General features: G+C 43.7%; 1 protein-coding gene across 1 annotated transcript; it reads right to left on the bottom strand.

Annotated features, from left to right (window-relative positions):
* Window positions 1-8,686: 8,686 nt before the first annotated feature.
* On the bottom strand, window positions 8,687-43,620 carry cacng7a (calcium channel, voltage-dependent, gamma subunit 7a). The gene is made up of 6 exons (XM_069681752.1): window positions 43,382-43,620; window positions 27,542-27,737; window positions 25,107-25,193; window positions 21,946-22,086; window positions 13,339-13,484; window positions 8,687-9,270 (listed from the first exon to the last, which is right to left on the bottom strand). Exons 2-6 carry the CDS (start codon window positions 27,735-27,737, stop codon window positions 8,752-8,754), a joined length of 1,089 nt encoding a protein of 362 aa, XP_069537853.1. The 5' UTR covers window positions 43,382-43,620; the 3' UTR covers window positions 8,687-8,751.
* Between the last annotated feature and the right edge of the window lie 18,410 nt (window positions 43,621-62,030).

Raw genomic sequence — 62,030 nt, 5'->3', positions numbered from 1 at the left:
GCTAATAATCAAATAACAGATAACAGGACGCCCCCTGTTATCTAACATGACATGCCCATTACTGCATCTATAATAGAGCCAAATTCACTTATTATTCTGCATCTATACAACCTCAAAATGTGGTTATTTAATATTCAGCTTTGTTATGCAAAGTCTGACTCACGCTCTAATCATGCACTATAATGCATTTCATTTACAGGCCTGCCATTGTTACATAAGTGCCGGTCTCAACACATGCAAATAGGTTGTTGAACTAATCTGTGACTCACGTTGTGTCCAATTTGTTGTTTTGTCCCTCTTACATGAGAAACATTTTCCCTCACAGAGCGCGTTAGATCACCTGTAGCTCTGTGCAAAATTAACGCATTAACGCAAGTTTGTAGTTTCTATTTAATGGTGTCACCTATCAATGTGAGTAGTTAAAGATGTAACCTTGAAATAAATAAATCGCTAAATGAGGTAACACAAATGTGATTGAGCCTGTGGCCCACTGATGAAAGCCTTTGCACACTTAGTGACGCGTTTTCCATCAGCCAGCAGTGGTTGGTCTGCCAGAGAGGGTAGGCGGAGCTAAGCGGCTGCTTTTCCGCTCTCTGCAAGTGTTGTGAGTAAACAGTAATCTACTATGGCTGAACAAAGAAAAGATGGATGACTACAGATACAACTTCAACAAGAAGTGAAAATCCAAAGAAAAATAAACAAACTCGACGCTCAGATGAAGCAAACAGTCTGAAAAGGAAAGCGACCGTCAGCCAGGCAAATCAAGAGTTACAACCGGAGCCAACTGTGGACGTCACACATGCAGCACTGTCTGGATATCTGGGAAGTGTGCTCCTGCAATTACCGCTTATCACCACAGGTGCCGCCAAAGAGTACGAAACTGAGATCTTCAAGATTATAACTTTAATGGAAAGCAGTGATGTTCAGTTTAAATGTTTAAACATCTCTAACGAAGAGCAGCGCTGTGAGCCAGGTGTGTTTGAAGCCATGAAGGAAGTCACCGCATTGAATGAATTTAATCCTAAATGATTACAGGACAGTTAATTAAATAGATCAAAAGCACCTCATTAATTATATGCATGTTTGTATGCATGAATGTGAGCGCACCTTGGCTGCCTCACAGCTAGAAGGTTCCTGGTTTGAATCCCAGTTCAGACGTGGTGCATGTTCTCCCCATGCATGCGTGGGTTCCCTCCAGGTACTGGTGCTTCCTCCCACGGTCCAAAGACATGCTCGTTAGCTTCATTGGTGACTCTAAAACTACCCTTAGGTGTGAAAGTTTGTCTGTCTCTTTGGTTGCGTTCGTACTGCAGCTCAACGTGTCCCAAGTCTGATTTTCAATGAGGCTTCAAATCAGCGTGAACAGCAAAAAGTTGCATGATGTTGCATGTTTTAAATTCAGAACTGGGCCACTTCAATGTGTGTTAATAACACTCCAATCAGAATTGGTCTGCGTTGCCTTGGTAATACGCACATTTCCAGGAGTCATTCTAAAAAAGAAGACCCGCCTGACCCTGGAGGACAACATCATGCAGCAGTGGCGGCTCCAGCGCCCCCGCAACTGTGAACAGGATAAGCAGTATAGATAATGTAGGGTGACCGCTCCTTTACAACTAACACAAGGTATGTCTGTTTCTGAAAACAAGCTACAGTTTGATATGTAAAGAAAAGTTCCCTCTATTCAAATTTACCATCTTTTCTCGTCCCCAGGACATTAAATACAAACACACAAGGTCTGTTCAGCTCCTGTTTCAGGGTTTCCTTTACATGTTTGATGCTCTTTTATTCCTTTCGTACATTTACATAAGATGAAACGCTCTATTTGATCTTGTGGATAAAAGTCCCGTCCATCGCCCTGCTGCTACCCGAGCCGTCTTTCTACGACATCACCTGACTTACGTCCACACAATACATCCGGCTGCAGCAGTTGAGTAGATCCAAATTAGCTCACAATGGAGTTAGACAAATTATAGTGCATCACTCTTGAGTACAAAACCGTGAATGAGAACAGAGAATTAAACAGGGTTTCATTGTAGAAGGAGGGAAGCCACTGGGCTTTCTTCAGGCACATTCGCGCCGAGACAATTTAGTTTAAAATGCCTTCATTGAATCAGGGCATCCCTCATAAAAAAACATCAATATTACAGGAGTAAACGGCGACCGGGTTCGACCCTCATCGAGTCACCTTCGACAGTTAACTTTTTAGCCTTCAAGAGCACCTGGCATTTACCTGGAGTTTAACAACTTGCTACTCGTATCCCTTTAAGGTTCATGCGGCCTTGATTGCTCGGTCGTGTCGATTTGCCCTGAACAACGTGAGGAAGATCAGACCCTACCTTTCAGAGCATGCAACACAACTGCTGGTACAGACTCTCATGATATCACACATCGATTACTGCAGCTCCCTCCTGGCAGGCCTTCCTGCATGCACATTCAAACCTCTGCAGATGATCCAGAACGCAGCAGCGCGACTGGTCTTCAGTCAACCCAAAACGGCACACGTCACTCCACTGCTCACATCCCTCCACTGGCTCCCAGTCGCCGCTCGCATCAAATTCAAAACCCTGTTGCTCGCTTACAAAACAGCAACAGAAACATCTCCTGCCTACCTGAACGCCCTCAACCAGGTCTACACTCCGTCCCGCCCTGAAAGGCGCCTGGTACTCCCATCACAACAGGGCCTTAAGTCTCTAACTAGACTCTTCTCCTCAGTCGTCCCCCGGTGGTGGAACGAGCTACCAAACTCCACTCGGTCCGCAGAGTCCCTTTCACCTTTAAGAAGAAGCTAAAGACGCAGCTCTTTATGACCTCTGACCTTAATGATAGTGATGCTATTGATGATGACGACATCGAGGATGTAGTTTATGCTGACTAGGATTTTCATGACGATGATGCACTTGAAGCTGCTTGTTGGCTCTTCCTGACTTCGTTCCCTCCTCTCTCGATCGTTGCTTGTGTTGTTTTAACTCTCAGATGTACCTCACTTTGGACAAAAGCGTCTGCTACATGAAATTGTAACATTGTAGTTGTGAAGTGCCTGAACTCCTTTTAAGTGTGTGAAATGAGAGATCAAGGAAGAAGCACACAGGAAGCTTGAACCAGGCAAGCTTTATTGGTTTTAAACTTAACAAAACACTGCTGGCAGATAAAAACACACTCCCGCAAAAAAGCACATTTGCAGGAATGACGAAAACAAACTCACATGAATTATACGGTTTCTGACTGACTGACATTCAGTCAGTCAAACGTCAGTGGACTCAAAACATATATGTAAACTTCTACTTGTATAATGTAAACACGTCTTGGAGAGACTGCATACAGCGTGTTCAGTATGAATATTTACACCCTCGTCACAGTTTGAAAGAAATGTCTGCTTTGAACAAAAGACGTAAACACTCGACGAAGTGGCCTCGGAGCTCGGCGTCTCCGCTGCGTACGTCGGAAAAGAACTCCTCAGAAGTCAGCTACATAAATATATATCTGTGTGTCTGTTTGTGTGTCTGTGTTGAGTGTGTGTGTGTGTGTGCGCACGACACAGCATGAATGCTCAGCTTTGGCAATTAAAATAAACATCTCAAAACATCAGCAAAAGCTCTCATATTCAGCTGCTAAATGATTTCCTATTTAATATTCCACATAGCAAATATTCAGAAAAGATGCTAACACCGCAGGTAGTTTGCTACACTGTTTCTCTGTAACAGTACCACAGTTTGTAAGCGTAACATTTTCCTCTTAGGTCTACAAATGGCTACAAACGATGCCCTATGATTGTTCTTATGCTACAAAAACAAGCAACCTTTAAGTCACTGTGCACCGCGAGAGCTGCACTGGGAGGCAAACTGAAACCACCAGCCCGGCTGCACACGTCAGCCCAACTTTTTAATGACTTCTTTTCACTTTTCTCAAATTGGATATCACCAATTAAAAGATATTTCTCGCATTAATCTTTCGTCTAATCTCCAGACTATAGATCTTTCACCTCTGATCCTCCGACTCAAAGGATGCCTGATGTATAATCTCTCTCTAATTAACGTCAGCTGAGCTAAGAACATTAATAATAGATTAAACTGGAGGTACATTGGAATGCAAAGCCATCTGTCATGGTGCGCTCAGCTTTTCAGTTTGCTCCCCGTGTGAGCTCGTCTCCATCAGAGTGCGATGTCACACATGGCACTATCTATCTATCCTTTATATAAACTGTCTATTTCTAACGATAAACCAGGAAGTGTTAGATTCAGTTTCAGATCCGTCACATCAGGAAGCACGTCGTCTTTAAAAAAACAACTTTTCAGGAATTGTGATTATTCAGTTAAACTGATGGAAAAGTTCAGGAATATATTTTTCAAAGTGCTCACAACCTGAAATTTTCTTCTAACATTGAACCCTTTTTCACACGTTAGACACTGAACAGTTCAATCAGTAGTTAAGTCAAGTTCTGTTATGTTTTCTGAAGGGAATGGATTCAGTTGGAATCCACTCTAACCTGGCTGTAAGAGGTCTGTACAGAAGCCCAAAGCAGACATGCATCCATATATTTTATTTACTCATTTTTCCTGTGATAGCGAGGAATTTCCCGTTGTTTTCTCGAGATCTCGACCTATGTATCTCGTTATCTCGAGATAACAAAGCTTGTTTTCTCGTGATAATTTTCTCCACTCAAGAAAACAGAACAACAGGCTGGTCACAGTGATATTAAAGAGGGGGCATTATGCTGTTTCACCTTTTAAGACTTACACTGTATAGAATTTTACAATGTTGGATGTTGACACTAAACGTGGCTGAAGTTTCAAATCTGTAGGTAAAAGTATGTTGGAGTAATCACCTTCTAAAACAGTCTCAGTCTACAGGCTGCTGTGAACGCTTGCTTTCAGACAGACTTCTCCAGACGCACTTTGTGATGTCACAATGTGGAGGAACTCTATATTTGGGCATCTGCCCGAGACACAGTTGAAGGACACGCCCACCCAGCAGTTCAGTCTGCTCAGTGGCTCTGCTCGTCAAGTAGGTTCAGAATGTCTTGGAGAAAATGTTTGTTTGGCCGTGAAGGAAAAACATCAGTGTTTACTTTTCTAAAGGAGGAGAGCAGCAGACGTTCATTTCAAATCGAACAAGTGAAGTTTACTCTTTGCCGACAACTCTGAAGCACAGCCACATGGGTAGGAGGCACGCCTCAAACACTGAGTTCTGCCCCTCGACAGGCTTTGGAGAGCTGGCCAATCAGAAGAAAGCAGGCTTGTAGGGGCGGGGTTTCTTAAAGGGACAGAGCTGTGTAAGGGCCTGCACAGAGCACCAGTGTGAGAAAAGTTAGTTATTTTTTTAAAATGTTAATTATGCTGAGCTACTCCACAGGTATCACAGAGTGAAATATTAGGCTTGAGATTAGTATAACACCTCACCTTTAAAGACCAGGACATTACAGTGATGCAGCACTGTTATCTGGAGATAACAAGATAAATAACTCGAGAGCTTGAGAAAACAACAAGAAATGACTCGTTATCACGGGAAAACACGGTAAATAAAATTTATGGATGCATGTCCGCTTAGGGCTTCCGTAGGTCTGGCTTCTCATATATGCCTATTATTCGTATTATGTACACACCTCAAAAGATAACAGCATCAAAACTCCAAGGCAGCCGTTTGGATTGTCCCATCGGTGATCGCGTGGAAACAGAGTCTCTGCTCGGTCAACGTCTCCGACACTTTTCACGGCACATTAAAAAGTCTCTCGTTTGCGTCTTCGGCTTCATTCCACAAAATGTTGAACATTCATCCCCCGAGCTTTTCCTTTCAAAGTACAAACTGCTTAGAAAATCCAAAAGCTAAAACACCTAGAAGGTACTGTAGTATTTACACCCCACGATCGTCGTACAGGATTATGTTTGTTTCAGCAACAGTGTAGGAGAGAGGGCAGATTTTGTATCTCTATGCATATACAGTTTACCTCTGGTTGTGAACAGTTTGAAGGTCATGATACCTGGGCAAAAGTTGAAAGCAATACTGAGTGTTTATAATACGGACATTCTTCATCATATTTTCTTTATTGTTTTTCATGGACAGGGTCGGGAAGTCTTAGAAAAAATGAAAACTAAATGTCCTAATTGAACTATTGAGTTGAACTTGAACAATTCTTGAGTAAAATAGAATCTTATACACTTTTAGCTTACCTGCAAAAATGTTTGGAGTTCTGTTGCTTTCACTTGTGGTTTCAGTCCTTCATACACTGCAAGTTTGGGCTGTCAAATAAGGTGAGAAAGTTGACAAAACATGGTAAAATATGGCCACTAAGGCTGAAGCTTTCAGTGTGAAGTCTGCTAAAAAATAACTCCCTCTGATGTGAAGATTTCCTCATTGGCTAGCAGTTGCTAGCTTGACTAGTCGACACAGTTTTATGATATTAATTGACACTTATTAATCTTTCTATTTTGGAAAATGGTTTGAGCTCTCGGGCTGAAAATAATGTTATTTAGGGCTGGGCGATATGGCCCAAATCCTGTATCACAATAAAGGATTTTTCATGTCTAAATAACGATATCACGATATATCATGTTTTCTGGTAATTTAACAAATAATTAGTCTGTATGAAACAACCACATGGTAAAGCCTATTAAATACTTAAAAAAAGTACTGAGTTTCTGTTTTCGCTTTGGCTGAGCCCTTTTCTGCACGTTAATGTCCATGTTAATAAACAGCGCCTCCCTCTATGGTTCACTCCAGCTTCACTCCCCCGGCATGGATTAGAACGTAAAGCTTTGTCAAAATGATGTAAAAATTACCGTAAAGCAGTTGAGCGGCTGGTTTTACATACGATAAACATTTTCATATTGTTTAAACGATATACATGTATATTGTTATATTGCCCAGACCTAATGTTATTAGTGACATTGTTAACGCTGTGCTACATCGCAGAGAAATACTGAAAGAACGAGTCATTAGGACATAGATTTCACAAGTGCAACCACAAAGCTAGCTACCTAGTAGCGAAAATGCTAACAGCAAACCTGGTAATGATTCTCAGTATGTCAGAACAACCAGCTAAGACGCTGAACGGATTTATTTCAGCACAGTTTAACGCCTGGATCCCACGGGATCAGTGTCCGGCACGTTCCGTCTGTGCCGCCGTTCTGGTCCGTCAGGCAGCGTGAGCCCCCGCAGGAAGCGTGTCTGATCCACAGCGCGGCTGAGCGCTGGCCCAAGCACTTGGATTCACAAGATCACAAGGTCGCCGGAGAACTACATTATCACGCGAGAACTGAATCACAGATTAAAAACAAACAGAGCAACACACAAACTACAGTTCAGTTTGCACCTCCGAGGCTGATGATCTGCTCATTTGGAGATAATTCTGTGATTTTTGTGCTTCCACCATGGCTGAGGACACTACTTAATTAAAAGTGTTCTTTTTTCAAGATTTCAGTGTGTTGTTGTTGTGAAAACGGAAAAAAAAAGTAGTCTGGTGTGTACATGGTGTTTTATTTTGAAATGACCAGATGCTGTATGCTGCTATCGTGTGTGACTTCCTGTTTGGAACGATCTGCTCTGTTCAGCTTGACGCGTGCTTGAAGCGGCCTCCGTCAAAAATAGAGACGGCGGCGCGTGCTGTGGAATTCGAGCATCGACTTGAATGGGCGCGTTGAACTCCGAAGGTCGCGGCGCACACAGAACGCGCCTGAGACGGATCCTGTGGAATTTGAGGGTCACATCGTCCCTCCACAGCTTTGGTCCTATGAGGAGTCGAACAGGAGATTCAGTTAGCTTTAGCCTAGCTGCTAACTCGCTAACCAGCTAAGTAGTGCTGAATGGTTGTGAGAATTCACAACACACAGACCTTTTAACTACTGCTATACTTAAACTTACTAACTTCAACTGAGCTTACCTGAGACTTTCTGCTGACTATTGTATGACACAAGGAAAGAATGAGGCTGACTGTTTGTGATACATATTTTAACATGTCGTTATTCACACACAGGACGGACTGACTTTCCGTAACACTCAAAGATTTCAAGGCTTTTTCTTCCAAGAAGCTTTCAGTCATTCCGTCCAAATCTAGACAGCAGGATAACCTGTAATGCAGCTTGTTTGACTGTTGATTGTGCTACCTGTCGTGAACATTTTATTGGTGTGTTTTCAATCTAATAAACCGACTCAACAGAAACCTGTCTACGTTTAGGTAATGCTGTTTTTTATCGAGGTCACTCTCTGGGGTTTATTATTAATTGAGAGACCAATCAAGAGAACTTCCCGACCATGTCCATGAAACTACAGAAAGATGTGAAATCTGATGGATGAATTCACCTGTTTGTTCTTTTTGTGAAAGGAAAGCATTTAGGAAACGTTTGAGCTTCCTGTTCCCTTTGCTGCTTCTCACTGTTGCCTGTGTATCACGGCCCTGATGACGAATGTACTCGTCAGAAACCCCACTAACGTTTTGTTGCTACTAATCCTCGAGTCCCCCTCCCTTCCCCTCCCCTCCCCTTCCTTCCCCTCCCCTCCCCTCCCATGTTCCCTCCCGGCGTGTTAAAAGTTTGGTTAAGTGTTGTTCTTCGTCTCGTGCTCGGCATCAACAGTGAGTCATCCCTCCGCCCACCTGCTTCTCCTGCCCCGCTCCCCTCTTTTCTCTCCTCCCTGCTCCTCGTTTTGATCCCTCCTCCCACACGTCGAGGATCTGTGTCTGTGTGTGTGTGTTTGTGATGTCCTGCCAATCTAACCCCCCCCCCCAGTTGTGTTTTCCCTCCCTTACCCTGCGTATGGAGCCTAGCATGGCGAGGCGCTCATTCGCATGTGTGTGTGGTAGCGAGGAGGAGGCACGGCTGAGGGCGGCGCCGCCATGGGCATGGACTGGGGTGGGGGCCCGCTCGGGTGGGGGTGTTGCTGAGCGTGGGCGTGGGCGTGGGATGATCTGGTTAGGGTGGAGGTGGCCATGTGGAGAGGGTGTGGGTAAGAGGAGGAGGTGGAGGAGGAGGAGGCTGGCTGGAGCTGGTAGCTGGCCGCCGATGAAGGCCCTGAGGAGGAGGGCGTCTGCTGGGAGCCGCTGCCCCCTTTTGGTGGGGGCTGCGGAGGTGGAGTCTGGTTGAGCTGGATGGAGATGTCAGAGGAGACCTCGGAGGCGCTGCGGCCCCGCTGCGGTGGAGGCCAGGAGTCTGGATGCAGGAACTGGCCGCTGTAGTCGCTGCAGTCGGACATGCGGGGGCGGTAGAGGGCGGGGTGAGGCCTGTAGAGCTCCTCCTCAGCGTAACGCTTCATGAAGAGGTAGACGGACATCACGCCTGCACCCTGCAACAAGATGCATACAAAAATATACAGTCTGTATTTCTAGATTCCTCAACCAGACCAGTTTTTTACACCCTAGATGCAGCATGGCACATCAAGGCTCGGTGTGGATCATAGACAACAGAAGTGACGTATCCTCCTTGTTTCCAAAGTGAAGCCAAAGCAGAAGAGCCTTAAACCTGCAGTCTTTCTCATGACCAGCCTAAACCGTTTATCCTGTTCAGGGTCATGGAGGGGCTTGAGCCTATCCCAGCTCTCATTAGGCGAGAGGCGGGGCTACACCTGGACTAATCACAGGGCTGAAACACAGACAGACAACCTTTCACGCTCACATTCACACCTACGGGCAACTTAAGAGTCACCAATGAACCTAACGAGCATGTCTTTGGACTGTGGGAGGAAGCCGGAGTACCCGGAGGGAACTCGTGCATGCAGGGGGAGAAAGGCCCACTTCATCCGAACCGTGAGGCTGGTTGTATGCAAGTCCACTTAATAATATCCCATTCGGATAAAACAGCCAATATAACATGTAAACTCCAGGGCCTGGCTGTCTGTGATTTCAAAGTAACTTCTGCAGCAGTGTGTCCACCCTCTTCTCCAAATATCTTTTGGCTTCAGTTAAACAAGAAAGCACGGCCTAAATGCAGAACTGGAGGCTTCATAATAACTGTAGTCCACAAACAAATGGATGAAGTCAAGGGGGCTCTTCTTTTCAGAATCCACAAAACTGAAACTAGAGGACAGCTGGCTGATGCTTCATCTGATGGTTGGTGTGAATGCATGGCTCAGGTATGCATTGTATGTTTTAGTTTGAACGTATTCTGCTGCACTTATTATTTATCGTATTTCAGTGTATTGCAATGAGCAGCCCCATAATGTTTATCATGCAAACCCAGCAGATATAACAGACTGATAAATGCATCACAAAGTGCTGCGAGCGTCTATTTCCATCCATAACACCTGAACATCTGTGTAACCCCGGGGAATCAAAATGTGAATTTTCAGCATGATGGAAACGCTTTTATAAAACATCAGCTTCATCCTCCTCCCTTCACTGCGACACGACGCCATCAGGAGGAAGGAAATTAAATTAATTCACAGTCATTTTGCAGAGAGTTGACAAAAAGGCTCAGCGCTCCCTGGTGGAACGAGACACGATCGAAAAATGTATTCATGTTTTCACCCGGGCATCCGCTCAGCATTCACAGCTCATTCACTATTCATTCACAACATCATCGCTACAACCGCCTTTAAACTTGAGCATGCTGATGAATGTGTTTCTGTGGATTACCGTCTGTGTGCGTGAGCAGAGGGAGGGAGAGAAAGTGTGAGTGAAAAAGAAACAACTTTCACAGCTTAAGAGCAGATAAGAAGATTATAAATACATAGAAAAGGGGGGAGGAAGTAAGGGAGGAGATAAGAGAGGACAAGTCAGGAAAGGGGAAAAGAAAGGAAACACAATGAGGGTGAAGAGGACACGAGGGAAGAGATGAGACAAGACAAGAAAGGAAAGGATAAGGACAGAAATGAACGTGTTAGAAATGGAAAGAAAAAAGGAGAGTAGATAATATTTTAGGGGGAAAAGGAGGAGGACACAAGGCAATAAAAAAGAGCAGTCCGGGAAGGAGAGAGATGATGAGAGAAAAAGAGAAAGAAGAGGCGAGAGGAGAGGGAATGAGAGAGAGCACAGAAGACAAGAGAAGAAAAGAGTGGGGAGGGGACGACAGAGGATTAAAGAATGGATGATACGAGAGAAAAAGAAGCGACAAGATAAGAGAGGAGGACATGGAGAGAGAAATAAGAAAGCAGGAGGAAAGAAGAGGAGTGAAGGATAGGAGGAGGCTCCTCTCTCGCCCCCTGCGAGGAATATTCTGATGAAGCTGTGCTGCGACAGAGCTGCTGCCCTCAAGTATTCCAGCTATTAACATTTATGAATATTGATGCAGGCAGGATGACGGGCTCCTACGCAGGCACTTTTTCACTGTGTGTGTGTGTGTGTGTGTGTGTGTGTGTGTGTGTGTGTGTGTGTGTTTAGCTAAGTAAGTCTGCCTTTCAGAAAGCTACAAGCAATTTGTGCGTGTGTGAGTGTGTTCAGCTAAGCGGAGGTTGGTCGACATTCAACACGGATTCCAAACAATTTGCGTGTGTGTTTCTGTTAACAGCTATCTTGATAGTGAGGACACTGTCCCTCACTGAGAGGAGCTCTAAAAATCACATCATCCTTCTGAGAGAAACATGCAGAAAAAACACACTACAATATACGTAAAGAGGAGGTATTACACTGTTTCATATGTTAGGACATAATGTTGCAATGTTGGATGTCCAGACTAAACGTGGGTGAAGTTTCAGATCTGGAGGTGAAAGTATGTCGGAGTAATCCCCGGGCTTCTCAGCTCAGGCTGCTGTAAATGCCAGGTTTCACACAGTTTTTTCTACACGCTGCACTTTGTGACATCAGCAGACTTTGGAGAGCTGGCCAATCAGAAGAAAGCTGGCTTGTAGGGGTGGGGTTTCTTAAAGGGAGAGAGCTAGGTTGGTGTGAGCGCTGGAATCAAACTCTGGTACGGACCAAACAACCAGATCATGGTCCGCTAGAAAAGATGGGTCTCAGCCCACGATCCAGTTTCTGGTGCGAACATAAACAGACTTAAATTAGGACCAAACACAGGAGGCAAACAAAAACACAGTGCATTGTGGGTAATGGGTGCTGACACTGGCAGAGACAGCCAGGCAGCGAGATGAGTAGAGGACAGACGTGGGGGAGCGACGAGGAAATAGAAATATGGGCTGACCAAACAATTTCACAAATGCTTGTGGAGACGCACGAGAACACGGAAGTGTTCAAACTGTTCAGTGACAAACTAAAGGAGAGTGGAACTGATCGAGCTGTGAGCTCTCTCTCTCCGTTTACCCACGTGGACATTCTGACCAATCAGAGAGCAGCTTCCTCGGGCATCAAATCTTTTGGTCCGCTGGTGAAAGCTGCCGTGTGAACACAAACCAAACTCGAGGCAAAATGCAACTTTGTAACAATTTGGTCTTTGGTTCGGACCAAACAAACGGACTGTCGGTGTGAAATATGAAGCTTGAAATTAGCATAATACCCCCCCTTTAAGATAAATGCACACTCCTTATGCATTCAAACTCTGGATACAATGAATATATGAGCCACACTACCAATGGAAGTGTCCATCTTGACTTCATCTATTTGTTTGTGGACTATGGTGGTTATGAGGCCTCCCGTTCTGCAGTCTAGCTGTGCTTACTTGTTTTTCAGGAGCAGGAAGTGACCATATTTGGACTAGAGGGTGGATACACATTGCTACGCCTACTTCCTGATGAAAGGTTGCAGTTGTAGCAACTTGTAGTTGCCATGCCTAATAAAAAAGACCCTGCTTTATCATAAATTTTACTCTTCATGGTTTCACGATGTACAACAAGAACATCGTGCTGTACTGAGGAAGATTTAGAATGTAATCTCATTAGAAAAAGAGGTAATAAATCAAGTGAGGAGAAGGTATTGGCTTCACTTTGGAAACAAAGAATCCTCCCCGAACAGTCTATGGGTTAGCCAGACAATAGCTGGGAAAGGACAGAAGATCTGGGAAAATGTGGCTGACAAACCGTCTTGAAGTTAAAATGAAAAGCAACTCTGATAGAGACAGAGAGAGAGACAGCATGTTTCAAATACAGTGTAAGACATGCCAAACTGCAGAAAGACATCAGATCTTTAAGCTAAAGCTCATATAGCAACATTTGTTTAATCCTGTCAGGAGTCAGACAGACCTTCAAAGGACTGTTCGAGGGTTCACTCTTGGTTTTAAGTTCAGGTTAGAATAAGGTTTGTTCTGTAGCTGAGTTATAACTAGGAAGCCCTCACAACGTGTACGAGCTTGTCTGTGCAGGTTAACTCTTTAGCCAGTAACACAGTGCTAGTAAATGTTAAGCTTCAGTACATGTTAGCGTCACTGTTAGCTGCTCAGTGTGTGTCTCCACATGTGCGTGCAGTACACCCAATTGTCCATGCATGACAACATGTGTGTGTTTGAGTGTGTGCTGCTCTTTGATTACCTCTTTAAGCAGGAAGGAGGAGGCGGCGAAGGCGAAGGACCAGCCGTAGTGATAGTGGAAGAACTGCTCCGGTTCTCTGGGTCGATTCATCACCTCGTCATTGATGCTGGAGATGTACAAGACCAGGCCGACCACCAGACTCAGGCCTGCACACACAAAAACACACACACACTCATGTAGGATTCATATCGTTATTACTTCAAACATTCACCTCTACCACTAGGAAAAGGAGAGAATCTCTATCCATGGTGCTGATCCTGCAGTGGGCCGCAAACCCTGAGGAACACCTCGATGTTCTTTCTGATATTTCCACTTGCAGGCAGCCAGATTATCATCCCCGCTTCAATATTAGTTGATGAAAAGTATGTCAGTAGGTTGATTTAGGTACATTTACTGACATTTGATGCTAAAGACACAATCAGGCAGACATCAGGAGAAGTTTGCGAAGTTTGTTGCATCCCTCTTAAACGTTCAACAGCTCCAAAAGCTGCAAATCACTAAAAGAGCAGGAGGTACAAGGCTAATGTTGCATTACCCTTGTTACCCAGTAATACCAATCCTATTTGAATGGGGCTTTAGTCTCTTTGTATAATGTGAGAGTGTGTGTGTGTGTGTGTGTGTGTGTGTGCGCCCTGTAGCTGGAATAGCTAATGATAACGTGTCCTCGTTGTACCGTTAATAGACTGAGAAAAACCCAACAACAGGCGGTGCTGCAGCGGAGAGATAAACAGTCACACACACAAAGAAAAAATTGGAGCACAACACGCACATAAATGCAAATACACACTAAAGTAAACAAATCCTTACTGTCCTGTGAGCGCACACACACACACACACACACACACACTCACACACACTCACACACACACACACACACACACACACACACACACACACACACACACACACACACACACACACACACACACACACACACACACACACACACACACAGGCTGAACCATGATTAGGAGTGTTACTGTGCTTCCTCCCCTGTCGACAGACTAACCACTGCAGCTGACCTCCAAAATCCTCCAGCAGTGAAACTCTGACACACTAAACACAGCGATGAAGCACCCTCCTCTTCCCCTATAAATCCCCTTATAACTCTGTTATCTAAAGAAATATCAGCAAAGCGTTTTCTTACTGCGGTAATGAATTCATAGACACTATCCTACACGGACTTTCATCTAAAACCACGTAACACTGGATTTAGTCCTCTGCGTCAGGGAGCTGCAGAGGTCCTGCAGAGCAGATGTGCTCCTCCTTAAAAACTGTGGCTACATGTCAGAGCTGCAGAGACGCGACATGTTGGACATGAGATTTCTCAGCCTGCACCGCTTGTGGTTCCTCTTGTTCAAACTTAAAGACTATTTCTTTTGTTTTTACTACAAATTATTTTTCAGGGCTGCACGGTGGTTCGAATCCCGGTTTGGACGTCGTGTTTACATGTTCTCCTCGTGCATGCGTGGGTTCCCTCCGGGTACCCTGGCTTCCTCCCAAAGTCCAGAAACATGCTCGTTAGGTCTATTGGTGTCTCTGAAGTTGCATGTGAGTGTGACAGGGTGTCTGTCTCTGTGCGTCAGCCCTGTGATTGACAGGTGATCAGTCCAGGTGTAACCCCGCCTCTCGCCCAGTGACAGCTGGGATAGGCTCCAGCCTCCCTGCGACCCTGAACAGGATAAGCTCTACAGATGATGGATGGATGGATTACTTTTCAATTTGATGCGGTAAAGCCTTTTCCAGTGCAAACTTTTCCTCATCGTCTGCAGCTCTCGACAATGAACTGACAGTAAGAGCGACTTTGGATAGACAGTGAATATATCATTTATCACCTTTTCCAGTAGCCAATGTTACAGAGTTGTTAGAAGAAGGGAACGTCAAGAAATGCTGAAGTAATCAATCAGTCGTTATTTGTTCCCAGTGGGGACATTGTGTATGCAGCAGCAGCAGCATTGGGATGAATGCAAACTTAAAAGACGGGGCAGAAAAATACCCAAAAAGTAAAAAAAACAGAAGTTTAAAACGTGTGAAAATAGCTCTCTCTCTTACGTCCAGAGTTTGGGAGGTGATAGCGATGGGTATAAAAGCGCATTAGTGTTGCATAGTGAAAGTTTAACAGAGACTGTAGATGTAAAGGACAGATTCTGCCCTCGTATAAAACCGTTTGTTATAAACGCCCTGCAGATTTTCCTGCGCAGTTATTCTGCTGCAGACTTTAACCACCTTATAGAGTACGTCTGTGTGTCTGACCTTGAGAGACTGATAGCAGCAGATTAAAGAGACGGTGAGCACAGACTCTATAATAGATCGATAAAACATTGTCATCAGGTCCCGTCAACCTGGAACCTAGAAAGACACACTGCTGGCTGTTCTTATACACCATCTTATGACTCACAGTTTATTGTTTGGTAAAGTGTCCAAAGGCTGTAAGTCTCCTATACTTCTATGCCTATAGCTACAACTCCTCTCCTGTGAGGAGAGGGATGAGAACATCTATAGTCCATGCACAAGGTCTTTGACAAAGTCTGCAGTAAAAGAAAATCATGACACTACAAATAATTTCAGTTACTCAGCTTCTAACAGTCTGAACAGCTGCTTCAGGGCCTCGAAAACTACCTGGCTTCTGGAGCTCTTGTAGGATGTGCACCGAACAGAGGTGGAGAGTAAAACTTCTTTACTGTACTTTTCCGGTTGGTCCGGGTTTTCATATAATTGTACTTTACTTGTGTATTTGTTTTTCTCCATATATTACAAATCTGTACTTTCTCTTCTTTTCATTTTCCAAACAGACTCTTTCCTTTCGCTTTAATCCATTTGAATGGAATTGATTTATTTGCATCATCGGCTGTGTCCTTCCCAACATCAAAACCAACTGAAATCTAGATGGACAGGAAAATAACGACTTTGAAAACGGCATTAAAGATGCATCGAGGTGTTCAGAGACAAAACAGTGAACACGTCTGTGACCGAATGGAAGACGCAGCCGAAGTTGCCGACGACTTCGGAGCAGATTCAGACGAACAAAACATTCCCCATCCGACTGAGCTGGACTTTGGAGCAAACTCTTTATTCAGTCAGGAAGCTGACAGGAATCTGCTTTCACTGTGAGAAGGAAACGGATGGAAGATTTTATAAACATATATATACGCACAAATGTTCAAGGATCGTATAAAATGTGACTGCTGTTTCAACAAACAGAGAACCTTCATCTGAAAGCTGATTAGCAGAGCACCATCTGGTCCTGATTGGAAATACCTGATCAGCGGTGAGGCTGAAGCATCTGTGTTAAACAGGACTGATCAAAAGAGGAGAAACAAAGTGGTGCAGGAGGCAGCGGGAGGCTGCGGGATAAAAGTGATGAAACAAACACGTCCTGCGAGTTAAGAAGTCTTCAGGAAACAAAGCAGGAAGCACGGAAGGAATATTAATCACAAGACGATTTTTGTCCAAATATCAAATCCTTCTTCTTTATTTGTCTTTGCCTGTGCTTTAAAATCGGAGACAGGTTGAATTTTATTGTAATTTCCATTGTAGTCTTGTTGTAATTCCCCATGCTGGCCATCAGATGGCAGTGTTGAGGCTGAATTCTCATCAGAAGCACAGCCTCATGGAGTTAGTCCAGTGTGCCACATGCGCATTCACGTGCAACCACACACACGCACACACACACACACGCTCACAGAGGAAGAGGGGGAAAGCACCAGAGAGGAGAAAAAGGAGCAGAACTTGGGGAGAGGAGTTAGTGTAGGAAGGACAGGCAGGAGAAACAGCTGGTCCACATGCAGACGCCGTGATGTAACCTCGGGCTGTGACTGATGGGCAGCTTTGATCACAAAGTACACACACACAGTGACACACAGTGACACACGGAGCAGACAAAGAGTGCAGTTTGTGCCGTCGTTCCAAAGCAGCACAGATTTCTGTGTTTTCCCGCCTGCTGTGTCGGAAATAATTGCAGCGCTGTCTGTGGAAAAAAAACTCTTTTATGGTAAACAAGAAGAAGAAAAAATCCATCCTCAGAGTTGTCATTTTGTTGTCTCCGAGGTGAAAGTGGCAATCATCGATTTCTGGGCTCTTTGTGCGACGAACTATCACAGAGAAAACTCTGTGACAGGAAACAGGTTTTTATTCTTCTCGTGCTGCAGAGAAATTCTGTTTGTTGAAATCACTTCCTAAAGTTAGAGAAACAAGAAATCTGGTTTATTCTGCTTTCTGAAATCGCTTTATTTTCTCTTTAAAAGAAAAATCTTCTCTCGTCTTTGCAGGTTTTTGCAAAGTTACACCTTTAAGTTTGGTAGGTTTCAAACAGCAATTAAAGTCACCTATGAATAAATAAAGAAATGTTTTCTCAAAAATACAATTCACCTGTTCAAAAAAGGGTCCCTATTCCATACCGATATTTGTATCAAAGAAAAAGGAGAAGAAGAAGCAGAAGCAGAAAAAGGAGAAGAAGAAGAAGAAAAGGAGAGGAATAAAAAGAAGGAGACGAAGAAGAAAAAGGAGGAGACGAAGAAGACGAAGAAAAAGAAAAAGGAGAAGAAGAAGGAGACGAAGGAGACAAAGAAGAAGAAAAAGGAGAAGAAGGAGGAGACGAAGAAGAAGGAGAAGAAGAAGAAGAAGAAGAAGAAGGAGACGAAGGAGACAAAGAAGAAGAAAAAGGAGAAGAAAAAGGAGACGAAGAAGAAGAAAAAGGAGAAGAAGAAGAAGGAGACGAAGGAGACAAAGATGAAGAAAAAGGAGAAGAAAAAGGAGACGAAGAAGAAGAAAAAGGAGAAGAAGAAGAAGAAGAAGAAAAAGGAGAAGAAGAAGAAGAAAAAGAAGGAGACGAAGGAGACAAAGATGAAGAAAAAGGAGAAGAAAAAGGAGATGAAGAAGAAGAAAAAGGAGAAGAAGAAGAAGAAGGAGAAGGAGAAGAAGAAGACATACTTTATCATTACCCGAGTGGAAATCTTTTTTCTTCACTCCTTCAGTGCACACGCACATTGATCTCCTGTTACATTACTTTAGGATCATCTATGTGACTCATTGTATGTAAACACAATCTTGTGTTTCCTCCACCCTGGCTCGGCGACCTGACATGACATCATGGTTGTCACGTCTGTCCAGTCAGCAGTCCACCATGCTAAGCCAGCATCTGTGAGCTAAAGCGCCGTCATGCAGAAAAAAAAAGGATGAAATAGGAAGGTGATGTCATCCTGTCTGCTCAGAGAGAGAGAGAGAGAGCGAGAGAGAGCGAGAGAGAGAGAGAGAGAGGAGAGAGAGACTAACAAGGTCCCAAAAACTCCGACATCCACCTCCTCAGCTGAACGCGTGACCCTTCCTCGAGGTAACCGAGCACAAACGTCAGCCCGCTGTCCTGCAGTGACACGAGGAAGTGATGTCACCCTGCTGGCTGCAGCACTCTCCTTCCCAACAGGACAATTACACAAACAGGCAGATTCACAGCTCTGTCAGCAACGTGACAGGACTTTGTCTAACTAAATGTTAAGCCTGGACGAAACAGGAAGACGGATTACAGGAGGGACTTCTGGTCGGAGGGAGGAACTTTTCTTTGGTTTCTTCGCTGAACTCAAAGGTCACCAGGCCTTTAAAGTCACACAGATTTCAGAAACTCTTGCTAAACGAAATTTGAACATAAGCACTGAAAATCGGTGAAGTTAGCTGTGTCAATTCTGGGGCTGCTTTCTTCGAAGGACGCGGTCTACGGAGGATGAGTCATTCGCAGCCTGTGTAGTTGCTGAGGCCGAACCTCTACGGAGGATTTCCTGTTTGCGTCACCAGCTGTTCCCGCCCTCACCCTTGCATCACAAAGTGCCGCTACTATCGCCTAGCAACAGGTAGCGAGCCGACTAACTTGCTAACATAACTAACGTCACGTAACTTATTTTATAGATAATTTTAAGTTTACAGGCCCCTTTTGAAACCAAGACTCTAACCCTGCAAAAATAATTTAAATATCTGCAGGCAATTAAAAAAATATATCTCTCTTGCATGTGCACAACTAGATTTCATAAACTACCAAAGGACCAAAGTATGGACACCTAAACATTACATCCACACATGACTGTATCAGTCTGAATTCCTGTGCTTTTATCTGCCCCTGTAACGTCCTCTGCCCTTTCTGTTTCAGGCTTTGCACCAGATTTGTTCCCGTTCAGCCACAGCAGCATCAGCGAGGTCAAACTCTGATTTTAGGCAGAAAATCTGCGTTCCAGTTCATCCCAGAGGGGCTGGATGGGTTTGAGGTCAGCTCTCTGTGGACGTTTCTCCCCCTCTGTCTTCATGGAGCTGGCTGTTGGTATCGGGGCAGTACTGGGTTGAAACATGAAAGGGTCAAACAAGCTGTACTTTAGCTCTAAGATTCCCCATCATTGGGAGTCACAGAACCATGAAAACCAGCCCTAAATCACAAGAAAAACCAAACTCCTCGTCTCCGTCTTTTTACCACAAGCCTGCAGCGAAACGTGAAGTCTCTCCCGTCCTGCAGCCTCGACGGCAGGAAGCAATTATTTGGATTTAAATCCCTCCTCTGTTGAGCCAGCAGCAGGAACAAGGTGAGGTCTGACATGCTGTCAGCTGGGAGAGGGAGAGGAGAGCTGCAGAGCCTCCCCTCCGCTGAGCCGTCTCTTTATCATTAACCTTGAAGAATGTTGACTTCTAACAGGGCTCGCTGCTCCTCTCCTGCTCGACTGCTTTCTAACATACTTAAGCCGACAGGTGAGGGAGGAGTCTGACATTTTCACACAGGTCTTTGTCGTCTCCTCGATGGTTCTTTTGCATATCGCACATGTTGCACAGCTCCCGTGTGCATTCGAAGGAAATTCTTCAAAGGCAAAACGCACGACTTGTGGCGCAGCTCTTTAGGCATCCTGCCAGGAGCTGCTGCTGAACGAAAGAACGAACAAATATAAAACAGTCCCTACCAGTAAATAAGTCAGAGTCAGCCACTCCATCTTCCAAGTCTGAATGCAGTCAATGCTCGAGTCAAAGTCCAAGCGCGAGTCATCAGTAGGGATGGGTATCGTTAAGATTTTACTACTACTCTTATCGATACAGCTTAACGATCCGGTATTCTTATCAATTCTTTTTTAAGAGAAAAAACAAAAGACGTAAAATAAACAATTATTCACAGCAACAGAAACAGCAATGTTTAGAACAGATCACTATTATAGACTCCAATGTTGTGATGATGGAAATATAAAACTAATGTGGCTGGCTGGTAGTGGGCGGGGCTTATCAATTAACCCGCTTCCTCACATGTACAGGTGAGTACTAAGGTTGCTGAGTAACAGCGTCCTGTGAGAAGTGTGGCAACGAGCATCATTGACATCGGTGAAGTCGAACGTCACTTTTAAACGTTTAGTTCTCTCCGCTATCGTCGCGAGCAGGATCTCGTGTGTGTGTGCGCGCTGTAGCGTGTGTGAGAGAGAGCTGCACCCGCCTCTCGCACACAGGCTCCGCCACAGAGAGATCTCTCTTCTGGATTGGGAATATGCATCACAGACGAACGTCTTAATCTTATTGCAGATTAGAAACGGTTGCTGAGATTAAATGTGCAAGATAATGTTTTTGTAGCAATGATAAACAGGAAACTTTTTCTATATTTCTCCAGTACCGAAAGCAGAACCGATAACGTTGGAAGTATGAATACTGTGGTATTTCATAATTCAGCCCCGGGGCCCGTTTAGTACCGGGCTTCGGTACCCATCCACAGTCATCAGTGCTCAAATCCAAGTCGAGTCACGAGGCCTGGAAATCAGGACTTGAGTCGGAATAGTCCGAGTCCTGGGCTCGAGTACGACAACACTGCTCTGCACACATATTGTTGAAATAACGTGTCATCATGATGCTGTCTGTTTGTACTTGAACACATATATCCTTTACTCACAGACCACCAGCAGAGAAGCTGCACAGCTCCAAACTGTTTGTGCTTCTGCAGAACGTAAAAGAAAACGGATTTTCAAACAGTCTGAGGACAGGAAGGTGAAAAAATAAAAGCAGAAGCTGCAGCCTCAGCTGTTCTCAAATCTCTGATATAACACTGTTCCTGAAGCTTCTTTATCTGCAGTAACGAGACGAGTTTTAAGTCTCCACCATCGCTGTGAAAAAGCCTGCGAGTGATGAAAGAAGAGTGACCCGAGAGCAGCCGAGGAGAGTTCACGGTCGGGTTTAATCACTTCATCATAAACCTTAGAGACGAGCAGCGGGAGGAATATTCCTCTCAGGAGCTTCATCTGCCCCGTTAGTAAGATGGAGCTCACCTGCTTTGACTCCTGGCATAAATACTCAGAGCATGGCGTATTTTGTGTTCCTAGAGAATATGTTTGTCCTCCGCAGACCCTCCACCCGCAGACTCTGTGAGAGCTGTGTGCTGAGATTGTCTCTCAGGCTGCTCTGAATGACGAACACACAGCAGAGTAAATATGGAGACAAACCGTGACGAGAGGAGCCCGGAGTCTGAAGCTGCAACACCAGGATTTAAGGAACACATTCGGGGTGTTTGAATGTTTGCAAACCTCGTTTCTGCGAGAAAAACAAAGTCTGCATGAGGACGACTCTGTGTGTGCAGGGCCCGGGGAGGACCGCTCTCTGCGCGCACCGTACCTGACAGTATGAAGAAGATCCCGGACACGAAGGCGAGGATGGTGCGCTGCGGCCGGATGTGTCCGATGTTGCTGATGACGAAGGCGGTGAAGACGAAGAGCAGGGAGACCATGGGGAAGGGAGTGGCTGTCCGGACCATTTCTGGAGGACAGAGAGGATTATGGGAGAGGGAGAGAGAAGGACAGAGATTAAAAATCACACAGTTCATGAATAAAGAGGCTGGTCTAAAATCCTATTAATTATAGTTTTAACAGTTCGACCCTTCAATCGTTTACTTTAATTAAATAAAACTTTGAGAAAACTTTGAGAAAACTTTACTGTAAATGTTCAACCTCTCGTCGTTTCTTCAGCTCCCAGGTCGTGTTGAGGGGGTGTATGTTTTATTCAGTAAACCGCCCCACAGTAACACCACACTGCTGTGACTCCTGTGTGTGTGTGTGTGTGTACCTGAGGACATTTATCAGACATTAAAAGGACCAAATGTCCTCCCCCGCGGTGTCACTGACTACAGTGAGAGCTTCACTTCAAAGCGACAGAACAAACTGTCGCAGGGAGACACTTTGAAGCCGGTTCACAGAGTCAACATGTTCAATCATTTAAACAGCTCACAGACGATCAGACCTGTGGGGAGCTGAACACAGCTCTTCAGATTCATTACAAAAACGTGTTCAAACACGGAGCTCTTTATACAAACATGAGTCTTCATGGGACTTCTGGTTATCTTTGACAAGAAGCTTAAATCAATCTGACTGTTTATTTGAATTCTTGTTTTATACATTAGATATAAGAGACGGTGATGTCTTCTGTTTCAAAGGGCATCTTTGGTGTTTACATGTTACTAACCTGAGGAGAAGCTGCCCTGGTTTCAGCATTGTTATGAACATTCATTCGAAATGTTTGAGGACGTACAAATGTTTAGATTTTTACTGGACAGCAAAGATTTATATTAACTCTTCAGGATGAGACTTTGAAAGGTTTAAGAAAAAGCAGTTCCACTACGTGTTTCTTCCACCGAGGTGGGAATTTAAAGGTTCCCGTTAGCCGGCTAGCAGAGCGCTGTCTGATGGTCTTTTACGCCTTTATTGATAGCCAGGACAGTGGACAGTGTTGGAAACAGGGGAGAGGGAGTGGGGCATCGAGGACTGTAGCCTCTGCCAGTTTCACCGCTGAGCTAAACCAGCGCCCTGATTCTGCTAAATGTTTCCTGTAGAAACGAGGCTGAGGAGGACAATAACCAGAAAGTGCAACATTAGAGAAAAAGTTAGTACACAAAACTCATACAGGCCCTCAAGTGCAGGATGAGTCATCTTTTCCCCCTTTGGAAAATAGAAACAAACTATTAATACCTAAAAAACTATAAATCTGCATATCGGTGACGTCACCTGGTAAACAACTATTTCATGGAAACTTTTACAGGACATCCATTCGATACTTAAGTAGAAGTACAGATACTTGTGTAAAAAAAGACTTAAAAGTAGAAGAACTGATTCGACTCCTTTACTTGAGTAAAAGTAAGAAAGTACAGGCTCTGAAATGTCCTTAAAGTTTTCCTCTGAAGGACGTTTTACCGACCACTTCTGTGCACAGCTAATGAAACCTCACAATAATAATAATAATGATAATAATAATTCAAAGACGATTCAACTTAAACGTTCTAGCTTAAAATAAAATAAAACTATATCCTGCCAATAATGAACATTAACTTTGTTCTGGAGTTGTAACAACACCAGTTTTTTTAACTTCAGAAATACACGATACCTCTTTTGATAACTCGAGAAAAAAAAAAAGTCCTCGTCACACTTGGACAGTTTTCTTCGTCTCTTATCTGGACACTGTCTGGTTTTTCAGACAGAATAATAAAGACTGAACCGAACTGAGGTCCCAAACGAGCACCTGGATCATTTTTTACAGCTTTGAAATCAGTCTTGGTGTTGGGACGGCGGCGTGCAGAGACAAAATAAATATATCCCATAATCACATGCAGTAAAACTAAAGTAACGAGCCTGTTTGAGAATGTAAGAAGTCGAAAGTACAGACTTTTGTGTTTAATGTTGGGAGGAAAAATAAACTGTCAGAAAAGTAAAGTAATGTAGTTTTTAGACCACTCAGAGCACATTTACACCCGCTCACACTCACATTCATCACTACTGGCAGAGGCTACAATGCAAAGTGCTGAACTCCAATCCGGCTCTATGCTCATTAATACATCGATGGTTATGTCGGAGTAATTTGGGGTTCAGTGTCTTGCCCAGTGACGCTTCGACATGTAGGCTGCAGGATCGAACCGCCAACCGATTCTTCCGCTGTGCCACAGCCACTCACTGTGACACCAGGGGAATAATTTATAAAAGAGTGTGCACGCAATGTCCCTTTATAAATCGCAATCTACCTGGAAATGTGCCCACGTGAAATAACCTCTTAGGGCCTGATCAGACACAACGCGTTTCAGCAGCTGGGGGCTTTTTGCGAGCTGCTTATGCGTTGCAGAGCGCCTCGCGTTTGTCCGCTCTGTGCGCCTCGCGTTTTTGAGGAAACGCTCCGAGCGCCTCGAGTTAAAAACCTCAACTCAAAGCAGAAAAGTGCCCGACGTCATGGCCGTTTTTTCTCATGGTCCAATCGGATGAAAGGAGAGGCGGGCCTTCTGTCGGTTTACAATATAACGTTTAGGTTAGTGACAGCTAATGATTCGGTGGTTGCCTTAACAACAGCAGAAAAGGCAGTGCGGTGCGCTCTGTCTGTCTGGGGACTACTGAAGTGTCTTTAGAGGTGCGAGGCCCTGTGCGGTTGAGACTTCACACAGCCCATGTGACGGTTCTGCGTATGTTTGGAATGTCACGGACACCGTTGGGTTTCGTGGCCCGGTCCTAAACGACCTACGGCCCGGTACCGGTCTGCGGCCCGTGGGTTGGGAAACCCGACCCTACACAATGCAGCGCTTTGAGCTGAACTTTTGCCAGTTGGATTTATTCCAGTTTGTGCTGAACGTGCTGATTCACTGGAGGTGACATAAGAAGTTATCTTTTCTTATTATTCCAGAGTAAACTTTGAAAGGTTTATCTTAAATCTATTAAACTTCTTTTAATCTTTTTCTGTCCAACGAAACAAAATGATGACAACAGTAAAATATGTAACTTGTGTATGCATGTTGGCTTGTGACTTACTGAGTATGTTGGCCGTGTTCTCTGTTGTGATCTCGATCTCTGGCTCGGTGAAATACTCTGACGCCACACATCTGCCCTTCTCCGGTCCTGAGAGAGGAGGAAAGGGAACAGAGTGAGAAACAACGAGCGAAGAGAGACGAACAGAGAGAGGAGTGGGAGGTGTTCCAGTCTTATTTATGTGATATGGAAATATTTTCATATGGAGAGAAAAGCAGAATAAACACAAACAAGAGGTTAGAAAACAGTGAAGGGCAGACTGAGACTCAGCGACAGAGACGACAAATGGATTTACAGAGGTAAACAGAGGTGTGGGAGGACGGAGAGACCCTGAAAGAGGAGGAAAAGAGAGAAACAGAGAGGCCGAAAATGGAGGAGGGAGCAAAAGTGAATTAGAGGTAGAGACAGATGGAGGTCAGAGGGCTCAGGAGGAAACACGGTGTGAGCTCAGAGAGAGGAGCTGAATGCAGACACCATGATTAACCTCAGAGAGTGGGCACAGAGACAGAGGACACACACACACACACACACACACACACACACACACACACACACACACACACACACGTAATAATAAAATGTATATATTCACAAAAATATGTCAACAAAATGATACACACACAAAGAAAGACACGATTTCTTTCGCCCCCTCGTCTTTCTCCCACCCACACACCCTCACTCTCTCTGACACACACACGCGCACACACACACACGCGGCTGTTCCAAATGCCACCAGCGTTTCCTCCTCTGACCTTTTGTACTAGGCGTCAGACAACAGGGAAACACAAACATGGCCGCCTCCCCAGAGCAACACCACAGTGACCCGAGACACGGAGACAGAAGCAGCAATAAGGACGCTTATTTGTATCTGCGGTGTCGCCCTGCATGCACGAGTGAACGTGGTCCTTTGTTTCTGTTGTACCACCATGGAGACACTGCCTCTCTTATCTTATATGTGCACTCTATTAAGGATGTAAAAAGGTTGGAATTAAACATGATATTTGGCTTTAAATCATCCAACATTAGACGTGATGTTAGGGTCAGGGCAACAAGTCCGTTCTGTTAAAACAGCGTTTGGTTTTTGGCACCAAGTTAAAGATAAACCGATTACAGCAACCGATAAAAGATGGAACGATATGAGACCTTCTCTTTGCCGGTTTTATGATTGTGATTATTTGACCCAAGCTGCAAAAAATGAAAAATGAAGCCAGTGCGGAAGTGCAAAAAACTGCAGTTCCTCGGGTGGCCACTAGAGGCTCCAGAAAAGAGAAATTACATTACAGCAGATGGGAAAATTCCCATTTTTGCAGCAGGAATAAACATGTTTACAGCCTGGTACAAACAACGGTTTTGTTATAAATAGCTGATTTTATTGTTCATGATAACAGTTTTATAACACACTCATTTTAATATTTTAAGCCCCATAGGGGCGGGGTCACTTGAGTGACAGGTGGATCCTGCTGGCTGTCTGCTAGACGTCAACACAGACACACAGTCACTGAGCCTAACTTCACCTGCTTGTGTTGTTGGAGCCTTTAGAGGAAAATAATCTGCCTCTCATGTGGGATTTATGGAACTTTATGGTCTTGCACAAAGTCTGAGCTCCAGCTTTTCGGTGAGTTAAATGCTAGTGTTATTGTATTGATATATTTTTAGCAGTAAGTAGCAGGTATACTGTGCTCGCTTTAGCTGCTTGTTAGCCTGTTCAGTGTTTATCAAACATTTATTTCATTGTCGGGCAGAAAATAGGAGTCAGGAGTTGTTGGCTTTTCCCCGGAGAGATTACAGCGGCCGTTCACCCGTCGCCATCTCACCAGGCGAGCGAGCGGCGAGTCAGCTACTTCTTTAGTCTGATGAATAAACACCTGCAGTCAGACACCGTCACAAACTGAATCTCCAGAGAAAGTTACGAGTTAATGGATCAGCCACTGGCGTTTGCAAGCCCCTCGCTCCTCTCAAGCTCCACCCTCTCATCCGAATTCAGTCACTTCAGGCTCCAGTAAACCAACATGGCGGTGGCCATATTTCGGTTTCATTTACGTGACGTCACGGTGGCTACTTCCATTATTAATACAGTCTATGACTTGACCGTGCAAAGATAACATGAAAGCTCCTTTTTCTGACTCTTTTTTTTTGACAGCTTGTGTGAAGATGGTTTTGTTGGGATGATGAGCAGGTCAAGCTTTGTGCAGAAGCAACCTCTGCAAGGGAATGCAGCAGTTATCTTTTTGGGCCTTGAAACAAGTGTTTAACTTGTAGATTAAATAAACAATAAACAATCTGAATGAGAACGTTCAAAAATGCTTCGTTACCGGAATGAAAGTCAAATAATTTAAGATGCAAACCGACTTGCAGTAGTACCTGAAGAATGAAGATAAATCAACATATAATTACTTTAAACATCATCAGCGGATATAAACATAAAAAGTGTTTCCCACCTGCCACAAAGCAGACCCTCCACAGGCCCGAGTGCAGCGCCATCTTCACCTCCGTGGTCTGGTTCTGCTGCAGGATGATCCCCTCCTCCATCAGCAGCCAGTAATCTGTCGACACGGCGACGCCGACCAACAGCAACCCGCACGCCCCGAAGACCGACGAGAGCAGCGTCAGAGCCCGCGTACTGAACGAACTCATCTGTGGGGAGACAGGAAAGAGTCAGACTCTAAGACGGGAACTGAGAGAACCATTTTTTATTCAGTTGATCTTAAGTGAGCAAACAAGGGAGGGTAAAGGGACCGCGGAGAAGAGGAAGAACTCAGAGCGACAGAGAGTTTAAAATCAGAAGGCATGTGAAGATGAGAGAAACAGCTGGTGATGAGCGGACAGAGAAAGATTGATTTAATTTATTGACTTTTACAGTTTTAAATATGCACAAGCCCATCAGGGAGATACTCAGACGAGAGCGAGGAGCCTCTGATTTAAATCTTTCCTGACTTTCATCGACTTCAGCTGTTAAATATGGATGTAATATCGGCCAGGAGAGGAGATGAAAGGAGGGAGGAGATGAGAGGAGGACAAGCTCGGACGGAGTGCACCGTTTTCATGTTTTAATCTCACTCAGATTTCCTCCATTATCTACAAAATAATCGAGTTCATCGAAAACTTTCACCAAACCATAAAAAGTTCAGTCGCTTGGAGATAAAATAGATTAAATTAAGCAGAGAAGGAGGCAATGAGATGATAAGTGATGCACGTAGGATTCCTCGTTTCAAAGCGAGTGAGCTAAATCCCAACATTCAGCAGGAAGTTTGTGAGCTAAAGAATGATGCAGATACACAGGAAGCAAAGGATGCACAGCGCAGAAGCAGAGACAACGGAGGCGAGGGAGGGTCTGAGCATCAGCAGTGAGAGGTGAATCCTCACATGATAGCAACATTGAGCAAATGAGCCAACTCAGCTGTCTAATGAACGCACGGGTATTTTCCCTTCAGGAGACAAAGGTAGATGCAGGGCCGGCTCCAGGCACAGGCGATACAGGCGGTCTCCTTCTGGCACCACGTTCTGGGGGGTTTGAGCCTCAAACGTTTTGAACGTAGCCCCGATGTTAAATTCAAGCCTGCTGCAAGATCGACACCTTCACCCCCAACCTGTCTCTCTGCTCCGATGGCATTAACCGACACCGCTCGCCCTCTTACTTTCTCAACCAATCACTCACTGCACTTCCCGACACAAGTTAGAAGAGAGGAGAGGAGAGATGTGTTCAGGTCCAAGTGGAAATACTCTTTACTAGAGAGGAGGGGAAGGACTGTTCTTTCGACGTACATATAATGTTCGTTCAGTTGTTTATTAGCTCGCCCTACTCGTTTTATCACTCATGTGATACAGGCAGACAGACAGCATATAATAGACAGGGAGGGGAAGAGAGACAGCAGCGTGTGATGGAGAGAGAGTAGCAGAGGATGAGAGGTGCATCACTACAATGCAACTCTGAAAAAGGTTATGAATGAAGAAAGACGTTTTTAATATCAAAGTTACTCGTGAATTTGAACACATTTTTCCATTTCTAGTCAATAAATGTTAAATGATAAAACATTTTTAATTTTCAATACTTACTAAAAAAAGAGAAAATTTGAAGAGTGCATAAAATTGCATCAAAATAGAGCTTCTTATAAAAAACATTCCCTCCTTACTGGGGTCACTGTCCTCTTATCCTAACACATTCAGCTGGATTGATCTTTATTGCAATATCAAATCGAATGATCAGGTCTCTTCTGGATAGCTGTGTTGCACACGGGCATGCAATATAAAAACACGCCTAGGGCGCAAAAAGGGGCCAGAGCCCTGAGAGCAGAATCATCGAGGTGCAGGCATCAATAAATGATCAGTCTTGTTTTTCCAACAACCGTACGGATCTTTAAAAATGAAAAGTGTCTTGTTATGATTTTAATCCAGAGACAGAAACACAAAACGATTCAGCAGGAACAAAAGAAACATCTAAAACGAGGCTTTGACAAGTGTTCAGCAGTAAAACTGATTTTCCTTAAATCGGCCAAATTATGAATGAAGTCTGGTGTGGTGATAACATGTTTTAAATCTCCATTTGTTCATTTTAAACTACAGAGATAATGACTGCTGGTGACCACCTTGCAGCCTCTGCTGGTTCCCTGCAGGTGAGAGCAGTCACCAGGCGTCCCTGCAGTGCAAGCTGATGCTCACTAGGTGGCAGAAACGCTGCCTCTGTCGTGCATCATTTCAGCTGTTGACACACTAAAAAAAAACATCCTCTTTTTTACTCACACACACTCAAAAACACACACACAGCGCCTCATCCGTGCAGTCAAAATGGAGGTCACATTCACCCTGCTGCGGTGTGAAACAGGCGTGAAACAGCGCAGGCCCCAAACTGTAAACACAGAATGCAGCTCGGCTCTGTGCAAACACACGGCTGGACGAAAACAAGCAACAAACCCTCTTCTCTCAAAGCATCCTTTTTGTGTGTTACATACACAACATATTTCCTTTACAGTGTCAGGAACCGAGCAGCTCACATCCCTGCGGCCGTAATGGGAACTATTAATTAAAGCTGCAGTTGGACCGTGCTCATACAGTTTAATGAAACATGCCGTGGGCTCAACGTGCATCTATAAAACACAAATAGTCCGCAGCGCTGTGTAACATGATTTACTGAGACACAAACAGTTTGAGATATTTACGTTCAAGCTTCTTTTACGACAGATGGGACGTCAGTGCATGTCAATGTGTCGTCTTGAGCTGTGATTATGTTACAGTAAAGTTTGTTGATGTGACTTCATAAGCACATTTGGAAAGCACTTTGTTTTGCTGCAGTTTCTGTATGATTTTAGAAATACAGCTTAGTTTTTTATCTTTTAATAAATAAGACATAAAGACACTAATTACAGAGTTCACCTTAACCCTGTATGAGCTCAAGACAGCACACAGTTTCAGTATCACGTCACCTCAGCTGCAAATTTGGGCATTTTGTCCAGAATGTTTCCAGACTCTACAGAGGTTAAAAAAGTTTGTTGACTTCAATTCTAATGAATCCAGGCAGAGCAGCAGGTTAACATGAACTTAACTCAGCGTTAAGCTCAATTCGGATCAATGATTCGCAACGAGACTGGCTGCACCTGCCAAAAGAATCCCTCGACATCGGATCGTAAACGTTCTAAAACTGGGCCGTTCACATCAAAGCAACGGAACGCACACAGACGCAGCTGACATACCCCACTACTTCTGCGTTAATACTGTATAACGTTAGTATTAGGCCCAGGTTACATGAATTATCTAGCTGGATTTCTGTTACTACTATAAAAAGTAGATGACAGTGACATGCTCACAGTGTTAGCTGTAATATCGATTAATAAATGTCGAAGACAGAGAGTTTGGAAAGAGAGGATCTGGAGCCGTCTTTGGCTACTGCAGCGGCAGAGACAGGGTGCCTACGCCAACTTATGCTGTTTCCTGATTGGCTGACATGAAACCGCTACATCATTCCATTCTAAAACTCCATTTTGGAGATTTGACAAGTCAAATCTTTTGCAATTTCCTCTGCAACATTCTAAAAGTGTTTTGTTGCGTTGATCTGAACTGGGCTGTAGAGTCACAGTCAGAGAAAGTGTGAAGCATCATTTGTAAAGAAACAAACCAGTTGCTGTTTAACAAATATTTCAAAGTTTAAGGAGGATAATTTTTCAAAGTATTCACGTGCTAAAATCATCTGTGCTCCTACATGTATGGGTTCAACCTCTCTGAAACCTCCTCTGTGTCTTCTTTAAACAGTTGGGGGGGGGGGTAGTTTAGCATAATTTACAGTTTTAAAAAAATCCTCATGTTTCTCAGGTGCTCTGTGCAGGTCCTCATACAGCCTCTGCCTAAGACAACTCAGCCAGCTCTGTCCCTGTAACAAACCCCGCCCCTACAAGCCTGATTCTGATTGGCCAGCTCTCCTGCTGAGACTTCTCAAAGTGCAGCGTGTATAAAAAAACTTACTCCAACATACTTTCACCTACAGATCTGAAACTTCACCCACGTGTAGTCTGGACATCCAACGTTGTAACATTATATACAGTAGGTCTTAACATGTGAAACAGCATAATACCCACTCTTTATCTTCTTCTTAAGATATATTTGGTACATAAACTGGTCATGTTAATGTCCTAGGATAACCGAGGTTACGTGAAATATGATGTATTAGACATGCATCGTACAGTAGTAACTTGAAGAACATGGGTTGAGTACAGTCATTTTTTTGAAGACACAGGAGTGAGATCACCGTTACCTGTTTAAGAGGACATTTATGGTTGAACTAATAGCTTAGGTGCTTCTTTAAAGGTTAAATGTGGAGGGAGCGACATAAAGCCGATAACAGAACAAACTGAACTCAGTCGGCGAGATGAGAAGCGAACAGATAAGAGGCAAAGTCTCAGTCAGGCAGCAGCGTGAGGACGAGGAGTGACCTCATCACTCAAGCAAAACGCTGCAGAGCACATTCTGCGGAGGATTCGCTTACTCAGACATGAGTCACACCGTACAAATGTTTGATATGGTGAAACACCTCTCGCCTCGTGTGAACCCAGCCGATCGAGGTTCCCTGCAGAGAGAACAACAGGCACGTCGGGCGTGTGAGGGTGTAAACACTCGTGTGTGCACGAGGCTGTAAAGGAAAACAATACACTAGAAGAAAGGCATGAAAACACATCCTGAGGAGGCCTGATCCCTCTTAGAAAAGAGTTAAGCTTTCTTTTGCGACCTTGAACTGGAACCATGTAGCTTTAAAGTCTAATGCTTGAACTTGTGGATGAGCTATAAATATTTAAATGTCAAGAAGGGCGAATGTGTTTGTGTTCGGGCAGCTCATACATTTTAAAGCAGGGACTACAACTCAATAAATCCCCCAAATATATCAAAACTTAAGCTTTAACTTTCTGCTGTAAACGGTAGAAACAAACAGGACAGTCGGAGTGCGGTGACTTTCTCCTCTCTGCAGAGTCACATGAAGACACTGAAAGACGTCCGACCCTTTCCGAGCCGTCAGAAAGTGACATCCCGTGAATAAGACGGAGGTGATTTGCGCTCCAGCTCGTGTAAATAAGCATCAGTCTTCGAGCTGGAAATGTCAGGCTCAACGTGAGAGGCAGGCCGACGCTCAGAGCTGCTGAGTCAAAACACACAAATCCATCCTCCACAGAGCGGAGGAGACAGAGCGGAGTACCTGCGGGACTCTGAGGACCGTCTCACTCTGTGGGCTTCAGATGGCTTCATTCATGCTGCTCCTCTCCACTAACACCAAGTAAAAAGAGTTTAGACTTACAGGAGGGCACTTCCTGGATGAAGGTGGTTATTTTGTTTGGATCTACTTCTTCCACAGTTGAAATGTTTCAGGCTTTAAACTGTGGAACACATTCACAGGTTGTAACGTCCTCATTTTACCTCTTCAGCTAACGGCCTTCCCAAAGCATATACTGTATATGCCATATTTACATATAGTACCTATAAATGCATATAGTACAGTCTGTCAAAGGTTAATGTTATTAAAGAAGATAAAGGAAGAACAGGCATTTTGTTGGTAGATACAAGTTGAGTGCTTCTGATCGACGCAGGAAAAAGAGTCAGACCCCGTGCATGCGTGGGCTCCCTCCAGGTACTCCGGCTTCCTCCCACAGTCCAAACACATGCTCCTTAGAGACTTTCACACCTGCAAGCAATTTTAGAGTCACCAGTGAACCTATGTGTCAGCCCTGTGATTGACTGGTGATCAGTCCAGGTGTAACCCCACCTCCCGACTCCAGCCCCCCGTGACCCTGAACAGGAAAAGCAGTATAGATGATGGATGGATTAATTGTCTGTTATTTCATGACATCATTATTGATAAAATTAGCTTGCAAACACAGCTTATGTTCCACTGCAGACTTGAAATTAATGTTACATTCTCTTCAAATCATCAGTAATATATAATTATTTCCAACATGGACAGTGAAAGACAAACTTTGTCTGTTAAGAAGAATATCTATTCTCCATGTGTGAAGAAGCGATGTAACATCTGGTTGTTAATTCCATCATATTTTGACATTCTTCCACCGTAATCATCGCCTGTATTCTACGACCATTTTCTATACGCCACAACTAACACCCAAGGAAATCGAGACCTCCATCCATCCACTATCCATACCACGGAGCCGGAGTACCTGGAGGGAACCCACGATGGCGATACAGAGAACAACATCACTGGAACTTCTCACTGTGTGTATCCCTCCGCCTCAGCCGGGTGTTCTGAATACTGTTAATGACCATCACAGCAGGCCGAGTATGTCTACATTAATGAAGCTGGTTCCTCTGAATCACACAGCAGACTCTGACTTCACTGGTTGATGATACATTAAAACAAACAGATAAATGAACATGATAAACACAGCTGATCTGTGGTCACCTGCAGACACACGGTGCAGGAGAATGTTTGGGTTGCTTGGCAACAAAAGTTCAGTTTCAGTTAAGTTGTGGAAGTAGTTCAGTTGGTGGAAAGAAAAATAATCTGTTGTTGATTGTGACTTTTTACTACTATTTTCTGCTTCTGTAACTGTTGTATAAAAGCAATATCACACTCGAGGTCGTGATGTTGTTCTGAATATCATCGCCGCTGTGATTATCTGCGGCCTCGAGCCTGCGACCCGATCAATGCGTACATTTCAGCCATGATGATTCTGGGCTGCATGTTTTCAGATGTAAGCCTGGAGAAAAAGTGGGTTTGGAGGACACTGTTAGATTGGGTCAGAGCACCAAGTATTATAGAGAGCGCTTGCACACACACACACACAGTCTCTCTCACACACACACACACACATGAAACCGAAGCAGGCCTGTGTTTGCTGAGATAGCTGTACACAAATTGGCTGGGATGAGGTTCTGTGTAGCTGAAGCCTTGAGAATAAAACCACAATTCCCAGGTCGCACCAGCCGCTGACTAACCGTGTGTGCTGGAGAATCAGGAGCAGAGGCGAGGTAATGAATTACAGATGAATGGAGCGGCGGAGCTTAGGAAAAATACAGCCAGAGGTAATGACGTGGGGAAGAAGGAGTGAGGGAAGGTGGGAAGAGAAGGAGAGGAGAGCAGAAGGTGAACGATTGGGAGGAAGGATTTAGGAGGAATAAAAAGAGAGAGGGTGGTGAAGGGAAGATACAGAGTGAAATGGAAAAGGTGAGGTTTAAGGTGGTGAGCGGAGTAAGGATGAAAGAAGAGGATAAAGGCAGAACAAAGACAGGAGGGTGGAAAGGTATTAGGAGCAGAAGCAGGAAAAGAGGACAGATATGGAGGAAGCATAGGTAAGGAGGTGTGGGGAAGATGGGAGAAAGACCAGTGTGTAAGAAGCAGGATTGGAAAGGAAGGATGGGAGAGGAGAAAGGATAAAGGAAGAAAATGAGGGACAAAATTAGGATCTCAAAGATGAGATGAATGGATAACAGAAGGACAAGTAAAAGGTCAAAGAAGAGACAGAAGGGAGGAGAAATTGGAGGTTTGGGGACGAGATGCAGCAAGAAACACCTGCAAGAAGAATGAAGTTGCAATGCAAGTTGTGATTTTTTGGGCCTTTTTTTCCTCTTTAATAATAAATAATAATACATCACACATCCGCTGTTAGTGACCGGGACAAACGCTCCAATAAAGCCATCTATTGGCTGAACGGGCCGTTTGTCTTCTGACATCACATCCTGTCGATTTCCATGTCAAGATGCCAAATTAAATATGTAAAAACTATTTAAGTTAATAGCCATGAAATGCTCATTCGGCACTGCATATACACATTACTATGCTGTTAATATGCACAAAGGACAGTTTTCAGCACAGAAGCATGGATAAATAACAACAAGAAGACAGCGAGTGTTGAGTTTATGATCATGTATTCACTGTATAGAGTCTCCTTAAAGACACTGCAGTTCGAGGCCAGATTAGGAAGCTCGTGAAAGACAATTAAATCTGAATCTTGTTAGAACGGCGCTGCTCTCGGCTTCACAGGAACTTACAGGCTTAAAGATATTACGGAAACAGTCAAATCAGGAGATCAATATATTGAATATCTAAGATGTGAGTTTGGTGATGTAAATTACTTCACACGTGGGGATATAGAATGATCGGTCAAATTTGCTTTAAAATTGCGCCAATTGGCCAAAATTGCAGGTCAAGACAAAGTCGTACCAATTGGTTGAATTTGCGTGAATCTGCAGGAACACAAAATCACAACTTGCTGGCTGAACAAAGATTTTTTTAGGCATTTCTGACACATTCTCTCTCCCTGCTGTTCGAGTGCATCAGCTTGGTCCTACACTTAAATATATCGAGGTACCCCTCTGTGCTCATGCAGGACCTGCAGACAAGTTAGCAATAATAAATACGCAAAGTCTTTAAAATAAACTCAACGAGAAATCAAAGCCGATGCTGCAGGAGAGCGTCGAGTGTCATATTATAAAGCACAGGGCCCTAACAAGCTGCTGTATACGACACTGTAACTGCAGAGATGTGAATGGAGAAACATTCAGGGCAGTCCAGCAGTGAGCAGCAGGCTGGGGAGCTGTCCGCCACTGTGGTGCTGAAATCCTCACTACACACAAGAAGCACGATTCTCCTCTCCTCTTCACTCTCTCTCTCTCATTCATGTTCCTTCTCTGTACTAGAGCCAGACAAGCTGTCTTTTCAAGGCAAATTTTTTTTTAAAAGTCGTGACAAGATTTTCACTGTTTCTATTTTCTAAAATGTTTCTTTTTACTGTCAAATTGTCTCTCCCGTTTCCCTCACCAAGTTTCTTTAAGATGTTGACTCTGAGAAAAAAAAGATGTTGTTACACTGCCCAAAAGCTCTCAGGAACGAGGTCGGAGGGGAAAGCTGGGTCGACAAAGCGGCACACTCTTCCCTGGGAGACTGCTGTTAGTATCCCTTCTTTTTTTTAACATTATTTTAAGAAGTGAACATCTGTTATTTACACACGCTGGTCTCTTCTCCTGATGGCAGGTTTCCCTCCAGGAGGGGAGGAGAGGTCAGAGGTCAGATTCAGCTGCAGTGCTGCTGGTCCTGGGGATGTCAGAGATGATTTTTGTTGCTCTGGGGAAACTGTTACTGATGTAATTAGATTTATCTTTAATCTTGTTGCTGTTTGTCACAATGCTGTATGTCAGACCTGAAGCGTCGTCACAGTCAGCTGTGTGCCTCCAGCAGAGTTTTCTAATGTAAAAATAAACATGGCTGAGGGTCACATTTAATCTGTCAAAGAAACCGGCTCAACACAAACGTCCTCATTTAACATTTTATTTAGATTCATTATTAATTTGATTTTATTGGAGGCTTAGAAGCTTCCTCAATGAAGTCCAACTTAATGAATGAGTGTGCGTTGCTAATTAAGGCATTAAAGCAGGACGTCAGTGTAGGAGTTATAATAAGATTCCTTAATCTGGAGCTTTGTACATATGAATTAATTTCTGGATATAGGCCATTTACTTCATAAAGAGCCCATTGTGCAATACAGCTTTAGAGGTACTATTTTTATCTACCATCAATGAGCCTCTTTATTGGTGCTGTGATGTGATGTGATTTGTGTGTCTGTTTTATGCATAGCAACAAGGTGGACTGAACTGAAATGATAATTAGATAAAAATGGAGCAATAAGAGAGATTAATGTGGGATAGAAAGGATTTGGAGAATGATTCAATACAGGAGAAACTCACTGCGTAAGTTTTACGCCTAAGTTTGTTCATAAGTAAAACTTTGCAACTTTAAAGTGCTGATCTGGAAGATCTCACTTTCGTTCTCTTTGGGGGCACCTGTGGCGATAAACAGTAACTGCAGAGCACACTTCCCAGATATCCAGACAGTGCTGCATGTGTGACGTCCACGGTTGGCTCCGGCTGTAACTCTTGATTTTCCTGGCTGACGGTCGCTTTCCTTTTCAGACTGTTTGCTTCATCTGAGCGTCGAGTTTGTTTCTCTTTCTTTGGATTTTCTCTTATTGTTGAAGTTGTATCTGTAGTCATCCATCTTTTCTTTGTTTGTTCAGCCATAGTAGATTACTGTTTACTCGCAACACTTGCAGAGACCGGAAAAGCAGCTGCTTAGCTCCGCCTACCCTCTCTGGCAGACCAACCACTGCTGGCTGATGGAAAACGCGTCACTAACTGGGCGCTGCTTGTGATTTTTTCCGCTAAAGTCACCACAGACAGTCTGTAATACTGCAAATGGTGCAAAGGCTTTCATCAGTGGGGCATAGGCTCAATCACCATTGTGTTACCTCATTAAGCGATAGATAGAGACTCAACAGATTTACATGAAAATCTTTGAGATTATCACTTAATAGGCCTCCAAAACTTACTTTTAAATCCACCTTGTAAATTCAAGTGATGTGATCCTACTCAGCCTTTCGTTTGTCTCCTATGAGCACTTTGGACCAGTTTGAGGTTGGTGGAGCTCAGTTGAAAAAGTGTGCAACAATCGACTTAAGTGACATTTAAATAAGAAACCAAGTTTGGTTCTTTGTTCACCCTCTTTTAATTTAAAAACTCCCACAGGTGTCGGGTTGTTTGTTTTGTTTCTTATTTAGTCCTTTATGAATGACCTGAAGCCAAGTTTTACTGGTTTTATAAGAGGGACAAGTCCCGCTAAAAAGTTTATTAACATAATCGTCACAGCTGCTAACACAGTAAGTAAAAACACACAAACAACTCGGCTCCAGAATTGCACAGCTGGTTGAGCAAAACAGGTTTAAAACACCATTTAAACCATTGAAAGACAGAAGTTAGTCTATCAAACGGTGTTAGTTGGCTGGTCACAACTCTCTTAGAGGAAAGGTCATGCGCTGAGTGAATTTGGAGTCAGTACCTCTCCTGTCTTGGCTGCAGCCCTGCTCAGAAGAAGCCAAAACTTCATAAAACAAACACCCTGACATTCTGTAAATATGCATGGGTATTTGAGCACACTGCCTGAGACTTCAAGGGAACTTCTAGCTGCAACAGCCCGACCCCGAGAGGACTGAAATTTTGGCTCCCACGGTTTGGAAGTGGCAGGGAAATAAAAAAAAAAAAGGGATGAGATGAAACAGAGATGAAAGACTGTGCAGAAAGGACGGGTCAATACGAAGCAGGGCAGAGCAACTGCTGAGCTCCATGAAACTACATGTCCCATGGTGCCGGGTGGGGCTCCACAGATGGCGTTCCCAGGTTAGCTTGCTAGCGTTGTTTTCTGTTGAGAAGGCAATATGTCCCTCTGTCAGCAGTGAGAGGCTCGTGCCAACTGGCAGAAAGAGAGGTGGATATTTAAAGATCGGAAGACTAAAAGAACAGAGGAGAGGAGATGAGCAAGAGATGATGAATGGTCGGAATAAATAGAAGGAAAAAGGAGGGAACGGGGATGGGAAGAAGTCAATTTGTCTCTAAAATTCCAACTTATGTGTAAATATAGCATCAAAACGCTCCAGACGAGACGTTTCTACGAACATTTCTGAGTCGCGTTCACGTCTGGAGATGCTGCAGGAAGACTCTCAGTTCTCAAAGCGGTACTTAAGACGATGAAAGCTTTGGGAAACAAACCCTCGTCCTGTAGTCTGCAGAGCGGCTGCTGGACTGATAAAGATAATTAGCTTATGCGCTGGGTAGGAAAACACACACACACACACACACTGGAGAAAATGAAGCAAGGCCTGCAGGAGACTGTGTGTTAATGTGCCGAGCAGAGGTAGATTAAATAGAGGGAGAGATAAGCAGAGAAACAGAGGAGTAACAGAGGAGAGGGAGCTCACAGGGAAAGACCTTGGCCCAGAAATAGAGGAAAGTCCTTGTGCCACACACACGTAGTTTACGTCACACACATGCACCAAGTCTGGCATGTGCAGAGCAGTATTCATAAAAAACCCTCCCCCACGCGGCCACACACATTTCATTCACCTTCGCTCAGTTTGAATGTTGTGTAATCTGAGGTCAAATTTGGCTTCAGCCGGAGGGGGAACGGACCTTAACTGTGCATAATTCAAACACTGAAAATACACCAGTGCTGCTGCGAGGAGAGAAAACATCTGCAAAAAAAACAGCTTTGTTTCCTCTTGTGCAGTTTTTCACCCGATCGCTGAATCGGTTTCATGAAGGCAAATATTGACTTTTGTTTAGCTTTAAATCTGATGCTCGTGTCCAACTTGTTTGGTAATTACAAACCAGTGAACACACCCTTCCCTCCAATGTATCTTCTTATAACCGTTTGCATCTTACATCTTACATTTTAATGTGGCTGTAATGCATTCTAATGCAAGGTTGTCAAATACCGATGCTTCGTCACACCCCGTCTTTCGTGTACGGTACAGATGCAGAAGGTAGCGTCTGTTCAGCGTCTGTTTCAAGGCACTGTGACAACCCTCTGCTGGCAGGCCTCTCCCTGGTGGCGGTCCCTCTCTCTCTCCCCTGGCTTCCACCTGGTTTTGTGGTACTTTTTTTTTTTTTTATCTTGACGTTGAGCTCTCTTTCAGTTGTGAAGATAAATATATTTATATTAGCTCGTTTAGGTCATCCCACTTTTGTCCAGCCATTAGCCTGGTCGCACCCAGAGACCTCTCTGCTCAGGTACCTCAGACCTCTCTGCTCAGGTACCTAGAACTAGATGCTTGAGCATTGGGGTCGCATGTGCCCAATGCTCAATCCCCATTGGCTCACAGAACTAGGTGCCTGAGGAAAGAGGTCTGCATTTTAACCCTTCTCTTACCAACAGGCGGCGATATAACCCGGTCATGCAAAGAAGAAAAAGAAAATCGCGGCCAATCAAAAGTCTGAAAAAATTGATTGCCTGAAGACAACCTGGCAGGCTGCAATGGTGCATCGAGGAAGGGGGACGAGTAACTGTACATATGTGTGTAAACTTTTGTCACGTCTGTCATTTTGCAAGGAATGTCGCCTCTTTTGTGACGCCTCACAGAGAAGATAACGGCGCACAAAAGCCAAGAACGCCGTTTACCCCGTCTACACGTCTCCGTGGAAATGGAGTTTCGTACCCGTGTACGTGTGGACATTTAGGACAAACACCCTGCTGTGAGTTCTTTTCTTTAAAGAGACTCGAACCTCTGTCCATGAGCTCTGACCACCACCTCAAGCAGACTTTACTGGTCTTTAGACTACACCAGGTGACCGTCCGACATGCTGGATGGCTGAACATCCTGCACAGAACCCTGCTGTGCAGAACTTAGCGTGTCAGCGTATATTTTCAAAGGCATTAGTACAAAGAGCGAATATAACCAGCCGGTCCTCTTACTCCTCTCCATCATTAGAAATTGGTAGGCGGTGCAGATATGCGTCTCCGTCTCTCTGCCTGACAAATGTAACCGAAGGACTTTACTGTACGTGGAGTTACCCTGATGGGAAACAAAGCAGTGACCCTGCCATTGTTGGTGACTCACACCATCAATCAGCCGTTTAAACAGCTGAAGTTAGAGAGCGATCCGTCTCCCGTCACCTCGGAGAGCTGCAGGACAACCGAGCACGATGACACGTCTTACACGAGCTGTCAGATGTGTATACATCTCTGTCGAGAACTGAGTGTTTGGACATTAAACCTGACCTCCTGACCTTCTAACACACTGCACAGGGCGCTCAGGCTGCATTAACTCATCAATACTCCACACAGGCTTTAGAAATGAACTGATATATTAAATTAAAAGCACATTTTCCTACATTGTAGATGTCTATATTTGACAGTTTTAAATGGACGACACATATATATCTTTGCAGTGAAGTAAAAGTGGCCATAATGCAAAGCTTTCCCAATGGATCGCCGATTTGCAGTCTATGTTCGGCTCCGATCACCGTACCTGTTGGTAACTTGTTCTGCAGTGTATTCCAAACACAGCACAAAGAATGCCCGACTACCAGCGCCCTTCATCCCAGGCAACTCGAGCAGAGTCTTCCTCTGAGGCAGCCGAGTTTCAAACCTTTCTCAAGAATGAATGGAAGTCCCAAATGTTCCAAAACAACCGGCTGTTATAACTGCATGCAGGTCTGCACAAGAGATAATCCCACTGTAGTAAATGCACACTATTTAACGCTTCCCCACGACCAACTCTGTAACTGGTAAACAATCTCCACCTTGAACTGTTCCCATCCACTCCTTTTGTGAACATTTTCAAATTTAGTGCTGAAAATTCACACCCAAAATCTGAAAATTTTATAAACGACAAAAGTACACTTCAGAGAAGAAGAGTGGTATGTGTATTGAAGAGTACGAGCTTGAAGAGTAACAGCTTACAGAGTAACAGCTCTGCAGGCAGCATGCAAACAATTACACACCACTTTGTCACGACACTGTGCCTTAATCTTTCTAGCTCATCTTTGGTCTGCTGTCCGTCATTGTGATGTCATCCGTCTGTGCTCCCTCTCTGAATGTGATGTATCTACAGCCGTGCAGAGGATTGTGGGTAAGAATGGCCAAAAAAGGCATGCTGCTTTGCATACAGCAAAGTGTGATGTTATGCAGGACATCAGGTATTTCTTGCACACTGCATTTCACATGAGTTGTGACTCATTTCATCTTTTTCCACATGCTTGATGGTAAGGAATTATGGGTATTAAAATGCAGACATGTAGATAAGTTATATTTTCTGACTGGAGCATTTACGCCACCTACTGCTTATCTTGATCAATATGTATTTAACAGCCGGGGATTTCCATTTGGGTTTCACTGATTTTCTGAAAATCTGCACTTAATTTATAGTGAAAGCTGGATTTACAGACACATTAAAAATGTGTTTTGTCTTTGTAAGATCTATTTTATCAATAAAAACATATTACAGTGGAAAAAATGGCTCGTTTTGTTGTTGTTTTTTGGTTCCTAGGAGGAAAATATCCGAGAAATATTCACCTTAATGACCAGAATGCGACTGAAAGAAAGCTTCCCCTCCTCTCTTCCCTTTCTGCACTGAATCCTATTTCTTCTCTATAACACACACACACACACACACACACAATATGCATATGTATGTAAGGAGAGGAGAGACACAGCGAGGTGGACCCAATAAGAAGTGCTGCAGTCTGCTGGAACAGTAACACAGGATGGGTTCCCCGAGAAGGAGCCAAGAGTTTTTTAGAGCACGCACACACACACACAAACACACGCACACACACACACACACAAATATGCACACGTCTCACCCTCACACACGTTTGCCTCCCTCCTGCTCTCTCCTCTCTCTACGCGCACACACACAGGTACCATAGTGACACAATCACATCATCCACACACACTTTGCTTTCCCCCAACCCACCACCGACACCCACCCTCTCCCTCCCTCCCTCTCTCTCTCCTCCACGCGCCGCTGGGAGCGAAGCAGCTTCACCGCGCTGCTCTCCAGACTCTGTATTGACTGTACAGTCCTTATTCCAAATGCGCCACACTAATCAGCGTACAGCACATTCCTCCGCTGACAGGCCGGGAAACAGCCGCGCAGACACACTCATCAGCGGCTGTCAGGGAAACAGCGCACACCTCTTCTCCTCTCTCCTCAAACGGAGGTGAGCAAAAGACTTGAGGCTCCTCTCTTACACAACAACCGCTCTTTTTTTTTAAAGCTGGTAAAATCATAGAGACTATTTCACACACAGTCACGTGCATGAGCAGCATTTCAGTGCCGAAACTGAAGTCTTGACGTGCGCATGCAGCCAAAAAAGCGGAGCTCGCCTCAACAAGCCCCAAAGAGTGCGAGCCGCTCTGAAACAGATGGGAGAAGAAGGGGGGAAGATGGAGTGAGGTGAGGTGATGATGAAGATTTTGGGGAAGGCGCAGTTGGAATGAAGGCAGCAGAAGCTTTACTCACCCTGCAGAGCGGAGAGCTGCTCGGACGGTGCAGCCGACGAGAGATCTGTGCGCACTGGCGAGCCTGGGCACCAAATTTGCAGTTCTGCCCTTATCTTACTCCCTCTCTCTCTCTCTCTCTCTCTCTCTGCCTCCCTCTCCTGCACTCGCTACACTGTCTCGCTTTTTCTTGTATCCCCCTCTTCTCCTCTCTTTTCTCCCCCTCTCTCTCACTCCTCCTCCTTCTCCTTCTTGACTTCACTCCGCTCCTTCAGCACTGCGGAGAATCCGTTGAATGAGCTTCGCTATAGTTTGGGTATAGGGAGGTGGGACTGGTGTGTGTGTGTGTGTGTGTGAGGGAGAGAGAAGGAGAGGAGGGGAGGAGGGGGGGTTACAGTGATGTAGGCTGGAGGGAGAAGAAGACACGCGCGCACACGCACGCAGACAGCATGGCATAAGAGCGTGCCGGCTTGAATTGAGGACACATCATGCGAGCTGACAGCATGACTGATTCAAACATACAGCAACAATTAGCTTTGTGTAACTCGTTAATGGACAAAACATCCAAACACGTCTCTGCAGAATGACTGAGCATCCATTTATTCATCATAATAACTGGAATAATTGATTGACAGCAGAGAATAAACATCCAGAAATGAGCTACAAGAATGAAACAGAGTCACATGGGTTGATCTGACAGTCTTATTTCTGAATGGAGCCACTACAATGAAAACTTGACACGGTGTCGGGAAATGTTTGGTGTATCTCCCACAACCACCAACCACCTCCACAGTCCTCATACGACTTTACCTGACTTCAACTTCACTTCAAAACAATCAGCGGGGAACCTACAGGATCACATGTTGAAGCATCGGGCCACTGACCAACTGCAACATGGACACCAAGAGAGTAAGAACAGAGATATACTTGCTTTTTAACCGTGTTCGTGTACACAACTGTCTACGTCGTGAATGTAATTGTTCACATACTTGTCACTACATGTGTTACTGGTGGAAACCGTTAGAGGGCATACCACAGAGCTCAGGCCGTGCAAAACTACTCAAGAACGTTACTATGATGTTAATTCTGAGATCACTGCGACAGTTTTTGTGTGTACGTTGCCGCACGTACATCTCCAGCTTAGGAATGGGCCAACAACTGGTTATATAATGGAAAAAGATCAAACGTCAGCGTTTAGTTTGCCCGTGTTTAACCAAAGCGACAGCCTGACCCCATCATCGCTCATGTTCTCCGAAGTGCCTAAACGTAACCGCTACGCTTCAGTTGTCTACGAGATATTCATATACAGGAGTTTAAGCCACCACTGACATAAGTGGTGTTTTCTTTGCACAGTTTGTACGTATATAAACTTTTCAAAGATGAATTAAAAACTGCATATATTAAAAAACATCGATACAGCAATATATCGTCGTCCTGACTCGTGCGATACAATTATCTTTAAGCTGTCGCCAAATATCGATATCTTAACTTACAAATATACGACACTCTAAAAAGATTTCCCTGCGATTTTGCCCCCCCTCCGGTGGTGCTTATAATGTGAATGAGGGTAACATGAAGGGAAATGAATGGGCCAAAGAAGATAATCAGATATTGTGATGCATCATTATATGATTGTCCTGCAATATGTCGATTATCACAGACTCTGCAACCCCTAACATATCGGCCTGTAAATAGTAATCGCAGTTTCCCGTTAAGGTTTGCCTTGTAAAGCTTGTTGTCCTTGTCTTAAACATAGGTTTGTTACACGGAGAGCAAAGAACAAACAGGCTCAAATTCCTTGTATGTGTACACGTATCTGGCCAATGAAGCCATTTCTGATGTACCGTGTAGAAGCAGTAACGGGCTGGTTGGCATTTCTGATAGCCATAACAGAGTCCAGAGTTCTCAGCCACACTCCTGTCTATGGTTTGGTTTAGGCAACAAAAGCACTAATGGGACAGACTGGGATTTTCTGCAATCAAGTCAATGCTGACTTTTTACTGTATTACACATCACCATAAAAAAGTTGATTAATGCTGTAATGGTGGAAAACAAATTATCAATTTGAATATTTTTGTGACTTGCCAGGTAATTCAACTTTTCCTAAACGTGTTTATAAAAAACGTGATACCGGCGGCATATCCCATTTTCTGCTGCAAATTAGTTGAATATAAATTACATTTTGTTCGAGACCGGACTGGAGAGAAATAGAAATAGAGATAACAGGATGTCACATATTTGTCTGTGCAAGAAAACAAGAATTGTGCGTGTGTCTCCCTGTGCTCTTGCATGTGATATTATGTGCGAGTGTGTTTGTGTGCTCGTCTGTTATGCCTCCATACCCTCTTTCATGGTTGAGTGGCCCCATCAGCCCCTGGCGACCCACAGACTGATACAGTAGGCTGTGTTGCCCTGAGAATCACTCGTTGTGTGTCTGTATGTGTGTGTGTGGGTAAATGCATGGGCACATGTGTTTGTAACAAGGGAATTCATCCCACCTGCCAACACTAACTTCAAACACACCGACAGACACACAAACACACGCTGTTTGCATCCAGATAAAGACATTAGCTGGTTTGTTTGTTGTTGCAACATCCTGAGCTAAAACTGATTACAGAACAGAATATTAATCATACTCCACCGAAGCAACGTCATACCGACTCAGTTACAGGATGTTATTTTCATTTTCAGTTACAGTTTCCGCTCAAAGTTCAAAGGTAATGCACTCCTTTGGAATTGGAGGAACCATGAAAGTAGGGACTCGATCAGGATGGCTGTTTTACTCACTAACCAACCTGCTAACAAAATGTAGCCAACCCAATGAATAGTTGTGAACTAAATAAGGACAGGTGAATGACACTGGGTGAATTGGTTGGCTTCATTCGAGTCAACAGTTTTCGCAGAATCAGTGATTGACAAATAAGTTCCTAAAGGTGATCAACAGAACACTTAAAACACCAGGAGAGAATCCAGTTTCAGTGTACAACAGAGTATCATCGGCATAACAGTGATTCTGCTCTGGGTTTAATGAAAATTAAATAGGACCTAAAAGGGAACCTTGTGGGACGCCACAGTAGAAAAATTATTAATCTTGGCATTGGCTTTGTCTTTGTCGGGCAATCAGTGGCAAAAGATGATCGACCTCCAGAGAGTTAAATAGGATGTCCACAAAACAGACCATTAATCAACAAACTATTGTAAGCAATGGAAACTGTGGTAGGTTAAAGATTTGATCAACAGAGATGAGCTGTCGTCCATATATGTTGCTAAACTGAAGAACATCTCTTTCAGGACTAAGATATCAATCGTTGCTGTTGGAGGACCCCTGCATCCAGTTGAAATGGAAGCCAGTTATGCAATGGGAACAGCCATGAGGAAAGATTCATATCATAGTAAAAAACACTGCATGCCACTGCCTGGATATTATCATCCTTTCAAGTGCGACGAGAGCCTGATGTGAGCTGACATGTGCCATGTGGTCTCTATAGGGTACAGAGTCAATGGTTATCACATCCTTCATATATGTTGACACTTCACAGCCACTGGCCTACATTTTCGCCCACATTCCAATGGAACAGAAGAAACTATTAGTTCGGCCTCAAAGTAGGTCGTCCCCACTTCAGGTGGGCTCTCATCCTTCAGCGTTACAGCATGAGGCATCTGCTGTTATAAGTCTTGCTTCCAGGGGGGGACTCTAAACCTTCTTATCCAGGGCTGAAAAAGTGAGTGAGCTGGAGGGAAGATGGCTTCATCATATACAGAGCTCTAGCTATATGTTACATTTGACCAATGATTTGATTTGTTGGTATCTTAAGACTCTGGTAATAATGAAACTCTCTGAAGGTCCATAATCCTATTCTGTTTACTGGCCAACAACAAATACAAGTCTGTGCTAACATTGATCATTATTCTTCTGTGGAGTTCCACAAGGTTCCATGCTAGGTCCTATTTAATTATCATTTAACACTGGGTTCTTTTTTTTTTATATAGAAAACAGAATCCTGTATCTCCAGTATGCTGATGACACTCTGCTGCAGCATTCAATATAACTGGATGATTCTCTGTGTTTTTAAGTCTTGCATTGATCACCTTAGGAACGTATATGTCAACTTGCTAAAAGACTTTGCCAGGCTAAACAAACATTCTTGGGAACTTCTGCTATTTCGGAGCTATTAAATTTAAAAATAATTAGAGATTGTTTTACATTGTTCCCTTTCTGTGACTCTCAAAACTCTTAATAATTTAATGTGCTAAATAAACACTTGATGTTTACTTGACAATCACATCTGTTACACATCGCCTGAAGTGACCTAAATCTAGCTTCTCCTGTCATTAAAAGCTGCTCTGAACAAATAGAGTTTTAAATAATGTAAAACTCAATGGATTACAGTCTGTTAAATTTAAGGGTTTTCTGTCGTGCTTTACAGTAAAATCAGGGTTAAGGAGCCTCCTGCTTCTCATGCAGTAATATATGACTCATAATCACAAACATAGTAATAGCGAGGGAGCACATGGCCTATTTAGCTGGTTATTCCCGACTCAGACCAACTGGTCCTGAGTCAAATTGCCTTCTGCCGCTGCTCAGATCAGGGAAAAAATAACTACTGATGCAGCCATCACACTTAGATTTGGAGCAGTTGTGAAACTAAGACTGCAGCTCACATAGTACTCGAATGGAAGACGTCACTGTTGGTGTGAAATGCGACAGTTTTACTTCCCTTAGGCTTCAATTGTACCGTCAAAGAAAAACGTTCTGCTGAGGGCAACAGTAAATATCACTGAATCAATACTATTATCCCCTCAGAAAGGCAGAAGTCCATTTTAAAAAGACAGGGCAATAATCAATGATTATACAAAGGGTAGAGTTCAATTCATTGATCCAATCCAATATGATCGGAAATGTTACTTGAGCTCGGTAACTGACATGTCAGCATCTGAAGAACTGGTTTCTACCCACACAACCGTTTGCTTTTCTGATCTCCTCGGTCAAGTTAGGAGTCTCCCTGCCCTGCTTGGCTGCACCTGGTTGGCTCGGGCTGCGTGGTTTGTAGATAATTCTACTCAGTGCAACTTGCAGCACCTGGACCCAATGCTCCTCCAGCACTCTAAAAACTACAACCTCACTCTGACTGGAGAAGCTCACACATCAGCTCGCCCACAGTAACCTGTCTTGATCGACTCGTTCTTTACAGGTTGACAAAAGGCATTCTGTGAATCGAAAAAAATCATGCAGGTCGAGGACAAAACAATGACACAATGACTGCCTTTTGTAACAAATCACTGTTGGACTGGCAGCTCCCATGTGTGTATAACAATATCTCAGCATCGTGACGACCAACTCGTCAAAAACAGCAGCTTAGTCAGAGGCCCAAAAATGATGAGCTAGGTTACCGCTGAGTGTTTTGCATGTGAAGGCAACCACAGTAAATATGAGCCGTTCTGTTAGACCTTGAAAATAAAGTAATCAAATATTTACCACGCTGTAAAATTTTGACAACTCGGGAGTGAGAACAGACTTTCTCTGATGAAACCAAATGTTGAATTATTTTGCCAATCAATAAAATAATAACATCAGGGTAAAACTTCTCAGCCGTGCTGTTTTTCTCGGCTTTGTACGATTGCAAACTAAAACATCTTCGGGGTTTAAACATGTTTCATGCGATAAAATGAAGTTGCAACAGCTTGAATCTCAACCTCAACGTCCAAATCAACGCTGATTCCTTCCACCTCTCCTGAGTAGTAAACGTGATGTTCAGATGTTTAACATGAAGCTGGCAGGCAGGGAGCCTCCCTGCAGCAGCAAGGGCTCGATCACCACTGAACACAAACTGCTGCTTAGCACAGCTCGTAAAATCGTCCCAGTGGACACAGAAACCCACTACTTCAGCCGGAGGCATGCTTTAAGAGCTCCACTGAGGAGTAACGGAAGTAAAACTCCCTGGGCACAAATGTGCTGAAGGGATAAGTGGGCGCTGAGCCTCGAGTGTAACTCTGTTTGGGTTAAACAGCTCAGTTTCACATCCCTTTTGTAAAGGGCTTTGTGGGGAAGAAAATAATACGATGTGGATATTATAAAATTAAGCTAATTTAGAAAAGACAAAACACCCTGCAAACAGAAATGTAATCACAGCAAAATGTGCAGGGAGGGAAAGGGTTAAACAAAAGCTGCATAGCAAGTACAGCCAGCAGAGTCCGTATAGATCCTCCTCCTTCTCCTCCTTTATCCTTCTGTGTTTGTCTTATTCCTTTGGGGTCCCTCTCGCCCCCACATTCCTCGCCTCTCGCTCTATTTTTAGCTCGCTGCCAGGGAAATCCAATGCAAGAGCGGTGCTATTTATAGCCTGCTGTACATTGATCTCCACATGTGAGCAAAAGCACAGAAATGGGGGATTTCTGCACTGAAGGACGGCAGGCACTGGTGGTGTGATAATGAGGGGCAGGTAGCTGCTTCATCTGTGGAACATGGAGTCATCGCAAACACACAGAGAAGGAGAAAACCAGCACAAAGCACACACTCTGCGTGGAATTATTGACATGAATTATTTAATCAACACATGAGTTAAGGCGTCGCCGACACTTCTGGACCATTTTGTGCTGCAGTTTGAGCCTCAGTACATGGATGTCACTCTGCTACATGTCACATTCAGCTACATGCACACAAACACCCGAAAACCAGACGCGACACGTGCAGAGTTTTTAATATCGGAAGCTGCAAAATCTCAAGATTGTTTGTGTTAACATATTCATTGGTTCATGCATGTGTGTGTGATCGACATGTGTACATTTATTGGTGAATGCTCACACTTTCATGTTTGTGCGCACCTGTGTGATAGCCTGCATGCTGGGAAAATGAGAAAATGCTTATGTGATACCATCCAGGTTTGAATAGCTTTACATCTGTTAGAATGCATACATTTCCCAGAATGCCTGTGAAAAAAGATTATAAGGCTTGGATTGGGTTTGTTAAATTGATGCAGGAAGCAACACTGATAAGAATTCAATAGTCAAGAAAGCAAAAACCCAATACAACAAAATTCTGAATGTGGATGGAACATGGCTCCAACAGATAAGTGAAGCTCTCCTGATATTTGCATTAATATTAACACTAAATTAAGTGACTGTTGGTAACAAACCATCCATCCATCATCTATACCGCTTATCCTGTTCAGGGTCGCGGGGGGGCTGGAGCCTATCCCAGCTGTCATTGGGTGAAAGGCGGGGAACAACCTGGATCGCCAGTCGATCACAGGGCCGACACATAGAGACAGATGCACTCACACCCACACCTAAGGGCAATTTGTGGGAGGAAGCCCGAGACCCACGGATGCACGGGGAGAACATGCAAACTCCGCACAGAAAGGCCCACTTTACCCAAACCGGGGTTTGAACCAGTGACCTTCTAGCTGTGAGGCAACAGCGCCAACGTGCAGCCCTGGTAACAAACCAAATAAATATTAAACAACTAAGCAACTGGTTTGTGTTTTATAGCACTTTCACTCTCTTTTATGAACCCCATTTTTAGGAGCAGCTGGCAACTGTTGTCAGGTAAGAAGCTCAGAGGAGTCAACTTTGTGGTTCTTGCCCTCACCAAACAGCAGACAGACAACATGGCTGCCTGGCTGGGAAATCGTGATGTAACTGCAGCAGGTTATCAAAGTGAATACAGCACAGGAGAAAATAAATACACAGGAATAATAACCCAGAAGAAAGGAATATAATACACCCATGAATTCCACCAACAATCATAAATGATAACCTCAACTGTTGTAAATCTATAATATAAATATGAATCTGAAAAGTGACCATGCTTTACAGGGAGGTAGAGCATGTAAGCGACACACTGGTGGAGAAAAGACGGCTGGGATAAAAGGGGAGTGAATGTGCTCACATTCAACTTGCGAAAACAACTAACTCCTAAAGACGGATATCGTTCTCTGTGCCTACAGAATCTGTACGCACTTGCTAACAAGTGTCAAGTTAGCATGTCTCTTTGCTCCAAGCACATACCCTATAGAAGATGTGGATTTAGCCTCTTTATTTCAAAGCTAAAGCTTCTCTGAGGAACTTTTGGTTTGTGTTGATTTTGGCGCCCCCTGTGGACAAAGCCGTACCTCTCATCTCTTTGCTGGTTTAGTCCTGTACATGCTTAAGTGGTGTTTTTTTAACATAAAATCTCATCCTGGTTTCTTTACCTGTCGTATCACTCACTCTAAATTTGTGTTGTGCAAAATGTAAACAAAGACAGCATGCAGTTAATTGCTTCGTCTGACACCTTGCCCCCCGCCAACTGTTTCAGGCATTAAAATAACTATATAGAAATAATCAATCTTGTCGCTGATGGTCTGGTTTGCTTTTGTGGGACATATAGAGTGATCAGAATAAACTTCTCTGTTTGAGAACCAAATAAAAACTCCTCACAGAAGCTTTAAATTAAACGCAAAAATGCTTTAACCTGCATTCTTCCTAAAGGCCAGCAGGGGGCGACTTCACTGGCTGCTGAAAAAAAGTCCACTTGTATTGAAGCCTGTAAGATTACACTACTTCTCACTTGATTTATTACCTCATTCAACATTTATTTAATCAGTTTATAGTCTTAATACCTGGTTTAAGTCGTCTTCAGTTAAACATTATGGTCCCATTTGGTGTAAATAGAGCAGGGGATGCCAAACTAAGATATAAACTCTCTCTCCAAAGTATGGTCACCTCCGGCTCCAAAAACGAAGATGTTGATGACCAAACAGTCAAACTGGAGGCTCCAAAGTTGAGTCGATGAACCAGTGGGTGTCGTCTTGTTGTTGAAGGAGCCAAACTTAACTTTGTTGAGTTTCACATGTAACGTAGCTTAAATTATTTCAACAGCAGTATTAAGTCACAGCTACAAGAGAAAAAAACATTGTTGTCATTTTTAATATTCCTCTCTCTGTTTTTAATCTATGTATTTATATCTCCATTTTTCTGATGCTGCATGCACACTATGTAGAAGAAGAACAGTATATTGTTTCGCAGTAGTAAACCTGGTTGGAAACGACCACTTCGGCTTCATGAAGGCTTGTTGTGAACACTTTCAGAGCCATTATCTGTTGCTGTGACAACAACCACTTCAGAGAAATTCCACCAGGAGGAGAACACGGGGAGGAAGAGGAGAAGGATGGAGGGAGCGAACCAGCGAGGGAGAGATTATGAAATCAGGGGAGAGGTCTGACAGCGAGCGAACGAGGTGGTGTTGTTATTAGGGAGAGGAAGGAGGGAAGGACAGGGAGGAGGAAATGATGGGAAAGAAAGATGTAAACAAAGAGTTGAGAGGGAGCGGGAGAAGCAAGAAGGACGTTGAAAAGAAATAAGGAGGGAAGCAGAGAGAAGACAATTAAATACAGATGAAGAAAGGAGAGGAGGGGTTATGCGAGGACGAGACGAGGCTGATGAGGAGCAGTCGGAGCGGAGAGAAGAGCAGCGGGAACGGAGGGAGCAAATGTTCAACAAAACACAGAGATGAAAACACGAGTCGAATACTAACAGAGAAATTAATTGTCTTCATTAGACGAGATTGAGGCTGACTGACAGACAAACATGGACTGGAATAAAATGCAGAAAAAGACTGAGAGATAGTCAAACACAGGAAACATATCTACACGCCTGTTCCTCTGTTCTCTCACAGGAGACGCATCAAAACGCAGCTTTGAAAAACTTTGAGACCAACATGTTTACCCTCTCTGAAACTGGTAACCCAGCCCTTTGAGTCACTGCTGCTACACATAATCCATCCCGGAACGGCAAGTTTACCATGATTCCCAGTAATTATTTTACAAAGACGTAAACAATGGTGGAGATGAGGGCAGCAGAAGTGATGACTGTACTATATTAGCCATTGGAGCTACTTCTAATAAACAGTATGCACATGGTGGCTACACTAGGGCTGCACGATTAAGGCCAAAATGATCATCACGATTATTGATCACAATTATTATATCTCGAGGTCTTGTTCACGAGCGAGGGTAAAATGGATTGTGAGATTGACAGTCGGATCGGTGCAGCATCAGCAGTAATGCAGCCGTTGTACCGGACTGTTGTGGTGAAGAGGGAGCTGAGCCTGAAGGCAAAGCTGTCCGTTTACGTTCCAACCCTCACCTGTGGTCACGAGCTTTGGGTAGTGACCGAAAGAATGAGATCTTGGATACAAGCGGCCGAAATGAGTTTCCTTCGGAGGGAGTCTGGGCTCAGCCTAAGAGAGAGGGTAAGGAGCTCGGAGATCCGGGGGGAGCTCGGAGTAGAGCCGCTTCTCCTTCGCATCGAAAGGGGCCTGTTGAGGTGGTTTGGGCATCTAGTTAGGATGCCTCACCTTTGGAGGTTTTCCGGGCACGTCCAACTGGGAGGAGACCCTGGGGCAGACCCAGAGCTCTTTGGAGGGATTATATATCCCGTCTGGCCTGGGAACGCCTCGGAAACCCCCAGGAGGAACTGGAAAATGTTGCTGGGGAGAGATGTTGCCCGGCCCCGGATAAGCGTCAGACAATGGATGGATGGATGGATAATCACAATTATTAATTAATTTTAGGAACAATTGTTTTCATTGTACGTCCACATTTACATTAACAGCACAACGCTTTCAGTTTATTCCGTGCTGCATTAAAGCTCATGTACAAGTTTTGCATCAAACTGAGACTTAAGTCATGCAGGAGTTGTATTTTAGCGCCCTGTGTCGACCAGAGAGGAAACGCATTATTGATAAACTCGGTGTTGTCTCTCTGTCTCAGTGTCTCTTCGTAAGATTATCATTTCACCTAAGTAAGTAGGTACGTCATTAATTGGATCAAGCCAAATGTGTGTGTATTGGCGCGTCTGTTCATAACTTCCAGACTGATTTACCTTTGTGAACTTCACACTGAAACAGTCTGCTTATGAAATGCACATGTGTGTGTTCACTGGACTTTATGAACTGGCAAGTAAAAGAGAAGTGAGCTGAGAGAGGATGAAGGGAGGGAGGGATGACAGGCAGGTTGACTGAAGTAGAAAAAGAGTGATTTTGCTGCTTCAACAGTCTCAAACAGGAAGGTCAGCATCTTCAAAGGCCAGTCAGGAAATACTGAAGAAAAGGGGGATGGAGAGATAAGTGATAAGACGGCAGGAGGAGGGGGCTGTGGTGCAATGGTGCAGAATACACCAGGTGTACATGCATGTGTTTGGCACACTCTATAAACCAATATATTAGACTTCAATCAGCTTCAGATGCTCTAATACACACAAGAGAGATGTGACAGCTGTTAGCTAGACCATGGTACTTACGTTAATCGTGTGGCTCTTGATATGAAAGCAAATGAAAAACCAGCGACTCGGACTTTAATGTATTTTTTCAGAGAATGATGGTGTCCAAGAAACTTTGAGTTTCCTTGTGGGGAATCAATAAAGCTGATCCGATCTTCTCTTCCATCTTTTCAGAAGTAAATGTAACGGTAAGAGAAAATACCACATTCAAAGTTACACTGACATTCAGCGCAGAGTACTAAAAGACCCGCCCTTCAAAATAACTTTGCTCTCAGGTATTTTATGTTCTTCGTTTACGCAAGGATGCTGAATGGACTGAGTCTGGTTAAAGGTCACAATGTTAACAGACTGAGGCCAGTAGAGTGGCCTAACACTGCAGAGCGGTGCAGATAAAGAGACAGCTGAATGGCGCTGATGCATTTTAGATGCAACACAGTCTGAGAGGTTTGTGAAATGAACACGACCTCTAAACACTGAATTTCCTGCCAGCACGTAATGTGTTAAAACCTGGAACACAATGAAACACAAACTTGGTACATTTTGTGAAACCTTTGCAGTCAAAACTACTTGGTGAGTCTTAAAAAGAACATCAGTAGAGTTAAGTAATGTTACGTATATGTGAAAAACTTGTCAGCATGTCAGCGACCTTTGGTCCCACAAGTGGGTCAAACTGCATCTGCAAACAGAGGACTTCATCACTCTTAAAGCCCCCCTCAAGTGAACATGTGTTTGACCATCTCCATGTGGTGTTCTTCATGTGACATATCAGGGACAACATCAGCCTCATCACCATGGCTGGGCCTATCTGCTTTTAACCTGCAGTGTACCAAGGACAGGCTGAACAACACGTTTTCACATTGGCAGGTTTGAGACGTCACAAACCTAAGGAGCCAATCCCCTTAACGGACGGGGTGACGCTATGCATATCATTATGTGTAACCTATGGCAACCACTTGGCGATGCGAGAGCCAGCTGTAACCGTCATCGTCATTTTTGCAAACTCACTACTTACTACTAACGTTAACGTTACTGCTACTAATTACCACATTTCAAGCTAGCCAAGTTTCAACAAGTTGCCGCTAAACGACGGCAGAGACGTGCCTTGTTTGAACGCGCCGGACACGGAGTGTTTGAGGCGGGAGGGAGAAGGAGGAGATGCCTTGGGAGGATTTTTAGAAGGTAATTAAACATATCAGACACAATTTATTATTTCAAGCAGAGCATTTTATATGTCTTAAAACATGACTGGAGCTGCTCTTTAATACTCTCTCACCAAACTTCCTACAGGATTCATAACCCCACCACGACAAAGGATCCTATTTGACTTTCAATTTGCATGTTTTAAAGGCACCATTTGAAATGTTTTGTCCGGTTTTAATGTGCCCCATTTTGCTGGGACACCAAAAACTACAGCTGAAAAGTTGAAATACATTAGAAGAAAACTTGACTTGCTGTAGGTTCTCCTTCAAACTTCTGTTATAGAGTCCTTGGCTAACATCCTACGCCCTTAAATCCTGGCGATCTCTTCAGATGAGGATAAGAAAAGAAACTTGATGTGCTCCTATCATTGTTCAAACTTCATAAAGGACTGTACTTTGTGATTCTCATGAATAAATAGCTTGCATAAAATCATACTAGTGTTCAAGTCCTGATAGAAAATGCTGTAGAGAAAGATTGTGTTGGGTTACAGAAGCTATTAACAGCCAGCATGTTGCCCTGAAGTAACGTAAAGACTTTGCCTCTCTTCATGACCTTTGTTCACCTCTGCTGTTGACCAGGAGTCATTAAAGAAAGTCAATATGACTTTACTTTTCCTCAGTCATCAATCCCCACAGGTAAATATAAAAGCCTATTCATTCCCTTTATTGAATGTCACATATACAAGCACACTCACATGTAACCTGCGTGCTGTCGCGCTGTGTGTGAGGCCCGGCCGTCCTTGAAAAATGTGTGTCAGCGCATGCATTATTGTTGCTGCTGCGCGAGCTGTCAATACTGTATTGTACGTCTCTGCACCAATTATGATCGTTGTTGTGGAGCGAAGGAGAGGACGGGGAGAGGAGGGAGGATGAAGGAGAGGTGAGGCGAGAGGAGAGAGGGAAGGGAGGTGGGGAAGGGCGGAGAGAACAATAAGAGCAGGCGGCAGAATGGCTGCCAAGAGAGAGGGGAAGGAAGGCAGAGGCGAGGAGGAGGCTTAAACCTTCGAAATTAGTTGGCAGAACCTCCTCTAGTTATGATTGTTTTTCCTAAACACGTCCTTAAAACTCTTAAAGACGTGAGAATATGACTTTTTATCGTAGTAAGTTGTATTAATTAGATTCTAGATAAGATGCCAGGACAAAAAGCTTATATTCTTAAAGAGATAAGCTGTTGATTCATTTCTAAAAAGGTTTCAAAGGACAAATTCGTGTCTATTCACTGAGCAGAACATTTTACAGACATTTGAAATGAAGGAAATCAGCAGACGAGATCGGCTTAGTCACAGAAAACAAACATCATGAACAAGATGTCAACACGATTTAGCATTGACATTAAGAGCAGCACAGAGAGAGATGCAAGGAGACAAGAAGGCAAAGAGAGGGGGCCGCCGTGGGAGAAATAGAGAGATGGTTAGGAGGAGGAAGAGGGACGAAGACACAGAGGGAGAGTGGATTTAAGCTGGAGAGGGAAATTAGTCCTCTGCAGAGGGCGTGGAGGATTTCTAAGAGGCATTATGTCCTGGCTCAGGCTTTTCTCTTTCTCCTAATCCTTCCAGCTTCCTTTCACTGTATCACAGTAGGAAAAGTCTGCAGAAACAACAGCGAGGAGCCTCTTAAATTATTCCCACTATGGAGCCGGTGCATCTCATCACAGGGCTTTGGCGCCTCGCTGATAAGGCAGCAAGAACGACGGTTTAATGGGATGATAGGAGAGGGATGGTGAGATGCTGCAAATGCAGAAGTCCAAAGTGCCAAGTCAAAGCATGCGAGATATCCTTCTGATGGAGCTCTGATCTGATCTGAACTTTGATAAGCTGCCGGAGATTGCAGCGCTCGCCTCAGGCCGACTCTGTCTGTTAAAGTGAAATATGGCAGCGATCAGACCACAGGCAGAAATTAGACGCACTGACGGGGTCGTAGTTACATAACAAGTGACACTGCACCCTTTCCAAAGTGTGTTCAATGATTATTTAGTATTAGCAAGAGTAGTGCAAAGCATATCCAGTATACAGTCTCTCAAAAATCAATGTTTGACAATCAAAGCATCACCTGCATGTTAAAGGCCATGAGAAATGTTTTTACAATATCACCATTAACAACATTTAACCATAAAACCGGTGTATTAGTAGGCCTATGCAAGTGTGTGTTGGGTTGGTGCAAGTATATGTTTTTGAACTCAAATAAAATATAATTTAATTGACTTTAAAAATGCTGTGACAAAGCAGCCAGGGCAGCGCGCGCACACAGACACACACGCACACGCTGAGGAACATACACACACTCCAAACTTCCCCCGCTCTCCTCCAGCCTCGCTATCAATCATTAAACGTCACTTTCGCCCTCCTTTCCCCCGTGTCAGCACCGCCACCAGGCTGCACAAGTAGGAGTCCTATTTCCATGTATGCTTATATTTACACAAACTTCATGTCTACTCACCAGCGCGAGCTGCGCTTCGTGTTCGCCCCGCCGTCCCCCGTCTCACTTTGGTTTGACAAACGGGAGCGTGAGCTGCGTGACACTTCCGGATGTTAAATTGCACGTTCTCACTCGCATTTATGGTCACGTGATCAGCAAATTATATCTTTCGGTTTAATAAAAGTCACAAATAATTTGTTACAGTTAAAAGTAAATGTAAATGAAAATTGAGATAATATTAATGTGATCTAAAAAAAAGGATGTAAACACTAACACCTGGTGGGAGTGGCTACTGTTACCCTACAGAGGATGTTCCAGCTGTTTAACTTGTATTGCCATTGGTTGTATGTTTCTTGCTCCTTTTTGTCATTATCTTATATTTTTTTTATACAGCATTACTCCTGCTTTTTTTTTCACCTTTTTTACATTGTTGAATCTTTAATCACTGCACCTCGGGAGTGAAATACTTAAACACAGTAATCTTTATACAGCTACGCCTGTGTTTCTCCAATTATTGGGGAGTTTGATGGAGAACTAAGTGACAGAAGCTTATAATTGGTTAAATAATAGAATTGCAAACAAAAGCCAACCTAAGTTATTTTTCTTGGTGATGGAATAAGGTTACAATGTTTATAAAATTATATTTGTATTAGTTTTTAAACGAGTTTCATTCCTCATTACTTGTCAATCCCTTGTTTTGGTATAAGCTGCAGAGTCACCTTGAACTGGATTATTTTACAAGCATTGGTTATTATAATAATAACAGCATAAAGGAACATTTGACCAATGAATGCGCGCGTCCTGTAACTGAGCCCTGCGTATTTGTTGTTTGATGTAATGTCATTTGTGTCTGTTGTTTCTTAAACGTTTCCATGCTGCTGACTTGGTTAAACAGATGTTGTTTCTTCACTTAGAAATTCCTTGTTTAATAAAGGTTAAAATATGTTTATGAATCTGTAACAACCTCGGGGTAGTTTAATAAACTGTTCTTTACATTAAAGACATGAATGTGTCTGAATGCTCAAGTGACATTTCTGTTCATCAGGACATCATCAGTGAGTTCACGCTCTGTTTGCCAACATTAGTATGCAACATGTTGAGTGACATCAGACTCTATAGGCGCTGATGCTGATTAATGGGTGCTGTTGCTGTGTTCAAAATGCCATACTATACGAGCAGTATGTACTGATTTGGCCAAAATGTACAATGTACAAAAACATTGTACATTTTTCAGTATGAAAAAATACCCGGGTGTCCCACTGATTCAGAAAAAATCTCCAGTATGCATCAGACCAGTCTACCTCACCTACTGTATCCCACAATGCAATGCACTGGAACGTCACAGCAGCCTTCCAGCAGAAGGGGGCGCTATAGCTAAAGAAGCGGCGGTTATAGTTTACTTATTGTTATTGTTTATAGTACATAGTATGTAGTATGTAGTTGCAGTATGCATTATGCAGTATATAGTACGTAATATGCAATATATAGTATATAGTGCATAGCATGTAGTATGTAGTATATAGTACATAGTATGTAGTATATAGTACGTAGTATGTAGTATGCAGTATGTAATATATAGTATGTAGTATGCAGTATGCAGTATGTAGTATGAAGTATGCAGTATGTAATGTATAGTACGTAGTAAGTAGTATGTAGTATGCAGTATGTAGTATATAGTATGTAGTATGCAGTATGTAGTATATAGTATGTAGTATGCTGTTTGTGGTATATAGTATATAGTATGCAGTATGTAGTATATAGTATGTAGTATGTAGTATGTAGTATATAGTACGTAGTATGTAGTATGTAGTATGTAGTATATAGTATGGAATTTCGAACACTGCCTGTGTTCTGCTGATAATCAAAGTACAGAAGATGAATGCATTGCTGCTCACCTTAAATCCCACTTTAACTGTATTAATCAACTTTATGAAACTTCAAATTAATGATAAAAAAGTGATACATGTTGAGGTGACATAACTTGATGCACTTCATAATGGGCACGATAAATGCTAAGCTAACTCATAGCTACAGCTAAAGCAGAAACATTTATCAGCTATAAAATACGTCACTTATATACAAATCGATGTTTTCTCATATTTCATGAGAGCAAAAATAAACAGATGTTGATGTTTTTATTTACATCAGTGGAAATGTTTTGATTTCATCTGATAAACAGCATTTCTTCTTCTTCTTCTTCTCTGCTTCCTGTGAGAGAAACGCCGAGAGTGATGTTCAGTCTGCAGACGCTGCCAAGGCCTGGAGGGACCTGAAGCTCTGAGCCCGACTATATTTACCCCTCACTCACACACACACACACACACTCACACACACCCACACTTACTGAAGTATAAACACAAACACAGAGAGACAGATCGCCATAATCCATTCACATGCTCGCTCAGACACATTTACATAAATAAACTAAGCTTGCTAACGCTAACACTCATGCTAGGCCTTTTTATGACTCACTATTTCCTTAAATAACATAATATGAGAATTTTTTCATTAGTTCATTCAAAACTGTTGAGACCGAGTATTATATTTAAACTATTTAAATGACAAATCTGAGTTTGACGTGACGTTTTTGAGGTTCCTGCCAAGAGAAAATCATAACATGTGACCTAAAATAGTCAAATTTGGCTGCGTGTGTGTGTGTGTGTGTGTGTGTGTGTGTGTGTGTGTGAGAGAGAGAGAGAGAGAGAGAGAGAGAGAGAGAGAAAGAGAGTGTGTGTGTGTGTGTGTTCGGGTCTCTGATGCCGCTGACCCATTTGAGGCCCTCCTGCTCAGCCAGATGAGAGACTGAGTGTCTGAATGTTTTTTAGCCTTCGGCCACACAGCTCAGGCACATCTGTGACAGACTGCAGGACTGCAGGCTGGACCTCCAGTGTGTGTGTGTGTGTGTGTGTGTGTGTGTTGATGATGTGCAGTTGAACTTACATGCACTCCGGTCCTCCTGTATGCACATTTGTCTGTATACTTAATTTTTTTAATCTGCTGAATATTTACTTGTTTATGAACACCGAACACTTGCATGCACTCATGTGTCATGTGTTTCTGTGCAACAGGAAACGTGCACAGGAACACAGGTACAGGGAGAAAAAAGAATAAAGGTGTAGTGGCTCTGTGTGACCACTAGCTGGCAGCAAACTATCTTCCTATTGATGTGCTCATCATGTACAGTTTTCTGTCTCAGAGCAAACCCCCATTAATCACCATTAGAAGACTCTCAGCAAACAGATCAATGAAGTACAACACAGATCAATGTATTCATGCTTCTGTCTGCTCCTTACGTGAACGTTTTCATCGATGTGGGATGATGATGATAATGATAACTTAGATTTATATAGGCATCTTTACATGGGAGTTCAAACAAACAAACAGAAGTACAAGGAAAGAAAGCAAGGTGAGCTGGGTAACGGTTGTAATTGAAATGAGTGAATGGTTGTTGCGTTGCATATCTCAATATGGAGTTCCAGAGGGTGGGGGCTGCTCTCCCCTAAAGTCTGCAGGCGGGTGTGAGGAATGGTGAGCAGGCCCGTGTCTGATGACCGGTACAGGACAGGGGTGGAGGAGGTCAGAGAGTGAAACACAAACTGACTCTGGTTAAGAGGCGGCGACGAAACACGCCAGCGTCCTCTCAACATCCGGCTATGTGGAAGCATGTGGCTGTAGCGTCTGCAACGTAATCCTTGATCGATCCACTCGAGGTTCTTGTTTTGCCGCTGACAGGCTCAGATTGCCGTTCCAAGTGTCTGACAACATAACAGAAAGGATCCTGCACACATAGACCTGTGA

This window comes from Semicossyphus pulcher, unplaced genomic scaffold, assembly GCF_022749685.1.
Source record: "Semicossyphus pulcher isolate SPU_LCO1_2020_fin unplaced genomic scaffold, fSemPul1.0.p SCAF_5, whole genome shotgun sequence".
Taxonomy (NCBI): domain Eukaryota; kingdom Metazoa; phylum Chordata; class Actinopteri; order Labriformes; family Labridae; genus Semicossyphus; species Semicossyphus pulcher.
This window is presented reverse-complemented; position numbering and strand designations above follow the sequence as displayed.

What these genes read in the sequence shown, in the direction of transcription:
- cacng7a (XM_069681752.1), bottom strand. Translation starts at nt 27,737, where the DNA reads ATGAGTTCGTTCAGTACGCGGGCTCTGACGCTGCTCTCGTCGGTCTTC. An exon ending in GATCTTCTTCATACTGTCAG is followed by an intron (nt 13,485 to 21,945) that starts GTACGGTGCGCG and finishes TTGTGTGTGCAG; the next exon opens with GCCTGAGTCTGGTGGTCGGC. An exon ending in CCTCCTTCCTGCTTAAAGAG is followed by an intron (nt 9,271 to 13,338) that starts GTAATCAAAGAG and finishes ATCTTGTTGCAG; the next exon opens with GGTGCAGGCGTGATGTCCGT.